The 72,089-nt window shown below is 44.3% G+C and overlaps 1 protein-coding gene across 5 annotated transcripts; it reads right to left on the bottom strand.

The window, feature by feature from the left end:
- Positions 1-39,260: 39,260 nt before the first annotated feature.
- Positions 39,261-70,896, bottom strand: XPNPEP1 (X-prolyl aminopeptidase 1). Of its 5 annotated transcripts, none has more exons than XM_051800459.1 (21): positions 70,799-70,896; positions 68,836-68,931; positions 66,027-66,157; positions 60,489-60,552; positions 58,680-58,784; positions 58,281-58,373; positions 57,255-57,398; positions 56,769-56,864; positions 54,492-54,573; positions 53,321-53,531; positions 50,403-50,492; positions 49,044-49,094; positions 47,846-47,904; positions 47,083-47,160; positions 46,512-46,583; positions 44,838-44,898; positions 43,943-44,012; positions 42,591-42,764; positions 41,658-41,734; positions 40,848-40,946; positions 39,261-39,827 (listed from the first exon to the last, which is right to left on the bottom strand). In XM_051800459.1, the coding sequence occupies exons 3-21, from the start codon at positions 66,141-66,143 to the stop codon at positions 39,699-39,701; spliced, it is 1,872 nt and encodes a 623-aa protein (XP_051656419.1). In that variant the 5' UTR covers positions 66,144-66,157; positions 68,836-68,931; positions 70,799-70,896; the 3' UTR covers positions 39,261-39,698. The 5 variants fall into 5 exon arrangements, with proteins under 5 accessions (XP_051656419.1, XP_051656416.1, XP_051656417.1 ...); XM_051800456.1 differs by lacking the exon at positions 70,799-70,896 and adding an exon at positions 70,492-70,591; XM_051800457.1 differs by lacking the exon at positions 70,799-70,896 and adding an exon at positions 70,132-70,321.
- Between the last annotated feature and the right edge of the window lie 1,193 nt (positions 70,897-72,089).

Here is a 72,089-nt window from a genome sequence, read left to right as displayed (position 1 = left end):
CTACTTTGACATATAAGATCCTGACAGTTATCTGCTTAATATATGGCTTCTGTTAGCACACTTTCAAGGCAGCCTGTGTTTCAGTGTTTTAAGAGAATGATAACACCGTGGCAAAATACCTAACATTTTGTGTTTGATATATGTGCATGTAACTGGAAAAGCAACACATTTTCTGATGGTCCCAATGGTAAATAATGCATTCAAGTGTTCGCTTTAACACTAAATAATAGATAGATAGATAGATAAATAGATAGATAGATAGATACATACATACATACATATATACAGAGATACAGAGACACATGGAAAAATTTTTCTCCCAAAGGAAAGTATAGCTTTTAATAATTTCTTTAACTATATTCCAAGTAATTACCTTTGGTCTGAATATACTTAGAGAAAGGTCTGAGATTCTGTTTGATACCCAGTTGTTGAATCAATGGCATCCTGCTACAACGTATTTTAACACGTCATTTATTCTGATTAAAAAACATCACCCAGTTGTGATTCTTATTAGAACTCTATTAGTGTCTCTGCTAATAGATGTCATCTCCATTATTATCATAATTATTGTTATTTACCACTTATGTTACTGCTGCAGTGCCTTGAGGGCTCATTCATAAGCCATGCCCTTATTGGATCATTTACAAATGCATATTCCAAATATGTTCCTTGCCCTCAGCACTTCCCTGGATAAGAAAATAAATAAAAGATGAAGGAATATAAAGAAACAAAGTGACCATCTGGGTCGGCACTGAGACATTGCTTTCAACACATCTGGAGCCTGAGTATTGCCATGCTTCCACCAAATGCAGCTGAGAAAGGTACCCAAAATTCAGTACTTGCATCTTGATTTTGACACTGTCTGTGTCTTCAAGTGCTGAGGGTGCCACTGCCAGTGACTCCTTTATAGTAGACACAAGCATGGGAATTTAAAAGACATGGATCATGTAACATTGCTGCCAACCACTAGTTGAGTGTGTGCGTCCAAGTAAACTGTAGCTTCTGCATGTCTGGGGCTTGCAGGATACATTCAAGCCATGCCTAAGATGATGAAACTCATTTACAGCAGTGCTAATATAAGCAATGTGTTTCTACTTTTGGTCTTATAAATAAGCAATCTGATTTACAAAGTGCCACATCCTGAAATCCCAACATCCTGAGTACCAAACTTTATATTTGATGTCCCAGCTGTGGACAGCCACACAGGGGGCCATGTCCCTGCATACCCTCTGGGAAGTCAACTGGAATAGCTGTCCAGAAAGTTCCACAAGTGGAAGGGATGAAGAACAGGTTAGGCTGAACTGAGGGAGCATATTTTCAAATAATAAATAGAGCAGGGAATGCAAGAAAAGTGAGATTGATGAAAAAGGAGAGCAGACTCTACTTTCTCCAGCTCCTCTGATCCTTTCAACAATCTAGAATTGATCATTTGTCTTTATGTGGCCTTGTAACATTAAGAACATGAGCATTGGTTTGAGGCTTGTGAGATGCTTTGTAATCCCAAGACAAAAGGTATGAAATAACTGCAGCATAATTTCTGTTAAAAATGTTTTCATTCTGAATTATAGCACCATTGCAAAAAGATCTTACATTCCTCCATCCCTGTAACCTGGGGCTGTCTTCTTTCCACAAATTCTTTTGCAATTTAGCTTGGAAGATTAATATTTTAAAAGCAGCTAATGCTGCTAATTGAACAGGGAAAGAGATATGTCAACCTTTGTTTTCCACAGGACTCACTTCAGAAGCATGAATGATAAATGCACCCCAAGAGACATTATCATAAGCATCACTCCAAATAAATTTTTCAGACAATGGAGTGCATGGCCAATAACTTCCAGTGAGATGTAGAAAACAAACTCAGTGCAAAGCTATTTCCTAAACATATGAATATGTATTTTTATCCTGTTGTAATGAACTGATACTGTTTAGACGAGAAGGACCAAGATCCTATAAAGGCAACATGGAGGAAGCTCAAAACCAGGAGAGAGACTGACTTAACAATCACTAACACAGTTTAGCCTGTGCACTCACTGTGGAGATCCACACTTGATATCTTGATAAGACCACACAGTCCATGGTTGCTGCAGCAGTTTTTGGCAGTGAAACAGAAGAGTGACCCCGTTATCAAAGAACAGCAGATATTTGTTGGTGTGAGATGGAGAGTTTTAATTTCCAATAAAAAATGATCCACTGGAGCTGAGAAGTGCTGCAAACCAATAGCTGGATTTTTATTATCATTAGACACCAATGATATAGGGTGACTTCTCAAATATATTCCTCCTCAGTTCCATAATAAACTTAGTATTTTGGGAGGTGTTTCTCTGAGTTGTGTTTTACCAGAGAGAAGCAGTATTCTAAGCCAAATGTCACTTCCCCATCATACATGTATGAGGATCTTTGATGTGTGGCTGGCAGGTTGTTAACTCTGCAGCAGAGATCCAAATCCTTCCTGAAACCCCAGAAATTCCAGGCTGTCTGGGGTTTTACTACAGAGTTGGGTCCCCTCTTGGTGCTAGAGCTTCTTGCTCCAGCCTACGATAATGAATTGTTTGGTTTTGCTTCCTGCTCCTCTGTCCTGGATGCTTTTTTCAATAAATAAATGAAATAATAATTTTTAAAGCTGTTTTCTTGAAAGGAAAAAGAAACAGAAAACATGTTTCTTTTTCCCGATTTTTGATATGGACATTTTCTTCATAAATGACTTGGTGACAACTTTTCCATCAATCCTACTCACAGGTTCTCTGCATTGGGAGGCACAGAGCTGCTTTCCCAATTATGCTGCATTTCTTTGTAGATTCAGCTGAAGGAAAATATGTTAAATAAATGATTTGTTTCCAATTACTCAGTCATCTCTAAAAACAAATATGCACACATGTCTTTACACAGAGACATAGCAGGCAGATGAAAATATTTACTATTTTATGAGCTCATTGGAAAATAAAAAAGACAAATGTCCCTTCTGATTGTGAACACTCCTCGTGCATAACATAGAGGGCAGAGGGTTTCTTCTGTACCTCAGTTAACTGAAATAAGACAAAATTGCAAGCCTACAAATATTACTCCATACATGTTTTATTTATTTTGAAGATAAAAATGAAGGCACGCAGCTGTTACAGTATATCTTTTCCTTCAGAACTGTAATCCATTGCAGTGAGGAGATTCTGATGGTGACTACCAACAGCTGTGTGATTCTCCCTCCTGATAAGATTATGTGTCATCATTTAAATAGCAGAGGTGAGGCTATGAGAGAAATGAGCACACAAGAGAACATCCTGGAATACATGCACACACATATTTGGTCTCTCATTTTGTTTTGAAGCTGTTTCACTGTATTTTGGAAAACTAGTTCTGTTGTCTCCTTTTCTTGCCTTAGGAACTTTTGCATACTTTTCATTTGTTGGTTTGGGTTGGGTTGGGTTTGATAGTCCCAGAAGCTAAGTGCAAATAACACTGTCAGGATTCTCATGTTAAGGAGCCAGCTGAACCTGGAGACATTCTCAGTGATCTGTAGTGGTCTTTTCCAGCTTTATCATTAATCCAGTGAATGCCTCATTAGCTGCATCTGCTGGCCTGAAAACAAGTTACTTCTTTTACAGCCCTATCCTGGGACTGGTCCACCCAAGCAAAGCCATGGTGTTTGACTCATCCCTAGGAACAGCAGCAGGCAGAGCATTTCACCTGTGAAGTGTCCTGGACTATGATGCACTGATCCACTCGATCACAGTCAGATAAGGATACACCTTCTCATGAAAAAGGGACAAAGAATGGGCTTATTGCACTGCATACACCCTTATGCTAACAGCTGACAGAGACACTGAATTTCCAGCCCTGCTGCTCTGTATCTGCTCATAACTGCAGATCTCACCCATCCCTGTCTGCTTTTCCTGTTTGTTGAGGAAAGGGATAGAAGAGGATTACAGGGATCTTCGATTTGCATTAGGTGAAATAATAATGCAACAATGAAGAGACTTCAGTCATCTCTGAACTATTCATATTTCCTCAATCTGCAAAATTGTACTGGAAATTGAAAACCACTGAGCTTGTCATTAGCTCTAAAATGTCCTCAAAAGACTTTTTGAATATCCTGACTGTGGATTTTTGTCTCTTTTTGTTCACATACTTTGCTTCAAAAGGTAAGGTTTTACTTCAGTGTTGAGCCTCTGAAGTGTGAGAAATACAAACGAAAAGGTCGTGACATTTCTAGCTCTTTTTCACGCGGAGAAGTAGTCTGATTGATACAACCTAGACTTAGCAACAAATGAACTTTAATAACATTGTTTTCTTGGTATCTTCACAGGTATCTTTGTTCCAGAGAGTACTTGTGCAACCCTAGAATTCACGTAATTTAACAAGTCCCTTAAGCTCATCATGCCTAAACTCATGCTTAAGCATTTTTGTTACATGTTAATGAGCACAGATTCAGCATTTTATCGAAGTACTCTCTTAACACTGGTTTTAGCTTTGCAGATTTCCCAGCAGGCTACCAGCCTCCTCCAACTAATTGACCTGGCTTCTGCTTCATAAAAAAGGAAGAGCAATAAACAGGGAAACATTAGTTTCCTATGGCAGAAAAGGCCACTCTCGTCTAGCAATCCTTTCTGACTTGACTGAACAAGAACTGATAACTGCCTTGGCAAGAAAGTCCTTGGAAGTCACCTTCAGAGAGCTCAGCCTTTTCTCTGCCAAGTCCTCTCAGCCTCCCAAACACACCTATGCCTGTTTCTTCCTGACCTTTCAGCTCAAAGGGAGGAGCTGAAAGCCCTAGACATCACTTTTTATGCACATGAATTCTTGCACTGCAGATTGTGGAAGTTTATTTCACCAATTGAGATCAAACCCTAAGGCCTTCCTAGAATGACCCTGCACAAGAAGACACAAGGCGTTTTAGTACATATAATATATAAGAAAAGAGAATCATCAAAATAAAGTTAGTGAAATGAGAAATAATTCCTCAGTACTAAACATGGAGAAGAGCATTATTCATAGCCATTAAGGGATCAAAATGAATTGGAGTAAAGCTTTTACTCTGTAAGTGACTGACAGTTTCTCTGGACATAGACTTCATGAAACCAGGGATGAAATATTTGACAGCTGGGGGCAAAACCTTATCTGCTAATAAGATATGGCTTGAAAAGCATCTTCCAGGGAAAGTTAACTTAAACAACAGCACTACCACCATTAGGAAATAGTGCCAGATTACAGTTTGAGCTCTGTAACAGAGTTACAGTACAGGTATAGCACAAGCTTGGCAAAAAATTACAAGCAATTCCAGGAAAATCTCTGGCTTTTCACTCCTGTTTTGAAAGTTCATGCTATAGAAATATATTGCTATGTAAATTCTTGTTAGCCTAGCCGCATGTATATGCTTAGGGCAAGGGACACACAAATAGTCTCCATCTTCCAGCTGATACATGGTAAATTGCTGAAGTGCAATAAATTAATCATATGCATGAACCCTTTTTGACAAATGACCTCTCATAATTATTCCTTTTCCTAAGGAAACTTCAAGACTAGATATTCAATCATAAGGAAAGAAAGTCCAGCAAACGATTACTTCTAGTCCCAGATGAAAAATTTGTATCTATGGTTATACTGTACGTAGAAAATGACATATTACATTAATTAGTGGAAGCTTTTTGGCTGATTTACTCTCTTGGCAATCCACATGTATGGTGCCACAGGTGTAAGACACGAGGTGTGTATTAAAGCATACTCTGCGAATAACTACTGCTGCCTTTCAGCAGTGCCATTTACCCACACGACGGGAATATGACTGGATCCGAGCCCCTGCCAGCAGAGGTCAGTGCTTTCAAAGGTAACCTCGGACAGCAAGGCACTCGCTCCTTCCCACGGCAGTAAGGAACTCACTCGCTTTTAAACCCCATCTGGAGCAATTTCCCTGCACCACTAGCAGAGCAATCATTTCAGCAGGAGCAGTGTACAGTTTGACCCCATTTAGTGTCTGCAGACCCAGACCCGTGTGCTGGTGTCCCTGCCGACGCCAGGGCAAGCAGCAGCCAAGAGCATTTCTTGCTGCAGCCGTTCTCGTCCCCCCACACTGTGGGGCTGCCCTAATGCCAGCAGGGAGCTGCCTGCCAAGCCTCTCTGCCAGCGAGAGCTGGGAGCCAGAGATAAAATAGCTCTCCAGCCCAAGCTGAAAGCAGGGGGAAGCTTTTTCTCACCCAAGGCATGAGAAAGCTGTAAAACAGCACGATATGTGTGGGAAGGAAATGGAGCCTGACGGGTTCATATCATGAAAGTACCAAGCGTAATCCATTAAAAGATTTTGCTATTGCTGAGTGCAGTTGCAGTGTGAAGATACCACAGGGTGGGAATCCTGGGTCTGACCATGGCACTGTAGCACAGGAGAGAGCCAGACCTGCTTCTCTGTGTGCCTGTGTGTCTGTCTGCATGTGACATAGGTCAGGGCTCTGTCAGAATACAAGCACTGTTTGTTCAGCATTCCTCTCTTCCCCTCCTCTCAGAAGGGGGTAAAAAAACGAGAAAGGGAAATTTATTGGTCCGTGAGGCCTTTTTAAACAGACGAGGTAATTACCTGAGTACATCTATTATATGCAGAGCCGCTCCAATCATCACAAAGCACGATTGCCAAACTATAATTAACTGCAAAAAAAACCAAACCTCAAACATCCAACCCTATTTAAGTCACCTTAATGCAGGGACACGGAACAAAAGTTTCTATTGCCAAACCCATTGTGCAATGTCAATGAGAGGGTGAGAGGCCAAGACCAGGGCTTCACTCTGAAATACATATCCCTGACTCTTCAGATCACTGTGTCAAAAATTCTTAACGCTATATTTTTTAGAACTAGTCTACTATGGAGAGTTACTAAACATACATCAGCAGCTCAACACAGCACTAACAGGAGTACGCAGCAATCAACTAAATGGACCGAGTGAGAGCCGGGAGGAAGATAGTGTGGGAGAATTTCGAGTGAATTGGTGTGTTCATAAAAAATGACAAATGGCCCAAAAGACTCAAGGTTCCTGTTCATTCAGGAAAGACAGCAAAGCAGTGCAACCTCCAGGAGGGGGGTTGTGTGTTGGGGCTGCAAAGCTTGTGGAGCTACTGGGGCACAAATCCCACTCCTGCTTCCCACTTCTGTGCAGGTGTTGGGTTAAGCACAAGCATTTCTTGAAACAAAGTGCTGTGGCATGTTCCTCTCCCTTCACATCTGCCTCCAGAAGAAGAAGATCCATTAGTGGGAGCTAGACATTTCCCTCAGGTCAGCAATACCAACATCACAGCAGTGGTGCTGCCATGGGAGCCCCAACCCTTTCCCTTCCCTTCATTTTGGAGTCCCTTCTGGTGATGGAAGGAGTTGCTGGAGTGCAGTCCTCTGCCCCCATTTCTTCCCCAAGCCCCAAATACTATAAAGACAAGCCCTGGAAACACAACACCTGCTGAAAGAACAGTTCAGCCTCAGTAGTCCCTCAGTAGAACACCACAGCATACAGGTCCATGTAGATCAGGAAGAGTGCAGCAGGTTTTTGTCTTGGTTTTATTCCCTTTCAGCTATTCCCATTTCATTTTTTACAGCTTCAGATCAGCTTTAGTTTTGTTCCTTGTGCCTCCGTCGCCTGTGCCTGGGTAAGGCAGGAATTCAGCAGGCTGCATCCCTACTGCCTATAGAGAGAGGGTTCAGCTGGAGCCCAGTCTGACCCAGTCCTTCCCCACTTCTTCTCCCTTGAGGAACCAATGCAAAGCCAAAGCCAACACCTAAGTGGGGTGGATAACAAGGGAGTCTGAGTCTCAGTGTACTCAAATTCCAACTTCATGTGACAGTGCAGACAGTGTCATTCACAAGTTTTGAGCTGAGGACCCCTGAGACTGAAGAGACTGTTTCTGGGGGGAGAGAGGTTGCCTGGAAAGAAAATCTTCCTGCTCAGCCCTGCTCTACCTTTCTCATACACCATCACACTTTCCCTGAACAGCACAGGCTGTTCCAGGGCAGAGGCACACCAGAGTAGTGTGCACCACTGCAGACCAGCAACATGAGCAGATGTCTGCTCCTCACCCAGCACCAGGAACTGCTCCACAGCCATCTCACAGAGAAACCTCTGGGGTTTGTGGAACTGTAGCTGCCTAGAGACAAAAGATGACCATGAAGCATTGAGTGGGGGTACCTAGTTAAATAAGCACTGTGAGAGACGTGCTCATACATCCACAGGCTCAGTACTGTCACCATTCAGAGGCATTGAACTGAACAGGTTTTTACTGATGCCATTACTCCAATGTCACTGTGCTTGGCACTTTTCAGACCCTCTGACTGCATTAAGACTAGGGCCACAATTTAGTTCTGTTTAGAAATACATGTACCTACAACAGGACAAATAATTTGCTATATGAAGCTCATACTGTACTCACAGAACCAGCCATGCTAGTTCTGTTTGCAGACAAGAGAGCAGTAGCAGCAAAGCCAGGACACTACAGCTGGTTCTCTAACCCACATCCAAGAATCCAGCAACTGGGAAGAATTACAGAAGACCACAGTAGAGAGGAAAACCCTCCACGCCCATGTAATTCCACAGAGCTCAAAATTGATTTGTCCTGACTGCCCCAAGCATGGAAGGAGAATCAGGAGTCACATATTTATTTGTTATAGCTCTAGAAGGGAAGAAATCATGCAGAGGGTAAAGCAATAGGTTTTGGGGGTTTTTTTCCAGCCTTAAGCTTATTGAGACGTGCATTAAGGAAGCCTCTAGAGACATCCCAGTCCTGCAGTTGACTTCACCCACTGAGCAGATTGCTCGGTTGCATTTACCCTACCTGACCCACTTTTCATCTCCCTGTTTGAAGAAACAGTAAAATCATATAGAAAATCAAGCACAGCCCAGATGCACTTAGAGTGGCTTTGAACAGTGAATCATATTGAAAGGAAACTTGAGGAAAAGAGAGATCTCATTTTACCTAGGGTGCAAAAGGGACCAGTATCACATTTACCTTCACCAGTATCACATTTACCTCCCCCCTGCCTTGCTCCTCATATCAGATTTCACTCTCACTCACTTGGATTAACCATATATGCCTGTTCTAAAGCTACTGTAACATCATGCTTGTTGTAGGCCAAGGCAAACTCTGTGTGAGCAAATTATCATATAGACTATACTCTTACCTAGTAGGGATGGATGCTTAACCTCAAGATGTTTATCTGCAAGAACACCCAAGTCATCTGCCAAAATGAGGAACTTCTCAAAAGTTAAGGTCACTGCCTTCAGTATTGGAAACCTGGATATTCCACCACTTCACACATTTAACAACCTTTCCTGTGGCTTAAGATCCCATCTGCAGGCCTTCAGCTCACAGCTAGGTGCCCACACATTCATTTTGAGAGGGTCACTGGCAGAGAGAACAACATTCCCATTGATTGGTGCAAGCCCTACCAACCTTCATTAACCTAAACTAAATTTATTCTCCAGTCCTGCCCCACATCTTGCTTCATGACTGGTCTGACAGCAGCCTGAGGGACTGTTTTCAAAGTTCTGCCTAATGAATGTCATAATATGGCTTCGCAATTATTTTTCGTCCAAATAAGAATGATTGGACTCGGGCTTCAAAGGAGAGATAACTTACAGCTCTCTCAGCAGGAAAAACTTCCCATATGTGGCTGTGCACACGTATGCACATGTACTTGCACGTGCAACAGACCAAATTTTGTCTATTTGCAATGAAACCAGACAAATTTCAGGCAGTCCACCACAGCAAAGGTTATCTCTCTACCTTGCATGTGTTAACATAACACACCATAGTGACCTATTTTCTCTTGCATTTTTAAAAGTGAGAGCTCTAAAGTAATTTAATGTCCCCATTTACCACACTTTTTATTGAATACAGAAATCAATAACAAACTGCTGGTCAATAAAGAGCTGCTTATGAAAGGGAAAATCTTCTTGCAGGTGCTAAAAGGGAAAAAAAATAGAGAAATAATTAATATGTGTTTGACAGTGGCTACCAGGCTGTAACTAATAAGAGGAATGTATCATCTGTTGGGAGAAAGTTTTCATTTCACAGCTGTCTTGAAGACCTGGGGACATTTCTCTGGCTATCTGTAAGAGCCAGGCATAGGTAGTTATTGTCTCAGATGGATGTTTAAACCAAACAAGGAAAACTTTTTTTCATCTCTTTCAAAGTAGTTATTGCTTGCGCAGAATAATTTCCTCCGGTTCCCAGCAAGCCAAAAACCACTTTTACATTCCTGTGAAGCAGGGCAGAGATCTTAATACCCTCATCATCATCATCATCATCATCATCATCATCTGGCTGTACCTGTTGTCTCATCAGGGTTTAGATCCTGCTCCCTGACTGACACAGATCTTCTAATTTTTACTGCATGACTTAAAAGAAGATGCTAACTGCAGCCTCCCATACCACCTTATCAGCCTATCATGGTTCAGTGATCTTGGTATCGTCCAGCAGAAAGGCTGACATAAGCTCAGCCCAATTCATTACAGAAATTATTATATTCTGACCCCGTTGAACTGGAGACGACTCTGGTCACCACCAACAGTTCATGGGAATAAAGCAACACGGACAGGAAGAAAAATGTTGCGGTAGGTACTCTGTAAAATAATAAATAATAAAAGTGCCCGTAAAAACCAAGCCCTCAAACTGATGGGGGACTAAGCATATCAACTGAAATTCTCAAATGAGCTATTAAATTTTTAGGAAATTCCCCTATTCTCTCTGGTTTACAAATCCTGCAGTGGAGTGCTCTGGGTAGTCAGGGTGCCAGATCACCTCTGCTCCACTTTGCTCCTGTGACCTTGGGATACAAATGGGGCTGAACTCATACAGACCAGGTGCTGTGGACAATCTTTGTTTAGACTGACTGTAACACAATTTCTTCTTTTCTAGATGAAGACAGAAAGATGAAAGAAGGGGATTGCAGCAGGAAATAGTGAGTCTACAGGCAGATTTCAAATCCTTTGCCCTGAGAACCAGGCTTGATTAGCAAGGTTTGTGGACATATTCCTGTTGTTATATCTGTACAAACAACTCAAATGCCCTTTCTACCTTCTTTTGCTCCTTAAGATTTTATTTTCTCCTTCAGTGCTATCACATTTTAGTTAGAAGTGATCACTCTACATTATCCCACTGCTCTGACCCCTCAGGTGCCTCGGCTATTAGATTATACCGCCCCATCTGTGGAGGCAAGGTTATCGATATTATCTGTACATCCATCCTGATGAACCACTAACCACTACAAGGTCACCTTGAGGGAGGAGGCATTTCAAATGCCCAAGAAACGAAACTTAGAGGGGAAAAAGACAAAGCCAAAAAAAAAAAAAGAGACATTTGCCTGCATGGGGTACAAGTCCACAGAATAACAGCCTTCAGCAAAGAATACCTCCTTCTGATGAGAAGTTGCTGCTGCTGTTGTTTTTATAAAAGTGAGTATGAACAAAGGACTGAGCTGTTCAGGTAGGAGAAATAATTGAGCCTGTAATCAGTTATATGTCTCCAGATGGAGCCTCATTAGCTTTTCAGGCAACATATATTAAAATTCTGACAAGTTCATACCAAAGTCCAAACACGTCAAAGATCTCCCAGGCATGTCTGTGACCTATAAGGATCTCTTTTAACCGTTGCTGCTCTACTATTTCAGTTAGAGGCAATGAGGAGAATGCTCCAGCTCTGAACTCAATCCATACACAGCAGCAATGTGAAAGCATCAGGATGTAAACAGACTGACATTTGGTATATTTAGGGTTTAATCTATATGTAAATTTCTTGAACATACTTCAATAAAATAATAATTCACAAAAATTTACATTTACAACTTTGAGTGTGATTCTTTATGTCTTTAACTAATGGCCTCAGATCTGTACTGTTGTATTTTATAACACAGAGCTGATAGATTGTTTGAACAGGAGCAGAACTGAACATTTCCCTTTGTAGGAAAAGAAGAGACCTGAGAGTTTTGTTAGATGAGTAACAGGGGTAAGACACACAAGACCTCTAGTGAGTTTAAAGCTGTTATAAGCTAGGCATCTGTGAATGGATGCAGGAAAAATGTAAGAATAGCATGGACACCCAGCTTAACTTTTAAATCATAGGGCCTGCTGAACCCTTCCAGTTTGCCTGCTTCATCTCCAGCTGTTTATTAATATGAGGTGGACAATCCATTGCTTCAGGTATGTTACATGTGAAGGGTGTGTCATTATTATAAGTAGCTGGACTGACTCCCACGAAGCTGTTGAGCTATGCATTCAAACCACTGGACAGTTCCCAGCTGCTGCAAAACATCATCAGGACTATACATATTAGAGCTGGAATCTTGATATCACTGACATAGGTGAAATGAGTTGTGACCTGTAGAAACTTTAAATCTTTGTCAATACAAGCAGTGGTAAAATGTGAGCAGTCAAAAATAAGTCTCAGCACAAGATATAAGATACACCATTGGATATAAGGATATAAGAAACACCATTGCAGTCCAGACCACAGTTTGGTCTCCCACATAATTGCTTGGGTTTTGTGGGACTAATTCATCCTTTAGCTTTACTCAAACGGGAGGTGCTTCATTTAAAAAAGGTTGAAGTGGGTGTCTCTCTAAGGCCATCCTGGCACATGAGATGTGTCAGCCTGGCTCACACACTCTTTTGCAGATGGTGGAGTAAGCAGATGACTGCCCAGTAAACACCAGCCTACAAGGGCTCCTCCAGCATCCTGCTCCAGTGGAAGGGGGTGGGAAGAAGGTCTTGTGTCCCCAGCATCTCTGAGTAAGCTTCCCCATCTATGAGTGGCAGGAGCTTACCGAAGGACTAAGTGGCTTCCCCATTCACATGCACCCATACGTGGGGAAGGGACATACCTGTGTAGCATGTGGCACGTGCAGCATCTCAACCCTGGGATCCACTCCACACAAACATGCAACTGCCCCCACTACCCTGACTCCCAAGGAGAAGAGGTGCCCCCACTGCATGGAGAAGACGATGCTGGTCTGTTTAAGACATGATGGTGACTAACCTGGAGCACTCAGGTTGCTGTCCCAGACTGTGACCCAACTCAGTGTCAGTGCACACCACTTACCTCTCCCTGCCCCTCACCTCACTTGTCTTTTGAACAGGCACACAGAGCAGCACGGATGCTCCAGCTGGATCTCTGGGTTCTACAATCAGTACTGAGGATTTTGGAGACCTCTGTGTAGATCAGCTGCCCCACAGTCCAAACACGGAATGCAGATACTTGAAGACTTCCATAAAGTGATAAACCAAATTATCATGGAGATCCACAGCCTTGTCCCAAGTGAACTCTAAATAAATCTGTGTCAGGTCAAGAGCATTCCAAAAGACGCATACAGCACTGTCAGCAGGAGCAGAGACCTCCAGAGGGTCTGGCTAGATTGAGTATAAAAAAAGAAATTTGCATCAGAGTCATCACATTAAGGCCAGAAAAGGGCCTTAAAGAAAGCCATAGGCCACTACTTCCTCTAGTTCCTCCTACAAAAAGAACAATGACTTTCCAAGACAGCCAGCCTTGATTGAAAGTCTTCAAGCAATGGAGATTCATCATTCCATTAATTCTCACAATTTCTCATCTCCATGGCAGCGACACAGTAGTTTTCATGCAAGCTGAGAAACAGGCATTTTGAAAGGAAATGCCTGTAGATATAGAGGGAATGAATCACAAATGCTCATACTTAATATCCGCTTAAATATCTCACAGTAACATGGAGGTTATAAACAAGAGACCCAACAATTTTCATATCTTTATCTAGATGCAAAAATCTTCTTTTTTATATTAAATCTTGTATAATGTAGGAAATGCTAAAACATATACTTTTGCATATCACCAAGCAATTCATATGGAGATAGTTTAATTGCCGAGTTCAGTAGGAGCCATTAGCTGGCTGCATATAATTTTCAGAATATTTTATTCATATCATGTTTGTAGAAAGACTGAAAAAAAGGATTATATGCACTTTGAAGGCTTTCTCTTTAAAAAGTAGGCATATTTACACGCCATATCTGATTTAAAATGTACTAGTTAGTAATATTGAATTGGGAAAATTTAAATATAGTTTCAAGGCAAAATACATGAAGAATACATAGAGGGGAGTTAAGAGCAAACCTGTTGCAAGCAAAATCAATAAAAATATTCATTAAAAACCGTGGCTGCTCAGAGTTAATGGTTCTCTTAGAAGGCTCTCAAACACCTTAAGGGGAAGACAATGCACAATGAAGACATTTAATTAACCTTAACTCTGACCCCCATAGCAATAGTATTCACATATCTTGCAATCATTATTTCTTCCCTACCTGATATGTACCTCTGAGAGCACACTTTCTCATCACCTTCTCATCACACAGATCTTTCTGTGCTTTTCTAAATTTCTCCAAGATAAGCATAAGGGACACTTAATGAAATCACAGAAGGAATCATAGGCAATGGAATGAGATTAAAGATAAGCATAGATGGAGATCATCTCTTCTGCTGGGAAGGGAAAATCTTCAAGATATGAGAAGATGATTTGTAGCAATGCAAGTGCAGCTGTTCCTCTCCCCTGGCTGTACCACAACAGGAGATCGATGAAGAGAGAGGAAAAGTTATTGGGAGAGACAGGGGGTTTTTTAACAAACAAGAGAAACTACATAATTCTGGGAATGAGGAAGGCTGACAAAGGCTGCTCTTACCTTGATTCCCTGTTAGTAAGAAATAATAATCAGGGCTTTCCCATGAACACCAAAGGAGCAAGCCCTATAGAGGTAAGATAAAGGATGGGAGGAAGAGAGTGATTCAGGCTCCTACTCAGAAAACTTCCCAGGTTTCTGCTAACAGTCCTTGACATCCCTCCTCCCTCGGCGCTGCAACCATGATTAGAACCTCAGACTGAGAATTGTTAGAGATTTATGCTCTAAAAGCTTTTCAATTCACCTTCCAAATGCACAGCTAATTCATACATGATTGTAAAGAACTCCTGAAAAAATACCATTTGGAAAAGGGAAAAGACTTAGGATTTCAAAGAGGTGCATAGGAAATGCCTGATTTGCACACAAAATTTCTCAGTGTTCACAGGGGTCTATGAGGACACACAAGTTTAATGGAAAGGGAAAGGAAACCCACAATTTAGAGAAATTCCTGCTATGGAAGGTGATATAAGAATAGTGTAATTTCTTTGCCCCACAAAGAATACTTACAAAGGAAGCCAGACAGGTCTTTAAAAGGCAGATTTGCTAAAGGTTGACATGCATTAAGCCTTCAGCTTCACTGGATGAAGAGCAAAAAACACAACTAAAAGGTGTATTTTGAAGTTATTTGGAGAAGAAAAGAACTATGTCTTCTGCACAATTACAAAACAGACTCCCTAAAACAGCACAGTTATGGGAAATGGTGTCATAAAAGGAATGCAAACCATTTAGGAGAGCAAAATTTAGTTTAACATGGGTTATTTTTCCTTGACTTTCAAGGGCAGTATACCTTTACTGTACCAAGTGGTAATTGTGAAACTAACCCAAAAATCCTCTTAAGGCAATGAAGAGACTGCCATTGACTTTATCAGACTATAAATCCAGTCTCAAAGAAGATAAGTGCAATGTGCATCATCGATAAATGATAGAACTGAGGAGAGTTATTTTCCAGCCATAACCGGTTCCTTTGAATTCAGAAAACTGCAACTCATGGCTGAAAGCAATGTCCTCTGAATCACAGCCTCTGCCAGGGCAGCACATGGACCTTTCAAACAGCACAGTACAGCAGCATAACCTGCTTTGGAGAAGAAAGCAGCTCAAGCAGTCACACATGGGCAAAGAGCACATACCATGTTCTAGGGGAGCTGGTTGATCCCCTAGTCCATGGTTGCCCAAAGATGTATGTGTTACTGGAAGTTACAGAACAAATGTGCTTGTGTAGCCTCTCTCAGGCGGCCCAGGACCTGGAATTATCTCTCTCTCTATCTACCTGAAAGGTAGACCCCCACTCAGGTGGGGGTCAGCCTCTTCTCTCAGGCAACAAGTAATAGGACAAGAGTAGATGGCCTCAAATTGCACCACGGTAGGTTTAGATTGGATATTAGGAAAAAATTCTTTACCAAAAGGGTTGTCAGGCATAAAAAAAACTGCCCATGGAAGTGATGGTGTCACCATGCCTGGGAGATATTTAAAAGATGTGCAGATGTATCACTTAGGGACATGGTTTAGTGGTGGCCTTGGCAGCACTGGGTTAATGGTTGGACATGATGATCTTCGAGGTCTTCTCCAACCTAAACAGTTCTATGATTCTATGATTCAATTCTATTTTATTTATGAGATTTGATGTGATGATAGGCCAACTAAGGGCAATGGCCTTTTGCACCCATATACAAAGCAAAATATCTGAACTCATTACTTGTTGAAGCAGACAGCCTCTGCTATATCATGTCATCATGCAGACTGTCAAAAGAAATGACTTTGAAAGATCTGGTAAAAGATACCAGAGGAGAGGCAAGCGGATGCTTCAGATGGAAAAAGACAAACTCTTCATCAAACCTCTGATTTGCAATCATAGTGTCTTGGTTGTTTCCTTAGACCTGACTTTTCAAAGATTTGCAGACCTGCCTGCATAGACAGAAAGATCTGCCTGCAGGTGAGCTTAGAAAGCATGAGGAGATAGTCCAGACCATGTCTGTGGGAGTTGCAATATCACTGCTGTTGTTTCAGAGGTAGAAACTAAGCTCTACATGTAGCTCCAACGCCCAGGCTTTGACTGTTCTTGCTAGGAGTGAGTCTAGTAGCACATCACAGTAGTAAGTTTGGTGCCTTTCTTTGAAGCAGACATAGAAGGGTCAGGCAACACCCCTGTCCTGAATTACCTCCTCTTGAACACTATCTGTGTATCCTGGGTGTTAGACCAAAATCCAGGGACTCCAAGAACTGTTTGATCAAACTGCAGAAGAATCTCTCTGACAGCAAATATGAATGACTTTCTGATAAATAATCCTTCCCTGCCCTTTGAAATCCATATACTGCTGATAGGCCAGCTATTGAGTCATATTGGAAAAGAGTGGAGACCTTTTGCTCTGCCAGATCTTGCTTTGAGCCTACCTGCTAGTTAAACACGGCTGTGAACTTTTGTCTTCTTGCATGCAATATTTTGCTATCCAAAGCAGGAAAAGCATGAGAAAAAAAAAAAAACTCATCCGAGAAGGAAATTAGCATCCAGCAGCCTAATAACCTATTCTCTGCATCACATGCAGGGTGGTGTAATTAAAGCCATAAAATATTCAGAATTGATCTCTGCATTTGCAAGATACACTTGCAACATAACTAATGATGGCTGCTGCTGTGTGCCTTGGAGAGGAAATCTCCCCCTTGGAAAAGGGTGTTCTCCCTAGGAAGCCTGCTTGTCCCATCCTACCTTTCCCAGGGGAGATGAAGGTCAGCTAACTCAGGCAGCAAATACATTCTGTTCCTGCCCAGCCCCAGCTCAAGTGGTCACAGCTCAATGCTTCAAAAATTGAGCTGGGCTACTCCCCTGCAAAATCTTTCTCGAGCACAATCTCCCCGAGTACAGCAGCACATCCAACAGCAGCGCTGTGCCGGGGCACAGCTGCCATCAGCCCCTGCTCGCCACTCGGCAGCAGCTGAACTCATCAGCAAAGCAAGGAGCACCCACACATCGGCAGATTAACGAGACCTGCCCTCAGGCTCGCGGTGCTTGTGGAATTGGTCTCAGTTCCCAAGAGGCTGATAATTTACCGGTGCACCTCAGGCACAGTGAAGTTTGCAAGTCTCCTCCCCTCTGCCAGGATCAGGACTGCTTTAAACTTCCCGCCTGCTATTTCCCATAGACAAAATGCTGCCCTGACCAAGGATTTTATTTTGATGGTCTTGGTTTCGTTCTATAAGTGTGAAAGTTTCCTCGAGTCTCTTATGTTCCCTTTAATATCAGAACAAATTCCCTAACTTAGAAAGTATTTAAAAGAAGCATGGGAAGATGAGAAATCTTTCAAGCAGAGTTCACTGGCAATAGTGTTTTAAGCTGTACAGTAAACAGAAAGTATCTGATCTGCTCCAAGAAGATATCTTTAAATATCTTTGTATTACATTTTTGCTTATCAGCTTTCTACCCCTATTTCAGCCACTGAAGTGACAGCTCTACCAGGTCTCATCACACTTCAGGGCAGGGTCATGAAGCCAGTGCTCTCCTTGCACAGCCAAGTGTCTTGAAACACTTTGGTAAATCCCCAGGCTGATGCCTCCTGCTTTATCACAAGAAAGAAGATGAGGAGCCCTACAGCCAGGACCATCTCTGCTGCACTAGACCCACTGTAGAGTAGCAGTTATCCACCCATTACATGGGATAAAACCCATTACTAAAGCCCAGGACATCAGAGCCAGTAACTGCAGGAGTTTATAATCCAGTCGTTTCTCCTACTGTATTTCATTCTGAGAACCAGAAACTATTCTGCCACGTGTAGCTAAGAGAGCAAATGCAGACTGAGATTCACCATGGAACCACCTCTGAGCTAGAAGGAAACTATTTCCACAATTCAGCTAAAATTTTCTTCCTGTATCTTTTCAGAGAAGAAAAAAAAGAGGTGCCTTTAGAGAACATTGGATAACTCCCCTTGATTTACAGCTAGAGTCTTTAGGAGATATAAGAAATAATAATGACCTGCTTCTTAAATGTCTTGCTTCTGAAAGCCAAAAACAATCTGAATAAAAAATTCATTGATCAATATTCTCCCACCATTTTTTGCCAATTAAGCCTGTAAGTTAGTGTACCTCAAAAAATGTGCCAGAGCAAAGGCTTCATGGGCTCAGCCTTGGCTGTTTACCTGTATAAAATAAAATCTGGTTAATTTTTATGTGATAACAATTATGTAACTTATTTTTGGAAGTAAATAATTCAGCACAGATGAGATGCACAACACAGAAGAACGGGCTGTTCCCGTGTTTTGCCTACTGATAAGGGACAGTTTTACTGTCCCTTTGAATGACTGCAGCACCAGCATTAAACTCTGCAAACATCTCGGGAGACAAATAAAAAAAGAACCCTCCCAGCAAAGCTAAATTCCACTGCCAGCTGACATTTGTTTCTTTTTATCTATACATTTGTCTAATTAAGACGATATAGTGCCGTTTTAATTTTCATATAAACCCTTAACTTCAATGGAGATGCATTCTGCAAACCAAACAAGGATTTATTAAGATAATAAAGCAAGCACTTCATAAAAATTTAAATGCCTGCTACAAGCCTCTTTTTTGTGGAACTAAGAGGCCAAACTGGGGGAAGGATCTGCAGTAGAAAAACATCTCAGCAAGCCGATGTCCAGGCGTATGTGTGAAGCCCATGTGTGCAAGGGTGGCTTCCTGTATCTGAGGCTACTTGTCCCCAAAACGCCTAGACCGCAGCAGGATTTTAGCCGTGTGCCAGCTTTGCACCTTTTCAAGCACAGGGGTGCTCTGGTTCAAATTAATGGATTCATTTACGAGGACCTCAGCTGGGGGGAAGGCATATTAGTTTCCCTTGCTTGTGCTGCATCGTCTGTTTACAACAACATAGTTAATCAAAGGAAGGGCAGATGAAGATCTTTTTTTGCCGGTGTGGCAGGAAAGACCATGAAGCTTTAATTGACCCCTCGAGAGACAAAGTGAAAAGCTTGTGAAATGAGTTGAATATTTAACACAAGGGCATGTTTTCCTTTCAGTTCTGCTCTAGAGACTAAAAGAAAGGGTCGTGCTCCCAGCTCCCGGCTGCCCTGGGTGCAGCTGCTGCACCACCTCCTTACCTGAACTGTTTCAGAAGCAATGCAACTATTAATACCTCAGGGTAATGACTCACAATAATCCCTTAAACCCCATAATTGAAAAAAATGGCCACTGCTGACTAATGATTTTGAGGCTGGGGCATAATGAACTGACTTCTGCATAAGGTGCCAGAGGATTTTAAAGTGATCGGTAGCTGTGTTTCACTTGTCTGGGCTATGCAAGCTGTTCCCAAAGGCAACATGCCCTGGATCTGCCAGGTAAAATGGTACCCAGGTCCTCTGAGATCAGGGCTGTGAGGAATCAAGGATGTCCCATGTTCTATGTCCTCCATCCCTCCCAATACATAGAGAAACCAAGGTGGATTTAGCAGTCACAGCACTGCAGCTGCAGCAGGCTGCCAGCAGGGTGGGTGAGGAGTAATGGTGGTCCTTGTGACTGGAGCAAAATTTTGCAAAATGAAAGAGGCTGAGAGAAGAGATAATACAGCACACCTCTTTATTTTTTGTTGGATTATTTTAAAGGGGACTAAAAATTCCAAACTCCGTATTTAGAAACATGGGGAACGGAGAACGGATTTTCAGAAATACTCAAAATGTGATAAGAAATTCCTGCAGAGAACAGGTGAAGTGTGCCTGCTGACCCATAGGCTTTACCTGACAAACTGTTCTAGTTACCTCTATCAAATCAGATTTTCCACCTTCCCTTTAGTTCTGAGTGGGGAGAGAGACCAAGAGGCTGTAAACACATACTACAGCACAGCCCAGAAAAGGACAAGCTTCCTCCTCTCTCCTCCTCCTCTGGCAATAACCTACAGAAAAAACTGAGGACAGGCAGGGATTAGCTGTTTGGTTAGATGTGCTATGGGGTAGTTTGTCAAAGCAAGACCTGAGCATGTTTGCTCTACATTAAGTGAGCTGTTATATCTGGAAAGATGGACAGCAGGTTCCAGTGGCAAAGGTTGCTGAGGATTGTGACAATTTGTTCCCAGTGCTGCATGTGAGTTCTGCATCTTCTTTCTTTCCACTCTCCTGGTAAATCTGAAGTGCAGAAGCAGTGTTTTCCTTAGTGTATCTTGCCACAAGTCTCAGCTGATAACTGATGTTTTAACTCATGTAAATTCCTGGAGGAGATAAGCCTATAGCTTTCAAAATCTATAGCGAAGAATTCCTCTGGCCAAAAAAGCAGATGGTTTGCTTGCAGTTTGCACAATCACTTCCCAGATGTGCACACCTATGTGAAAACAACAAAAGAAAGGTTTTTTAGATAGTGCTAATAGCTCTTTTTACAGCTAAAAGCTATTACTTCTCCTTATAAAAATCATTTTGCCCTTCTCTCTATGCCACAGTAGCTCCAACAATAATATCATAAATAATGAACATCATAAACTGTGTGGTAAGAAAATCTAAACACCATAGCTGCTACTCACTTGACTTAAAATATTCTAGTTGGATTTTTTCTCTCCTGTAACAAACATTATGTTTTTCTTCTTCTTCTCACACAACTGTGACACAACCACATTGCAAGAAAGTTCCCTGAAAGCCCCCAGCGTTATGCAGCCTCATTAGTAGCTTTGATTATTTATTCGGCACATCTCCAGCTTGCCTGAGTGGTCGTGAGACTGTCAGTGCTGTGCACTGATTCATATTGCTAGTGGTTAATACAGTCCAAGTGCCAAAGGCAAGCCAAAGGGCAAAGTCAAAATAGGTAGTAGCATCAGCTGGGAAAAGTAACCAATGTCAGTGACCTCGTGATGACCCCACTGGGCTGTTTTTTGATGGAAGGCGTTGCAAATGAAGATTTCATGCCTAGGGACATATTGATAACTTCATGCAAATGACCACACCCCTGCACTGTTCTTCTGTGAGTTGTCTTTTTAATGATTACTAGTCTTGTTTGAGACAGGAAAAAATTGCAGTTTACTTGAATGCTCTGAGTCTACAGGGAGGTTTCATTTCATTCTTCCCTTCCTTTCTCTGAAGCACCAGATGCTAGACAGGATTAGACAGCAGTTTGAACTAGAATGCAAAAAAATAGCCTAAAGAAACATTTGCATTGCCTTAAAAATCCTCCTGGAACCAGACATCCAGATTCTGGTCCTCATTTGAACCAGCTATTTTTTCCTTCACTACAGCAGTGTTGAGGAAGTTGACTGAAAGTCAGCAAAGTTGTCTTACATATAATGCCCCTGGGATAACTGCTCAATGACCCATTGACCATCTCCAATTTTTAGTGAGCAGGACAGAAACATACCTTCAGCCTTGTCTGGAAATGCCCAGTTTTGACCTCTTTGTCACACACTAGAGGAAAAAGCTAGCCCACTCCTTTCTTCATTTTGCGAGAATCAGTTTTTTTAGAAACATTTCCTCTGACTTTTCAAATCAAATTGTCACCTAGAAATTCTTCATCCTTATGCCAAAATGTAAGTAATGGATATTACTGCCAAAGGAAGCAACAGATGAATTAAAAATAACTTTATTTTTAACTTATTCCTTAAAAGGCATAATAACCCCAGAGCTGTCCCACAGGAGTTATACTTTACCACCACTGGGTAAATAGAGATTTTTCTGATTTGTGAAGCCCAAATCATCCATATTCATGTCAAACATATAGAGTTCCTGTCAAAAAGGCTTTAATCAGACACAAAGTAGAATGTAGGTTACTCTTGCACCAATAGCTCCTGATATAGTGATCTACAAAATGTCATAGCAACCAGTCCTGCAATGGGCTGAATTTTCCCTGAGTTATATCAACAACTCAAATCATGTTTTGGAATGCAGGCCAGGGCAAGAAACCAGTCCCAGGGACCGTCAGCACCCTCCTCTTCAAGCTACTGAGTTCTTAACTCATAAGAGAAGAAAAAAGACATGAAGTAAAAAAACAGGAGGAATTCAGACTGAAAATGTTCTTTCCATTTCCTTACATGAAGGTTGGAGCATTATGTTCAGGAGCCACATATTGAGAAAGTAAGTTCTCCACTGCATGGGGGTTGCTGGGATGGGATTTGGTTCCAGATATGACATTCTTCCTAGCTGTCAGTCTTGAGAGCACCCTTAATGACTAGCTGGCTGTGCTTTGACTTTCACAACATACCAGCTTGTAGCAGGATGGACACATCTAAGCCCAACTACACTCCTCCAGGCCACCAAAGCTCATGAAGAACCAGCACTAGAGAATTCTGCACCCAGAGGATCATGACCTGGACATTTCAGGAGTACTAGAAATGCTTATGCTACACGTAACTCATACAGCACAGTGTGGCCATGACACGGCCTCAGACACAGAAGCCCAGATATTCTCAAGCCACAGAGCATTCCACTCAAAGCACAATTATACGGCTTCCATCATTTCTTCGTAAAGCACTCTGGGACTCTACTACCCTACAGCAGGCAGCTCCAACAGCCAGGCAAAGCAGTTTTTCCCATATTGTGTTTCCTCCCAGGTCTGCCCTTCACACTGCAATCAGCCTTCAGACACCCCTCATCTCGTTGAAACTGAGATTCCCATCTCTTCACATGCACACCATGTACTCCTTGTACTCTGCTGGGGACAAGGAGAAAAGGGGAAGGGGTCATATCCCCCTTCACAAAATGCTGATTGGATTATTTCAACCTGCTCCCTTCAAAATGTACTGTTATGGACCAATAAATTGCACATCCAGAGGTGACATTCCCCAAATAAACGATTACTTAAGGATTAGTCACGCAGCTGTACCAAAGGCATATGGCTGGGCTTTGCAGGAAGGATTACTGCAGCACAGATGAATACAGATGACTCAGGCAGTCGGGGCAGGGACCCATTCTTCCACTTCAGCTGGGTATAAAGCTTCTGGCTTGCGGTCTATCTACCTGTGTTTGGCATCTCCTAGACACTCCTACAACACTGCAATTATGAAAGAAAGGAAATCCTTTGCAAAGAGAGAGGAGTGACGAACTGAAAAAAGTGTTTGATTTCCTGAACTGATCTTGTTCAATGCACTAAAAACTCTTCCTCCTTCAACTGGCAGTTTCTGAAGGACAGCAGAAAGGCAAGAACTTTGTGAAGCATTTTCAGCTGCAGAATTCATAGGGGTGCCCAGGGAGCTCTTGGCACAGCTGGAGCACACAGCCATCAGGCTGCACTGCGAGCGCGGACGCCCAGCAAACTCCTCTCCAAAGGGCCATTCTCAGAGCAGGCTGAAGCTGGGGAGTTCCTGTTCTTCAAAACCAGGAGCTGCACTCACTCTGAGGAAAACTGCTCTCTGCAAGGCCATAATGCAAATTTTAAACCTGATGGGGTGAAAAAAATATTACAGACTTCACCAAAGGTTTCAAGTCAACCCCATTATCTGTCACATTAATAATTGCACCTTTTAGCATAGTGATACCCAGCAGTTTTTTAGGATGCAGCAGATGCCCTCTGATTGCTCTGCTTTTTTTCCTATTGCTAATTTAGGATAATGGTTGGACTCAATGATCTTGAAGATCTTTTACAGTCTTAATGATGCTGTGATTCTATTTATTACTTCCAGGACATTGATGGGACATTTCTTTCTTTTTTTGGAGGGGGGGGATGGAGACGGGGATGACACTCACTGAGGCACCAGCATAGTAGAGGCATATAATGTTCTCCAAGCAAAGAGACCAGACTCCTGCATTCACCTAAACCCACATGTAATCAGTCCTTATTTGTGTCTTAGTGCTCACAAAATCATGAATAACACTATTGCAGAACAAGTTTGGTAGCAACAGGCGTTAGTTTTATCAAGACTCCTTTACCTCCATAATTTCAAACACTTTTCAGCAACAAAAGGTGTTAAACAGACTGCGACTGGAAAGACTTGATTATTCGCTTTTTCCTTTCTCCCTCATCTGTTTTCCCTTCGTCCACAGCTCTTTCCCACACTGGCTCACCCCGGCAGAGAGCGGGTGATGTGTGCGGAGTCTGGGACACATGGCGCCCACAGGTATTCCCAACGGGCACACACGGGCGCTGGGCTGGAGGAAGGGGGGTGAATCCAGCCTGTCTGGCATCTCCGTGCCGAGCCTGCTGTTTGCCATTCTCTCGGGTCAGCCGAAGCCGCGGGGGTTCCCGGCAGCGCAGTCAATCCCCGCGCCCACGCAGGGCTCTCCCCGCTCGCCACCCCGGCGAGCGCCATGGCCGGTCCGAGGGGTCCCTCTGCTGATGGCAAGCGGCGGCGGCGGCTGGAGCAGAGCTGGGGCTGCTCCTGCTCTTTCCTTTCTCCAAACCGAGAGCTGCCCGGTCTGGCTCCCGGAGAGCCCTGCCTGCTGCCCTGCACCCTGCCCGGGGTACCCCCGACCCTGCCCAGGGTGCCCTTACACCGCCAGCCCAGCACAGAAACATTGGATTCTGTTCTGGGTCCCTCACTACTAGGAGGACACTGAGGTACTGGAGCGTGTCCAGAAACAGGCGATGAAGGGTCTAGAAAACGTGTGTCGTGAGGAGCGGCTGAGGGAGCTGCGGGCGTTTAGCCAGGAGGAAAGGAGGCTCAGGGGACACCTCTCCATTTGAAAGAAGGCTGTAGCCAGGTAGGGTAACAAGTGATAGGGGGAGAGGAAAAGGATTCAAATTGCAGCGGGGTGGTTTAGATTGGTATTAGGAAAAATTTCCTCCCAAAAGGTTGGTGAGGCATTGGAATAGGCTGCCCAGGGAAGTGGTGGAGTCTCCACCCCTGAAGGTATTTAAAAGTGTAGATGCGGTGATTAGGGTAATAGTGGTCGCCTTGGCAGTGATGGGTTAACAGTTGGACTCAAGACCTTAGAGGTCTTCTCCAACCCAGACAATTCTATGATTCTATGTTTTAAGATGGGTTTTTCATTGGTGGCCACATGGGCTCTGATACCATGGTGGTGCACAGCCCACTGGGTCAGGCAGCAGAGCACCACGACAGTGCTGACAGCCCCCTCTTCAGGGCCATGGGATTTCTTGCCCCTACAGCAGTGCAGGTGGTAGTGTGGCCCCACGGCATCCTTCCCTCTCCTCCACCTTGGAGCAAGGAGGGGATCAGCAGGTTTCACATCCCAAACACAAAACAAGGCACTGCCTGCGCTCAGGTTTTCAGCCTACCAAGTAATCTGAACTTTCATGAACAGGAAATACTATTCCTTCCCAGCCTTAAGGAAATGAATCTATAGTACCTCCCCTCAACAGGGACCCAGCCACAAATTACAAATTCCCATGCCGACAGCATTTTGGGAAAAAAAGGCAAAACATGGAAAGGATGGATGAACTTAGTGCAGGGGGTAGAGGATGGACGAAAAGTCATTTTCATGAGCTCAGCAGCTCATACCCAACAAATTGACTTCAAATTTTTTCTCACATTTACAGTACGTTCCCACCAATGTAGTCCAAAATAATGAAATCACCTTTAGAATATTATTTACATTCCAAGTGCCCTAAAGCACTGGATTGAAGATATGGCAAATTCACTATCTCTAATGACCTGTCAAACCTGGGGGAAAAAGGTCAGAACCAAAGAAGTTTTTCTAGAACCTCCTGGGCTCAGGGGAGATGGTAGCAATTCTGCTAAGTGGAAAATAATGTGATGCTGGTCCCAGTCCTTCTTCCACACTCATTTAGCCAGGTGCAGTGCTGTCAATAGCGGTGGCAGTGCACTACTTTAACACAGGTGTAATTTAGCAGAGGGTCATGTCTGTTTTTTTCCCTAAAGAGCCTTTAGAAAAAGCAATCTGTCAGACCTTCCTATTCAGGTCATTCCCAAGTCGTGTTCTGCAATACAGTCATAGAGAATAATGTAGAGTGTTTTCACTTTAAAGTGTGATGATAAAAGAATAACTGGTAGCCAGCGGGAAATTCTGAGAGGTGAGAGCAGTCCTTCCAACTCCTCTGGGGGTCTGACATTACATACTCCTCAGGCAAGTAAGTTATTAACTTATTAACTTGCTTCATTCACACCTTTGGCAGGAAGCAGAACTAAGTGTAAATCCAAGACCGAAGTATTGCAGATTTCATGCCTAGTTTGGCATATTAGTTTTTTCCAGCTTTCATAAATAGATGTTTATCATCTGAGGAGCTCAGCTTTAATGGAAGAAGAAATGTCTGCTTCTTAGTCCAATGTTTGCAGAATACAGATGTTTGTAAATACACCTTCTCTAAGGGCAGTGTGCCAGCTTTCTGACAGTGCTATAAGGCAGCACAGAGTGTTCTATAAACACTGAGGATGGTGGCTCAGAAAACACTGAAGCATCTCTTCTATGGACCATACGAATGGATCTGCTGTGTTTCAGCAGTGACACACTCTAGAAAAGTTCCATCTTCATATCCTGGATGGTGGCAACGATCCCTTGTTCTCACTGACTGTTCTCAATGACGCCTGCATTCTCTGAGAGCTCAGTCTTGCCACTTCATTTGGGACTGGATACTTTTCTCCATGGTAACTATTTTCAGTATGTTCACAGCTAATGGGCAGATCTGGCCTCGTGACCAAGTGTCTCAGTCTGCTGCGGAGCACAGACGTCTCTGCACCCAGGCAGTTTTTTTGCAAAGGCACTTACATGCTCCATAAGCCATTTTTAGCCCAACAGTGAGGAGTAACAGGTGCCATCCAGCAAATGCTTTTCTCTTCTTTTTACTTATCAGTAGAAGGTATTACTGTAGTCTTAGAATTCAGTTGCCCATTTAGTACACTCATGCTTAGTGCTTCCTCTGCCTGGAAAAAGAGCACTAAGAGGAAACTTTATACTGCAATTTTTTCCTATTTTACTTTCTTCTCATCAAAACTACACCCAGTCTGGCTTATAATGACAGTCTTATTCCCCAGGAAGGCAATCCTCATGCCCTCAGAGATGCACTTCCCTCCATGATTCCCACAGTCAGTAATGAAACTCCACTTTCTTGGCACCCTTAACCCCCAGGCACTTTGAAGCAGAGTGACAGTGCCCCATTGAAGCAAACAGACAAACAAATTGCCTCTGATTCTGATGGGCTCAAATTAGGCTGCAGGTTCAGCCCCAAGTAACTCCATCTTCAACGGACTCAAGCTCTATGCCTAATTTTCAGAGGGCAAAAGCATTTGAAAAGCTCCTTGTAAGAAGATTTGAAGATCTAACCATCAAATCAGTATTACGGACTAATACCAGGTTTTACCCAATGATGTTTTAATTTCCTGTTGGCCCTTTTCATAATGCAGGCTGGGTAGGAAAAACAAGCTTGTTTCACAAACACTGCCATGCCAAAGTAGAAGCAGTGAGGACATGGCATCTCAGAAGTTTTCTGGCAGTTTTGTTGCTACCAAGAAACTTTGAGGGACTTCAACACATTCTCGAAGTTCAGCACATTGCAATGTATTGCACAAAGAAGCCATAAGCTCTTTTCTGCATCCAACATTTGATCCATATCCCCTTGAGATTCACCAAAACTCTCCCATTAGCTTGGCTGAGGTTTGATTTGTGCCCAGAGACAATTTCCTAAAGAGTCGTCTAGCTTTTTCCAAGGTCCAGCACATAAGGATATGAGGTGTTTGTTTCTTCTTTGAGGACTTAAGATGTCCTTGTTGTATAAATAACCAGAACATCCACCCCTATAATTTCTAATTGCCGAGAGTGGGAAGACATAGTTGGAAGGGACAAGAGCAGTGGGTGGATGCATCTCTCCACCCAAATGGCAGAGATTTCCCTATCCCCTGGCCCTGCCAGTCAGCTAGTGAAGCTCCATTTTGGCACCTATGTAAGGGTCAAACTTTCCAACATCACACCCTACTATGAGTCTTGAAGGATGATTTTCCCACACACATGAAGGAAGAGAATATGCCCAAAGCAAAATTAGGATATAAATGTATGGAATGTGAAGCTGAAGGCTTATGGTACCTTTATGATGTCTCAAACTCCATTAACAAGTTGATCTGTTTTCCAGAAGAGTTCAATCCTGTTTCATACTTAGGGAAAGGGTAGGGGAGGAATCGTTCACTTCAGGCTTCTTTAATAAACCTCTCTCTTTTTTTCCCCATGGGAAGCCAAGGAAGGCAAGGACTCACACCTCTCTAGCACAGGTGGATAAATTAGTGCCCAGGTGCCCAGAGATGGTATTTACACACAATTTGTGAGTGTTGGGACTTAGAAGTGTAAAATTTGACCCTGCCTAACTGGAGGGGGGGAGGCAGGTAGGGGATAGGTTATACTCATCCTGTCCAGAAAAAACAAACTGTGAGCACATCAGGACAACACAGAGTAAGCACACCCATGGCAGGTAAAATTAGGGGGTGGTGCGCAATATTAATTCAGCTCCTTAATTCAGCCAGGATGCTACCTTTAATTAAATTAGCATAAGCTATCCCTTTGAAGTGCTCATTTAATATTATAGACTCAAGGTTTTATCCCAGCAATTGCATAAAATATGAACACATCCCAAGGTCATTTTTTCACGTTTCTCTATGTGTTCACTGTTTTTATTGCCTTAATGATCCAGTTTGTCTTTGCCAGCCAAGGTTTGGTCCTCAGAAGGGGAAGGCAAATCAATACAGTGGCTTCTTTATTGCAGCTTGGTGGGGGTACCCAGTGGGATGAAGGAGACTTATGGTTGTCGTCTTCCCAAAAGTTGTCTTGAGCCTGGGGAGCAGGTGGTAATTGAGAGCAATTTGTGCTGGGCTTGAATCTGCTTCTGCCCCATTCACGAGGGCAGAGCTCACATAGTTCCCCTGACTGTTCTCCAGCAAATGAGGAGGGCTGTGGAAAGGCTCCTCTCTTTGGGCTGTTTCTTCTCTTTTAAAAGCACTTTCACACTGTCAAGTGCTGTGAAAATGTCACAGATAGCTAAGAGTCATTTTCAATATGCAATGTACACAGCAGGGGTAGGTCACACTGCCTGCCTCATACAAGGAGCTCCCCTTTGGGTAGGATTTGTTTCAGACCTCTTGTGTGAGAAGTCTCTGGACCACAGTGTCCCACCTGGCTAGGCTTATGTCCAACTCACTGCCCAGCACCACCTGTAAATCTCCCTCCTTGCTATGTTTCTGCCACCCAGGTAGCTGAGAGCCAAACTAAATCCCATCCCCCATTGGAATCAGCACTTTTGCTTCACACTGTGTTCTCCCTCCCTGTGTGCAGAGGGTTTGCTCTGAGGTGGTGAACCCAGGGGAACCAAGGAACTGAACTGTGGTTCTGCAACACATGGTCTGTTGCTTCCATACAGCCTTCACATTTGCATGTTCCTGAATTAATCACTTTAAATTAATGCCTGCTGGTTTTCTCATCTCAATAAATGCACTGAATGCAAAACAGTGTCATCCTATTTCTAGCTGTACAGCAGATTAAAACTAAATTTGCTGATGTTTCAAAGCTGGCAAAACCACGCATCTGCAGCACAATTTGTAATGCTGGTAGACTGTTATTAATGGTGGGATGGCTTGTATTAAAAATTCTATGTTTATGAAATGTACTTTCAAATGCTTGGGCGTAGCAGCATAAAGCTCACTTGCTTTGTTCTTTAAAGGTAATGAGAAGCTGATCTACTGCAGGGTCATTACCAGGTTAGTTGTGACTCTGGTGCTTATCTGGTGCCATTGCACGTCTCCCCTTGATTCACAGCTGGAACTTTTCTGGATTTTTACAGTTCTTCCACCCTATATTTGGAACACTTTTCTCCTGCTGTATCCCTGATACTTCAGCCTACAAAGACTGAGCTGTGATTGAGTGATATCCCTCTGTACACAGAAAACTGGATAAATGGAGCTAGAACATCTTCTAGACAGGCTGTACTATTATAAGTACTTCTCTTACAGAAAACCCTCCTACTTCTTCAAGAGCTTTTCCATTTATCTGGGTCTTGCACAACAGCTTGTGTTCACACATGTTGTAAGATTAACTTCATATCTTCAGGTTCAAGAAAAAGGTGGGTGTCCCAACCGTTCTTAAGATGTCTGGCATGGCTCAGGAGGAAGAATACAGGCAGAGAATGATGGGTGATCCCTGCCCTGGAGCCCATCTTCCATCCCAGAGTAGGAGTGGCAGGACATAGCAGGCTACCTTGATAGGACTGAGGGTGCTCCTGGATGAGGCTGTTCCCTGGGGACCACCCACATTTTGACAGAGCCAACCCCCCGTGCTAGAGTGTTGGATTCACATTATCTCCACCTTTTGTTTAATTAGCTGAATGGGCGGTGTGCCATCAACCCTGAGACAGCAGCAGGGAGCACAGGGTGCTCAGGTGATAATTAAAGCAAGATCCGTGCAGTTTTACAGCTATGCCTGCTAGGATTCAAGATTTATTTTTACTGAGAGCTGATAGGAAAAAGAAACATTAATTTATGGTTGTAAGCTTTTAGTGCCACTTAACATTCCCACTCTCCACCCCTGTCTCGGGCCCACGGTGCCCCTCTTTAATGTTTGCACCTCCCTGGTGCTCAGCTGGGGTTGCTTGCAGAATCCAGAGCTGACAAGAAATTATAGCCTGTGCTGCAGGAGCAAGAGGCAGCATGCAAAAAAAGCTGTCTCTATCCATATTTCACAATGAAAAATTGAGTCCCACTGAGCCTCCTTGTAGCCATGCTGAGCCTTTAATATAAAATAGGTTTGCAGCTTTTGGTGGAAGACCCTGTGAGGAAGGGTGAGGCAGCTGGGTATCTCCATTAGGCTGCTCACACTATCACAAGCTTTCATGGGAGCTTTTCGCAGGAGATGTTACATTGCAGCCTGGCTGGTAACCCCATAAGAGGCTGGTTACCCCAAAACAGCCACAGTTTTACTTGTTGCCTCTTGCCCTGGAAGAGGTTTGTGTTGTTGCCTGTTGTGGGGCAAACATATGATGTTCACCTTATGTTGTTATGGAAACACCCAACTTTGCTCCTGTGGTAATAACAACAAGCATCTTTAAACAGTGCACTTGTAAAGAGGAGATGTTTTTAAAGCCATGGCCCAGACACCTGCCTCCTGTCACCTCCACCCTGGAACAGAAGCAAGGCAAACTGCACAAGGCATCAACATCCCAACCCCTGCACTGCGAGGTGTGCAGCTACCAGTACCTACGGCCTTCAGCAAAGGAAATGCAGAACCATCAATGCCCAGGGTTATTTGCTTTGCCAAGCGAAAACATTTGGCTTTATTCCCCTTGTGGGAAACCCAAAGACAGTAACAGCACCTGATGCCTCTGCCTTGGGTGCTGAACTCTTTTAAACTGCCTTGCCAGAATCTGGACAAGAGGTTAGACAAAACGCCTGTTGCCGTAGCTCAGCTGTGGGCAGCTGGGGCAGGATGCAGTTTGCTCACTGTGCTGGCACATGGTGCTCTCTGCCCACAGGTGCCACAGCAGGTCTGAGCATCAGCAATGATGCCCAAACAGCTGCTGGCTACAGTCATGGTCCATCAAGCTGCTCACCTGGATCAGCATTTCTCACCCAGCTGTGTTCAAAACCGCATCGGTTCAGAGCTGCCCAGTGCCATTGGTCTGAAATTGAAACACTTTTTAAATCTGAATAATTTAGAACTTTGTAAATGGTGTGAGCCTTTCAGAAGTGGTACCTCAGCATTGTGCCCAGAGGGGGTCGGTGAAGGTCCACAGTGGGAAGCGTTGCCTGAAACCAAGGAGAGGTTTACGCTTCACTCCAGAGTCTTGTCACTTGAAGACAAGGTTTATTTATTCCACCTAGCTATAAACATGTCCTTAGGATGGCTGAGAAAGAAGCCTTGTCTGCTTGTCAAGCCAACAGAGAAGTCCAGAACCCCAAAAGGACACTTCAACTCACGAGTTTGCTACATCATTTCTGGGGTTACCTATGTCTCCACTGACTGCAGAAGGCAAACTCAAGGTGTTAGCCCTGTTTGATAGGATGAGCACACACTTGGATGCATTTCAGCTGCTACTCCTGTTTCTCAGAAATAGTGCAATCACTGCAGCAGTTTTTCAGCAAAATGTTTGACTTCAAGGGGTATTTTATGCTTTTGTGTTTCTTATCTGAAAAGATCAAGTTCTTCAAAATTCAGCCCGCACAGGAGATCAAGTCCAGGTTTCATCAGGTTTATGTCAAAAATATTTCAAAGTTTCAAAAAATGCCAGAGTGCCTGGTTCCAACAAGTTCTAAATAGAAAACTTCTAGCTCTTTTTTTTTTGTTTACTTTAAAAATTAATCCAGTCTTTTATGTTTAATTAGAATAGCCAATATTCACAAAACTTCTTCTATAAAACCAAAAATGAAAATGTTCGGTGGATGTGACTCTTTTAGCTCAATAATTTTTCCATGTTTTTGGTATGTGAAACTTTTCACAGTCTTATGATCTCACCCCAGAACAGAATAACCCCACAAAATATTTTGAAAAGACAGGGGGAAAAAAGAAAATTTTATGGTTTTCCCTTGTTTTGACCAACTCTGAAATTGCAGTGACTGCTGAGGTGTTGAGTTCCCAGTGGCATTCAGGTTCCTGAAGGAAGAAAGGGAATGCTAATTTCGTGGTTGGCTTTACTTAATTAAATAAAAAGAATATTTGGACAAATAAAGCAGAATTCTTCCCAGACCCTGCCCTGATCAAGCTGCACTCAAAAACATGTTATCTGATTATGCTCATATGAGCAAAATGACTGTCAGGCTTTGTGACCCAGCAGGAAGATGGGCTGTTAACAAGTCAGGTGTTTAGAATGCAGATGTCAACAATTTAGAGCATTTAAGTCACAGCATACTTCGATTTGTCCACAGCTCAGATGAACAAGCTGCCTGTGCCAAGGATGGTGGATGTGTATGGAACTGGTCTGAGTCTATCCAATATCATCAAATATCTCCTCATTCTTGTATAAAAAAAGCAATAATGGACCCAATCTCTAACCAAGCAATGCTGGATTAGCCCATCTCCAGCCAAGGCCAGATCCCGTATATCTGCTGAGGCTCAGCTCTGTGTGGTCTTAAAGAAGCCTTGGGGGGGGGATGGGGAAGATTTGCTCTTTCTGAATAATGGCATATATTTTGCTTGCAAAATGCCTCTTAGACATGAAATTTCACAAATATTACGAAAAGGTCTTTTCTGAGTGCCCAGAGACAGTGCACAAGCTAATTCTGTAGCACTGAGATGATAAAAGCACACCCTGAAGGAATGAATAATTGAAGCTCAGACCTAAATATTAATAGAATACAAGGAGAAGAGGACATTTTCCTCAACTTTGCACTTACCGAGCTGCCTGCTTGGATTTGAAGCAGAGATATTCTCACAACCACTACAAGCTCCTTAAATCCCTTCCTAGAAGACTGTGGTGCTCCAAACTAAGGCTACATTTGTCTGAAATCCCCCAGCTCATTTTGTATTAAAACCTCAACAGGAATGTGATGGTGTTTATTGAAAGATGTGCTCCAAATGCAGGTGGAAGGAAAAGTCACTCTCTGAGCCCCCAGTCATGGCAGAGGGGAGAGCAGCATTTGTGCAGGAGAGAGGACGCACAGGGGGACAGGGTGCAGCGAGAAGGAATTTGTTCCAGCTCTGGAGATACCCAGCCAGGGATACTTGACGTGATTGTGGGGTGATGAGGCGATATCAAAGGCACACAGCAGAACCCCCTGCAGCTGGTTAATGTTCCGTTTTGGGAGGTGTTTCCAATATGCTGGCCCCGGACTGGTTTTTAAGCAGGATCAGTCCTATGCAGCTTTGTGCAGGGAAGTCACAGGCTCTGATTGCTGCAAGAAAGGGCTCATAGCCAAGCACACACACAAGAGGCCATCCAAAAAATGCTGCCCCAACACCAGAAGCCAGAGCGAGCAATCGGCAGGTACATGAATAATGGATGGAATTGGATTTTTTTTTTAATTCAAATGCCATCTGAGCATGGAGATTGCTTTGCAGACAGTGCATCCTGGGAGCAGGGCAACACTGTGCTCCAGGAGCCCATGCTTCCAGGAGCATGGCAGTGGGCAGCCCCGACGAACCAACTTCCCTGCAACCTTCACCAGCCCTCAGGCCAGTAAAATATAAGCAATTTAAATGAAATAATTGAAAAAAAAGTGTTTCTCTCTGTTTGTTGATATGTCTTAGGCTGCTGTCTGCTGGCACTATAACAGCCTTAAGTACCTTCTGGCTGTAAAGCAGAAGGATCTTAGGCATCAGAGCAGCCATGTTCTCTGACCACCTTGCACAAAGCCCATTTGGAGGGGAAACTCCCATCGCCACAGCTTATGATGGAGCAGGGGGAAACTGCTGAAAGGAGGTGTGACACAGTGATGGGACAGCCAGAGAACAGGCAGGATAACTTGGCACATCCCTTCCAAAAAACCGCTGTGAGCTCACACCAGCTGTCCAGGCTGTATGTGCCAAACCAACGCACCCTACTGTCAGCATGGAGCTGCCCCAAGGCCTCCAGCCCCCTCCTCCTCCTGCAGCAACACAGAGGAACTGTAAGAAACAGGAGGGGTTTTATGGGGTCAGACAGCATTACAGCCCTGTTTCTTTCCCATGTTAATCTTCATCAGACAGACATCGCTCCACTGCCTCCCGGAAGCAAACACATCTGTGGGCATCTGCCACATCCCAAATTTAGAACAATTTTTAACAAGCTGGAAGCAGCAAAATAAACAACACTTGATCTGCAAGCTCCTCATTCTTGACAGCGTCCCCAGAGGTGGTGGAAAGCTGAGGAGATAGTTCCTTGCTTTAATTGGTACATTAAAATTCTTCCAGGCCACTACACAACTGTTAATAGGCAACTTAATTAAGCACTAACACAGTTCATATTTCTACCCTCCAGAGGCTCTTGTTTCATTTTTTTTTCTTATTACATCCAAAGCCATGGGGAGTTTTATCCTAATCATGTAAAACAAGCTAAGGGCAGTGACACCATGCAAGTTATTTAACTCCCGATCTCCAGATACCATTGCCAGATGTCCAGGCCTGCAGTTTCCTCTCCAAAAAGAAGCCACAGGATTCCAAGAACAAGGTGTGAATTGCTACAAGTTCAACAAAAATAAATGTCAGTAATCCTTAGCACCAGCAGCCAAATCACCCCCACTGAGTGCAAGGAGATGGCGCTGGGAAAAGACAGGTCCTCTCCAGGCATCCAGACCACAAGCAGATGTTTTTGACAGTTGCCTGAATGACCAAGGAACCTCGTTCAGCATACCATGAGCATCTTCCAAAATGCTCACACTACCCAGAGGAGACCCCTCAGGAAGGGAAGTGGCAAAGGAAAAAGGATGGTATCTCTCGATCCCCAGGAGAGCTTTAATATTTGACTGCTCCAACCATCTGGCTCTCACTGTCACTATCTGCTGAAGGAAACACAGCAATAAGCATCAGTGCCCCATGGCACACCCCAGCCCTTCATCACTGCTGGGACTCTAAAGCACTGTGTGCAGCCTGAACGTCAGGCTGGTTTGATGGGTTTGCTGAGGAGACCCTCAGTGATGGTGTTCTCAGAAGTTTTCTTTTTCTTTCTAAGGCTGGGCTGGGGCAAATCAAAACTTACTCTGAAAGCTTCACTGAAACAATGGTGGGGGTTTCATTATAGGTGAGTTATGAGCCATTTAAGTTAAAAAACAACTGAATTTTACTGCTACTAGGCACACCTAAGGTAATACCCACAGACTGAGGAAGGAGGGGTGACTGTGGAGAAGCCTAGCAGTCACCTGGCTTATGGAGGGAAGGAGCACTTGTTGCTGGTGATAAATGAATATGAATCCTTCTGCTCGAAGAGAAATGATCTATTTGCCTCAAAAGCCTTGTACACTAACAGGCACATTGCCAATGCATGCATCATGATTCATAATGGAATGGTAAAGCTGATGTGGCTTTTCCTTCTCTGCAAAATAGGGTCTCTCTCCTGCTGTAACATTTTTATTCAAAGAGAAACAAAGAATTCCAGAGCCTCTAAACACAGTTACAGTGTAGTTGGAGGTTTCTATCACAAACATTTATAAACAGCTGGGAAGGTGACAGAGAGGGAAGTGCTCTGGTGACATAAATCAGGGTGTCCACATGGACCTTGAGTATGGTTTGCATTTGCTGAAGCCCTGTCCCATGGGTAGAAACAGACTCAGATGGTGGTGGCAGTGGTGGCGAGGTACAATTACCCACCAAGTTCCTGGGCTGGTGAAGGGATAGGACTGGACAGGCTTACCCCACAAGCTCCCCTGTAGGAGGCTACCTAAGGAGCAGAAATTGTGCTTTGCAGCATGATGTAAAGCTAAGAGATGCCCACTAGATTAAAAGTACTGCAAAACAGAATGGCTAGAAAATAGACCATTAAGTATGCTGTTATTAAAAATGCCCTTCCCTCTTTCCTTCCTTTCCTTCCTTCCTTCCATCCTTCCTTCCCACAACAACAAAAGCCTCTATAGTGTTTTTTTTTTAATCAAATAAAATTACAATCTTCACTTGAACAGTATAATTTTGTGGTTATTTCTGGGGATGGTTCAAATAAAAATAAAATTCAAACTTGGCACGAACTTGGTTTCCATTCAATCTTTTCCTTGCTCCTCTTTTCCTTAACTTTTTCCTTCCACCAGGAGAGGGGAAGGGAGAGACCACCCAGGGAAAGCAGGCACTGATGGAATAGATCAAAACCTACAAGATGGAAAAAAAAAAAGAGAGATTTTACTTTCCACCAGAAACCTGAAACTCAAGACAGGAAAGGATATCAAATGTAGTTGTGTTTTCAAGGAGTGAATAGGGAGAGAGAAACACCTTAGATAGGAATGTGTGTCAGCCAGCCCTGCCCTGCAAAACACCCTCTCGTCTCCCTCTGCTGAGGTGCCAAATCTGAGCAAGGGGTAAAGATCTCCAATCTGTGACCAAATGGTGGGGTCACATTCCCTGCACCAGAAGCCCACAGGGTCGAGGTGGCACAGAGGGATGAGCTGGGGACTGAATGGGGGGGAGGTATCTACTCGAGCTCTTGGGGCAGGTGCCCAGAGGAGAAGACAAGTCTGGATTGCCCCATCTCTGGCCCTGTGCATTGGAGGAAATTTCGGGATGGCAATGAGCCATGAATTTCTGGGGTGTGTGAGGGAATGGTCCCAGGTTGGTGTCTGACTGTAAAGAGGGAATTGAGGTGGGGAAAAGATCTAATAGGGCCATTCAAACCCAGCAAATTGCTTTTGGTGTTGTGTCCCCCCTTCCCACTTAAGTGTCTAAGCCAGCCATGGTGGCTTTGGGCCATGAGGACAAAAGTTTCTCCCTTTGGTAGAAATCCTCCTCTTCCACCTTCCTGTGGGAAACACCTGCCCTTAAGTTTGAGGAGAGACCTACCCAGGCTGGCTCTTTGCCAGGACACCTGGGACAGCATTCTCAGGACCATCTGGGGTAGCATATGGTGCAGTTCCCCCCACAGGTCTGCACTGAGCAGCAGAGTCTTCTGCTTGAGCTCCCACCACCGCCCTGGAGAGCAGCTGCCTGCCTTCCAGCTCCGAGGGTTCCCACACAGCCAGGAGAGGCTGCGGAGTTCAGCTGACAGCTCTCTGACCATTCAGCCTCAAGGCACACACATCCATTTTGCTGGGAAAGACACACTTTGTCACAGTACAACCTGTTTAGAGATCCCTCAGTTTTCCTTTGATGCTGTGGCACAGCCAGAACCCACAGAGGCAACAGGCAGCTTTTGTAGAACCTTTTTCCCCAGTCTGTTTTAATTAGTAGCACATACTCACGAGACACTTTGGACTGGTTGATGAGTGAGCAGGGTTTCCATAGGCACAACTGAGCTGAAAGCTAATGCTTCCAGCTGGTGGGAAACCACTTGAATATTTAAATATCTGTACCCAGCTGCAGAGGCTGAGGTGTGAAAATGAACTTTTAAAGCACTTATTGCACTTTTATTTTATCACCTCCTTGGATAATACAGCTAGGAAGCCAGGAACTTTTGTTTTGTTTCTCAGTACTTTTCTGTTTGGCTACATGATCCTGCTTTCAGCATCCAGAACTCAAGGGAAATACTAATTTCATGCCGTTTAGCAGAGATTAGTATTTCCTCAGAAATTCCTGGGGGAAGAGGGGAAGAAAATTATGTACACAAACATTTCTATTTGCACAGAACATTTCTTTGAAATATCAGGAATTGAGTTGCTGATTGAGTTGTATTTTTTACATCTAATATTGAACTTGAGTTTTAAGGTGTAAATGTTAAGAATGACTTCAGAAAGCGTTCAGCTTGCATCACCTCGCTTAACCACCAGGTGTCCCTGCGCACTACGCGGCACCGGCCGGGCTGACTGAACCCAAGTCGCAGTTCTTCCTTTGTCCATTGTATGCATATTTATTTATTTTAACTAATAATTTCTTTGTGTCCAGGAAGAGCTGCAATTCCATGATACTGCCCACACATCCTGCCCTGCCACGGGCTATACAAGCACTCAGTAAGCCGTAACAATAGACAGAAGCACTGGCCCGGGTGCTCTGTGCACACAAACCTCTGCCGAGTGTCTCCACATCCTTCCAGGACCTGTCACGGAGCAGAACTGACTGCTCCTGCTAGGCCTCTCCATAACACCTGCCCAGAGCCTGGCACAAGGCAGTCCTATATATATATTTCTTCCCTGTCTGAGCTGGATGCACAGGTAAGGGTGGAACGATCGGGTTCTTGCCCTTCTTCAGGCTGTCAAACCCAACACGTGACTGACTGCAAGAGAAGGCAGATGGAGCAAATAGCGGGTTGGAATCTTTTATTCAGTAATCAGTCCTGCTGTGTGTGTAACATCTTAGCAACTGGAACCCAAGTATGCAAAAATACCGAGTTTTCACAGTGAAAAACCAGACAGTATAAAATATTCCAGTATTGCCTCTTAGAACCATTATTGAAATAAGACCCCTGTTTCAAAGGCAATGTGCTCATTTATTTTGTTTGCTTTCTATGCTCAAACTCTCCCCGCCAAAAAAATTTTTCAGACAGTAACCCTCCTTACCCCCACACTACCCACACATGTTGCAGGGTGAGAAACACTACATGAAATCCCTTCCTGATTTCCAAAGGTTAATTGAAGAACATCCTCCCAGCGGTGCCAAGGTCCAAGAAGACGTAGATTATTGGGACACCGAGCGGTCCTGGTGTTCTGCACACCGCAGACAACTGTGGTGCTACTGGACTCTGACGAGAGGCTCCGTCTCCCGGATGAGCCACCGAAGAGCTTCGTGCCGGCCTTGCCTCTCCAGTTCTGCTCCAACTACTTCCCTGCATTTCTGATGGTAGTCATTCACCCAGTTACACTAGAGAAAGGGAGGGGTACAACACTCAGCATAAACACAGAAGATTTCATGTCCTTACAAGTTATGCGCAGTCGAAGACATTTGTAGGCCCCTGTGCTCTTGGGGCCTGAGTTGTTAGGCTGGGATGGAATCCTGTCCCAAAGAGACAGACCTCTATTATATGGAAGTGACTTTGCAAATTTGACGAGGGTAGGAACTGAAGCAATTTGTCCTCGGTTTTCAGAGGAGCCAAGGTTCAGTTCAGCTAACAAGTAAAGTCTCTGCAAATCACTGCCTCCAGCAAGTCCAAATAGCTACCTCGGCACAGTTTAATAAGCTTTGCAAAATTGTAAATGGACAATGCACTCCTGAGGGACAAACTGCCCTATTGATCTGAACAGGTAATCCTAGGGCAGATCCTGGTACCCTTCACAGCCCCCTTCAGCAAATGGAAATGCAAACAGGGTTATAATTATGAAAAGGATGATGTGTCAAGGCAGAATAAAGAGTATGGTAGAAAACCAGGATGAAACAAGAAGGTAGTGACAGACCTAAACAGAAATTTTAGAGTATGACTTTTAGAGTATGAAGCTATTCAGGAAATAAATGCTGCTGAGCAGGTATCATAGAAGTTTGCTCAGGTACTGAACTGGGGTGTGGCTGAATGAGACTGGTAACAAGCAGATACAGACAACATGATGGGACAGTCATCACATAGTCCCTGGGGACACAGCATGATAGTCCGAGAGAAGCAAATTAAGGTAGGAGTAGGAAAAGAGATGATAGTGGTAAATATCATATCAAAGGAACTACCAAAACATCAGGATCCTTGCTGCCTTCATCATAGAATAATTTAGATTGGACAGACCTCTGAAAAGCTTGTTTAGTCCACCCTCCCACTCAAAGATAGATAAAGTTTAAAAATAAGTCAGAGTGTTCAGGACTGTTCTCCAGATCTGTGAAATGGAACAGAGGCCAGTGGCCCTTGTAGAACAAGGTGGTTCCAGTGAAAAGGTGGCAATGCAAACCAGTTTTACTCACCTCTTTTTGAGTCAGCAAATTAACATCAATCATTTTCGTCTGTATTGGAACCAGGGTTAAGGGTTCAAAAGTCAGGCTGCCTCTGTTTTTGAAATTGTACTGCAGCAGAAAGACAAAGGGATTGTACAGTTTTAGAAACAGCTCCAACCAGATCACACTTGCTCCTTGGTTTGTGTCATCACTACAGAACCACCCAGGAAACATTCAGATGAGAGAGTAGCAACTTACAGTAGCATTTTTCTTCCAGCTCAAACAAAGAATCTTGATATAAACCTTAGTTATTTCTTTCAGTGGTCCCTTTCTAAGGGCCATGTGCAAGGTCACAGCTGTACAGGACTTTAGTTTGATGATTATATGATCATTTTCAGTTTGGCATTTCTAAAAGCATAACCCAGCCAGGCGGGCAACTATAGTGTCAAAATCTGTCTGTACTTTTGTTTCGAATGCCACTGAAGACTCTCTACCAGAGAGGAAAATCCCACCTTAAGAACATCAACCAACCCTACAGCAATGACTCCAATGGGCTGAATAAGATGCTTCTGATCATTCATATCCAGATATAAAACATTTTAAACCAACTCACACACACACATTTCAACATATGGAAACTCTGCAGAATTATAACTGTCTTCTGTGTCCCCATTAGCAAGGGAGACTTAAAATCAGTGTTCACCAATGTGGAGTTTTGGAGACCAGGAATCTTGGGTAGGATTCAACTGTCTGCAGCATGGTCCCACTTCAAGTTCCAGTACTTTAAGTTTTACAACCAGCAAGTTGTGGAGAAAGGTGCATCTTGAGTAGGTCATTCACCTTGGTTTCAGCAGGGATCACAAGGACAACATTTTCTATTCTGATCCCAAAGGACCCATCTTCATAATACCCAGGCTCTGCAGAAACAGACAGTAATTAACTAAGCCACATGGCTGCACTGTACAAGTACTTATTCCCTATGGCCAAACTTCCCCTCTATGGCTTTAGTCCACTGAAGTCACTAAGCAATCTTGACATCAAGAAACCACAGAGGCAAACAAATTTCTGACTCTACTTAGCCTGCACGGAAGCCCCGAGCAAGGTGACAGCAGAAGTTCTCAAAGAGAGAAGAAACAAGACAGACAGCCCTCGAGCTTCAGAGAGTCTCCTTGCAAGTCAAGAGAGAGCACAGAATACATGTGTTCCAAATACCAGAAACTCTGAAAATGCTGATGTCTTTATGAGAGGCAGGTGGGTAAATAACCCCTTCTGCAAAACACTTCTTATAGAGAGTGTTCCCCTGACTCCCTGAGAGGCCTTTGTGCCCCTGAAGGAAGGCAGATCTCTGAGCAGGCTGTTAATTCACTACTGGAAGAATAAGGCATGTAAAGATTTAACAGCTGCCTCAAATAGCCCATAGCAAAGACAGGATTAGCTCCTGAAAGCTTGGTGTCCACCTTGTACCACAGCCAGTTCTTCCACAGCATGCCAGAGCCGGGCTGGTCAGGAGCACAGGTCTCCTGAGGTTTGCACTGTACAGAGCAGGAAGCAGAACTGCAGCACCTGACTGTAAAGGTGCTTCATGAAAGGTGAAAGAGCTAAAAGGAAGCTTTTTACCTAGAGAGCTTAAATGACAATTAAAATAACAAGAAGGCAGGACCAGAACTTTTGATCTGACCTTTCCCTTACACCGCTATCAAATTTATTCCCTCTGCATCTTAATGAACTTGGTCATTCCCCCCCAGTAACCAGAGAGTCACCAGTGCTAAATACCATCAGACACGATCATGCCAGCCTCCAAGGGCTCATCTGCAAAGGTTTTGTAGCTGATGCCACAAGGACCCTCATGTACATTTAGGAAAGAGCCAACTCCATGTCCTGTCCCATGCAGGTAATCCAAACCACAATCCCACAAGGCAGAGCGGGCAAAGGAATCTAGAAGGTGACCTGTAGACAGACAGAGAGAGAGAATTTAATCAAGTGAGGTTCCCTCAAAGAAGCTGATAATCACACTGAAGGCTCAAACCTGAAAACATGCAAAAAACCAACCAAACAAAAAAAAAACCAAACAAAAAAACCTACAATCACCTCCTCAAAGAGCCCCACAACCAACCAAAGAAATTTAAGTCATTGAATGGTTAAAAGTTATACGGTGGGTTTGGCACGTCTGACATTCAAGCCCTTTCTCAGCTAAAGAGCCTTGCTCTCCTGTTACAGAGGTTTTCAGAAGATAGTCTGTAACAGAAATATTGCTGCTTGCTCCACTGGTGTTTTCAGGAAAGAATCTAGTGGTTAAGTGTCTCACAGAGAACTCAGTACATTTCTTAAAGGGAGCTGCACTAATTAAACTCAAAGTAGGAGACCTGCCAATTGTATTTGGTGAACTAATCAGCCAAACTTCTTGCCTGATGGCCAACCATTTCAGACTGCTTTGGCCAGAGGGGACAGAATTTATGTTACCTGCATGTGAACACCAAGCCCATATACCAAGTTCAGCCACTCTTCAGTTTCAGTTTGGGTTTCTCGTACCCCTATGCAGCTGGTTTTATAACTTGCCTACCCAAGAATGCAAACTGAAGAAAACTCTAAAATGAAGTGGTTTTGTACAAGGTGTGACCAGGCAGAAAATAGTTCTGCAACAAATTCACCAGAGGTGAATGTATGTCACAGCTTTCCTGCACAAAATCAAAACAGCTCCTTTGTGTGTCATTTTGCCACAGATACAAGAGATTTCACAGTAACTGGAAGAGAATTAGACAGTCCTTTTGAAGCTGGAAAGTGACCTTGCTTTGACAGGGCCATTAGTAAAGAATAAAGACAACCTCCAAGCACAGAAAGGCCACAGATGGGCTAGAGTGCCACTGACTGATCAAAGTCACTATCACCCTAGAACCAGAGCACTTCAAACACCCTTCAGACTTTCCCCCTCAGACTTTCCAGCACTGATTGATGATGAGAGAGAAGGCATCAGTAATCTAGAATCCAAACTGTTGTGATGGAAATAGAGAGTTACATCAACATTTGCCTAAAACAGAGTGTTGTCAATCATAATGTTGTTCTCAGACAACTTAATGGTTCTTCAGAGGTCACTGCTGTGGTCAAAACACTCCAACTCACCAACCCACCTTTGGTTCCATTTGGGAAGATGGCTGCACTCACAGCTATATGTCCCTTCAGGACATAGGTGAAGCATTCCTGTCAAAGAAATGCGTGCCATAAGTAAACAGGGAAAGCCAAAACTTTGTATTCCCCAGGAATGGAAAGAAAGGCTGCATCTTGTAGCAAATTGTGGAGGATCTGGAAAAACTTGCTCATGCTCTCCTGTGGCTGGTAATGCCAAAGCAAACCACGAGCAGAAAGTTTAAATTACTCTGAAGATTCTTCTCCGGTAATTATGGAAGTGCGTCATAAACTCAGGCAGCAGGTTTAGCAGCAGGATTCATCTGACCTACATGCTTGATTTTCTTTATGACTGTACTTTTACTTCCTGAGCATACCCTACAGCATATTTTTGTCACTAAGTGAACTATAATGATGAAATTAGTTTTAATTAAAGAAGCAATTTAAAATAAACAAAATTACATTGCTGAATTTCCAACACAGACCTTCTCAGGGAAGTCTGAGACTGATTTTTTATATGGTACACACCAACTGGAGCTTTGCATAAGATACTGAGCTTTGCACTAAATTACATCCCCCTAACTCCCATGTTGGACAAGTCAGTAATGTTCATCCTCAGCCTGCTGATTTTATAATTTCTTAGAGGAGCCATGTCATTTTGCAGATGAGAATTGTGCATTTTAAGATAGAAAAGTATCAATTCTCTAAATCACTTTTATATTTTGAAAGTCCAAAGCCTGACAGTTTCCTTTTCAGTCTTTATCCAAATGCTGTCACATACTAGTAAATAAATGATACTTGATAAAGCACTTCAACAATATAGCAAGAGGGCACATTACTAATTTAAGTATCTCTAATAACGAGGGTCAGATCACAAAGCACACTGAGATGCCAACTTACCTTTTCGTAGGCTGATGGCGTGCCAAAATGCATTGTCCTGGTCACATCTGTTGTACCATCTCTTCAGAGGCAAACAAAGATGCAGAAAGCAAAGGGATGTGGGAAAAAGAAAGATCAAAGTGAGAACACACAGAAAATCCAGTCACACTGCAGCAAACCAACCAAGCTCATAAAGTCATCTGCTCTGTGCTACACAAGCCTGATGATGTAACCGTTCTTAATCTCAAAAATTCCTGAACACAATGCCCTAGATGCGGCAATAATGATTTACAGTTCAAACTGTTATCTTTCAACCATAAGCATCCCAAAGCTTCTCGCAAATTAGGATCTAAACTGCTCATAAAAATGATGCTAATTTGAGGTTCAGCAACTGGTACCTGTCCATTGAGAACAGGCCAAATTTAACCTATTTGTATGGAAGATGATTCATCAACTGCTTAAAAATATACACTTACACACAAATGACGGCTACCCTCTCAGGAAAGGGAAGTGTAAGAGGGTATAATATCCCTTTCATCCTTAGGATGTCTTGTGCTAAGATTTCTACAAACTATCCTGCATTTGGATAGGAGTTAGTCTGAGATGTCAGAAACTGGCTGAAAGTTCCTTCTACAAGCAGCATTTTGAGCCTCCTGTCAAAAACACAATGGCTCTTGAAATAACGAGTTCTCTTTGAGATGCTCACTCCTGTCCCTGGGCTCTTCCCCAGCACACACAGGCCATGGTCACAAAGAGCTCACGGTTTAACTTCTCAGCAGGGACAAGCAAAGCATCCCTGTCACAATGCTGTGGTAAGTGCCATTGATGTCCAGATTATATTGTATTCAAAGGGCTGCTTTTCATAGTGGCACTAAGGAAATCATTAATTAGGCCATCAGAGGGGAGGAAAAAAGATCTCCTTGTAAAAATCTTATCAAAGGATGTCTGTATGGTTCTTTTTCAAAGCTCTTCCTGACTGACATAACAAAAAGGCATAGCTCTAAAGACAAAGCTCATCTCAAAGGAGAAGTCAGGCTTGTCCTGTATCTTCCTGAACAAGCCACTTCTCATCTATTTACATTGGCTAAAAACATCACTTCTCTCATTTTCCGTGGAGCCAGTTTTCTATGGAGTTCCACAGTAAAGGAACTGAGGCCACTGAATGGCACTGTCAAAACAGCACTGAGTGAATCTTCAACCATGACGCCTTCCCACAAGCAAACGTAAGATCCAAGTGGCCACTGGGATGAGTCTCTCTGGAAAGGACAGTGCTGTCCTGCTCTTTTGCCTCACCTTGTTCTAACTTTAACATCAGTCAAATCTGCCCCCAGGGCAGATCCTGGCAGGGTAGGTGCCTCACCCAGCTGTGCAGGCTGCTGTGTAGGCAGTCCAAGGCTAAGCCAGGGCAGTCAGGCCTGCTCCCTGTTATAGCAATTCTAACACGAGTGTGCCGGGTGTGCAGAGCTGCAACACACAGAAAAACACACCAGCAGCTAAAGCACAGCTCCCATCCCAATGGGAATGGGACTCAGACGGGAACTGCACCTTGACATTTTGTCCTTTACCCCAGCAAGGCTTGTCAGCCCTCATCTGCTGTCCTGCTCAAAACTATACATTGCCTTGCTTGCCAAGGTCAATTGTGAGTTGACCCTGCAGGGGGTCACTGGGAGCAGAAAACCCATTCATCCCACTTACTTGTATTGTGCTCCTGAGTCCAGGAGGTAGATCTCGTTCACAGACAGCGTTCTGTTGGTCTCAGGAACTGGCCTGTTGAGTTAAACACAAAGTTTTTTTGTTCCACAGTTTTAAGGTGTCCAGCCCACATCTGCAGTTCAGAAACTATATTAAGTGCAAGCTTGGATGTGTCGGCTCTGATTTTTTGTGGCAGTGATGGAAATCCCACACATGCTGAGCCAGGGATCATACTGAGGGGAGTATTTGTATACTGCAAATAGCACTACAGTACAGAGAATAGCTTTGTTTCTTCCAGCAAAACTCTCAACATCTGTTCCTAGATGTATTTCAGAACAGTTTGCACTTTATACTTGTCCTTCCCAGACTTCTAGCTCCAAAATAGCCCTTTTCTATGGTCCTGAGCAGATCAGCATCACAATACATGCATGTTGCCAGCAGGGAAAGTGTGGAATAAAGAAAGACAGAAAGCAGCATCTCCCTGGAGTACTCTGTTGTGACTCCATGAAGAAGCAAGACACTCATTCCAGATCTGTTTGCTGAAAGATGAAAGGAGACTCTGTGTTTCTCTTACTTGTAGTGAATGATGGCTCCATTTGGACCTGTGCTTGATATGGTAGCAAAACTCAATTCAACAAAGTCTTTCTGTTGACTGAAAGAAAAGATTGTGATCACTACAGCATAAGTGAGAGGAGCACACCAGGCACTTGGGGCACCTGGAGTGCCCCATCCTCAATTTCACATCACCTCAGCCTTCCCCCTGGCCATGAAAGCCATCTGGGCCAGCACATTTAGGTAGAAGAACTGTACAATTTGAAGCCCTCTTCTCCCAACCACGTGGAAACCTGCTTTTCATCTCTACTCTTTCCTTAGAAATAGAAAATTCACCACCCAAACTACCCAGGGAAGAGATGTGCTGAACACTTTCTACTTTGCTACTTATTTACTCAAAGGCATTTAGAGGACCTGCTGATCTACACACGGGAGTAACTCTCAGTACAGATGGTGTTCCTTCTCCATCAGAAGAGGGGGAAATCTAACTTTTACATCAATTCCTCTGTGGTAAGAAAGCAACTCTCTTGTATTTAAGTGTCCTAACCTGCAGCACTCCTCATTGCTATCTCAAAAGAAAATCAGATAGGATCCAGTGGGCTGGGACTTGTATCTCCCAAGAGACCCAATTCTTCACAACTCTTTCAAGTTTTCAAAGAAATCCTATAGTAATGGTTTGTCCTCAGGTAAAATATACCTGCAAGTGAGATGGAATTCTAAAGAATAAAAAACAAAGGATAAAAACTCCACCCAGAAAACTTCCTCAGAGTGGATTTACTTTTTACCTGCGGAATTCCTCTGCTTTGTCTGCAGCTATTATTTCTGTTACTGTTCCCTTTGGAACCTAGTGGGCAAAGACACAGGTTGAATTAGTACACCAACAAGCAAAGAAAATGCCATATGCTTAAGCACTGGGCCTTGTCTGTGCATTATGAAATCCAGTCTGGAAGGGTCCTCTTTCCAAGTTTTCTGTCCTCATTCCTCAGTAATGACAAACACAAACCTAGCAATATTGTGCAGGGCATGTGAAAAGCAGGAAGCAGAGATGGTCACAACAGGATTGCTGAATCCTGACTAGGGAGCAGTTAGTGCAGTACTAACTTCACTGAGATATGTACAGAGCTAACATCTCACAAGGTAACATCTCCTCACAGACAGGTTACACTAAGCTTGAACAGTTCTCTCCAAATGGTATTAGAAATGTTATGCTTTTAAATCAGAAATGGAAGCAGTTGCAGGAAAAACAAAGTATGTTAAATTTTACTTTAGGCATTTGATAAATTAAAACCTGTGACACAACTTCCCCAGGATAACAGGCAAAGGGGGCAGGAGCTATGTTTCAAACCCCTGAGGCAGACTTCTTGAGGTACTCAGACATGTAAAAAGGCACCTTCTGGAAGTCTTCAAGCCATCTCCATAAATAAAGTCAATGGACTCAGACATGCAGTAGCACAGAAGGAGCACAGCTTAGTAAGCTGCTGTGTAACACTGAGCACCCTGCACCTTCACTGTGTACTTCTAAACCAGTGAATACACAAGTAATTTGTTTTTATCCCATTTCCACTACACCTCTCCATTCATAAATGCCAAATCTGTTCATACTGCCAGACAACCTTGATTATCATGACAATAATTCCAAAGTATTCTATCAAACTGGATATTATTTCATTACTTACACCACCAAACAAGCACAAGACAGTACCAACGCTACACTAAGCCTGTTTAGGTCATTCCTCACTTATTCTAGCTTTGGTCTGTGTAAAATGAATGGGAGCGTGTTTTCAAAAAAATTCTTTCAGCCTTAGATAAAAGAATTATTTAAATCCACACCAAAAAGAATCACCCCAAAAAAACTCCACCAGAAGAACTCTCAGCTGTTTCCCCACTTTTAGCAAGAGCACTATAAAGACTAGCAAAAATTTTATGCCGATGAATAATTTTACACACCAATAAAACCTTCAAGTTAAAAAAATAATACAATACCTCCTTTTCCAGCCAGTTAAAGAGCTCACATAGGGCAACAGCATCTTTAATCTATGTTAAAATAAGCACAAGAAAAGGGAATTGAGGGGGAAAAAAGATTTATCGAGCCCCAGTATAAACAGGTTTTGATGCAAAACAAACCTGCAAGTTTCCAAAACACAAACTAATAGATGATCTAAGAGGTATTTTCAGGTTTTTGCATCCTGTAATTATTATAAGCACCAGAAATGTATCTGGACAGCTAAATAAACATTAATAAAGGTTTACTGCTGGGACATATCTTACCATGAAGAATTACCAAGTAGTCAGCAAATACTGGCTTTACCTCACTCAAGACTTTCAAGACTCTTTTGCTTCAACACACACAATTTGGCATTTCAGATAGCAGAACGGAACCACACAACACATCTGGTGATGTGACAGGGGAACATGTCCTTTGGGCACATGGGCACCACACAGCCTCTGTCACACAGCTTCTGGTTCTCTTGCATGATGACCCCCATTTTTGTTCCTTTTTTACTACATGCTTGCAGCAAGAAGCAGGAGGCACATGTACAAGAGCAAGGCACAACTTTGTCCTCAGGTGGCAGGTGACAAAGTGTCTCTGCTCAGTACAACTATTTTTATTTCCTCTTAACTAACAGGGAGAAAAAAAGCATTGAAACAGAAAGTAACAGTTCCCAAGAACCTAAAAGAAAATATGGGACAAGCCCAGAATTGCCAACCCTGCTTTAACTGGCACATTTCTCCTATTGTGAAAACTGCTGCTTAAAAATTAACAGGAAAGAAAAGTTCAGCCCCACCATGAACCTATTTCACAGGCAGCTTCTTTGCTTGAAAATATGAAGTTTCCTGGGAAATCAACCTTGTTTCCAGAATGTCATGATGATGAGACAATAACAGAGAGCTTTGAGGACACTGGTTGCTTCTGAACATCTTGGCCTGTGTTTTGCACCATGTGTCGAAGAATGTCTCTGTGTTCTTTAAGCTCTGTTTATTCAAGTGATAACAATTTTAAGACTCCACTGACAAAGAAAACAGAACTAGCAAAGGGGAAAGAACATCCCTTTAAGGGCCCACACTCCAAACAACACTTCTCAAGTCTGCGTGGTCTTCCAACAGAGCAAGGCTGTTTCCTCACACTATTGCAAATGTTGTTCTTCAAGGGAATGCAAAACAAGCAAAAAACCTGCTTCAACAGCAGTGGATGTCTGACAGAAAGCCTTTTTTATCCTGTCATCCAAATTCTTGTTTGTTTCTTTATCCATAACATTAAAACTGAAAGGAAAATGTAATTTCTTTCCCTAAACATAAAGCAAACCTGTCGCCATGTGCAAGGAGACTCAAGGCTTCACTTACATGTGCTCTTCTCATGCCTTCTGTTTCCGACGCGTTCTTCACAGCTTTTGCAATGCAGATGGGGGTATATGGGGTGAGGTATCGGTAAGCCTGCAGCAGAAGGACAGGGATTACTTGTGGATTAGTCAGACTACATAATCCTACAGATTTAATAACTCAGCTTGGCCGCAATTTGTACTTTGGCAGCCTCTCTCACCCTTCAGTGCAGTGAGATACTGGTTGCTAGTATTCAGCTAAGTGCACTGGGGAGTAAAGAGGAGAAAACAGTCCCTGACTGAAGGAAGAATAGCCACAGGGAAATCCAAAGAACTAAAGAGTCCATACTGTTCATACTGCCAGACAACCCTGATTATCGTGACAATAATTCCAAAGTATTCTATCAAGCTGGATATTATTTCATTGCTTACACCACCAAACAAGCACAAGACAGTATCAACACTACACTAAGCCTGTTTAGGTCATTCCTCACTTTTTCTAGCTTTGGTCTGTGTAAAATGAATGGGAGCAGGGGGAAGATCTAGATATCCTCAATACCATATATATAAATAAATGTCTGAGCCATAAGTTTCCTGTTGCTGATGTACACTGAAGGCCCAGAGACAGCCAGTGAGAAATCCCAGAGACTACGGTAGAACTTGGGCAGTGGAAACAAACCTAAAAGACACCTTGTCTTGTTACCTGACTGTCAACCTCAAGTGGCAGGGAGCAAAGGGTGCCCAGCCCGGGTATCAAGCACTGGAGTTGAATCTGGCTGGCCCTGCAAGGCTCTGTCTCCTCCAGCACTAAGCATCACCACTGTTAATGATCAGCAGCTCTGACAAACATATCAAGGCCTCAAGAAAAATGGAAGGCCTTTGCAAAGTTGAGCTTTACATGCTGCCCATTCTGAAAGGAGCTTATATCAGTGGTTTGAGACAAAGCTTTCCTGTGCCTGGATGGGGTGACCCTGCATTAAGAGCTAGTAACTGATCCCTTACCACTGCACACTTCCCCAAACATCAGCTGTCCTCAGATTAGCAGGAATGCTTGGCTGGTTCTGAGCATGTCTTCAGAAATAGACCAGCTGAGGTGACTTGCCCAAGCCTCATCACACTTGGCATCAGAAGAAGGAAGAAGAACCAAGCCTATTGCCCCATATTTCTCTGCTCTACCCATCATATATCAGGAGGTGGGATGAGCACTACAGATGCACAGCCCAAGCAACACGCTTTTTTCCTATTTTCACTGCATCAGCATACAAATAGGTATCACTCAAATTCATGGAAAGGCACGGTAGACCCTCAACAAAGACCAATTTCACATAAATCCTACATGCTCGCAATTTCCAGTGTCTTAAAAACAGCAAGACAATGACATAATTGTCATAATGCAAAGTAAAAAAGAAATCACTTTCCTGACAAAAAAGTCAGGAAAGTCTTTTTATCAAAGACAGGATAAATGGTTAGAGTCTTGGATTGGCTTGCCTTTTACAGATACTGGTAGTTCCATTAATCTTCAGTGAAAAGTATATTTACATGCAGCTGTAAGCAAATCTATAAAGGGTTTGCAGATCTGTGTTTAATAATGGACTGGATTTTTGCCAGTGTCAATATTTGGCTCTGATGGAGACAGACAGTAGATGGACTTACAGCACTAATGTTCTTCAAAGCACTGCAGGCCAGTTCTCAGTTGGTGTGAAGTGGTGGAGAGCCAGAAAGGAACTACGAAAACTTTGGCTCTTTCAGTGACTCTCTAAGTGGTTTTTAATCAAGACATTTCAGTCCTCCTCTTCTACTTTCTATTGCACAGAGTTCCCTGAGGCAGGGACTCTCCCCATTGCATACAGAGGGCATGTAGCACTGTAATGACTCAGTATCAGCCAAAATTTGCAGAGCTCACGGGGTAAATAATGTCACTCCAACTCATTACATTCCTTAATCTAGGTCAGACGAGATGCTCTACATAAATCATCTACAGCAACTAACCCAAGCTGGGAATAGATCATGGACTACACCTACAGCAAGGGGCTTTCTACGGTGAAGTTAAAAGAACAAAAGTTTATCGTGAATCCTCCATAGACTCACAAAACAATATTTATTCACAGTATCTGTTAGTTACTGGATATCACTGTAAACTGGATGGCATTCCAGAGAATGTGATCTCTGGCAAACAAGAGATGTACACAAGATGCATGGAAACCAGCTTATTTGTCCATAGTTGCTGTTGTATTCTTCCCCAGGTATCTCCTTTCATGGCTACTGGAATATTAGGTGGACTGTGGGAGTCCCAGACAGACAAATTCAAGTACAAGGGTAGCAAGATATAGCATGTATGGCTGTACAGAAATTATTCTGTTGCTACAACTGTCCCTCAGCAGATGTACTCACTGCGTGGACAACCAATGCCTGCAGGTTATCTGTGTCCTCACAAGGTTCCCTGCTGCAATGACTGTCACCTTGTCCCTCCTGCCTTTGGTACAAGCCTGATATACTCAAGCTACTGAACTAAATAAGGGCAACCACCTTCGGACACTCAGATCAAGCCAAATACACCCTCCCAGAGGTCCTGCTCAACTTTCAATTTCTGCAAGTTTCCAGTTCTTACTGCTGGTCCATGTGAGGCAGATGCTCCACCCGTGGTCAGAATGACCCGAGTTCACCCTGCTCCCTCTCTCCCTCCCCTCTCTCGCTGTACTTGTTTTTTCTTAAGCTGACAATTCTTTGGCTAAATCGGCTTAGCGAGTTAGAAGGGCAGCCCCAGTGAGAGCAACTCCAGGATTAACAACCCCTCAATACCTCAGCAGGGCTGGATCCCTTCAGCACAAGCTCCAGCCTGCATTGTGCTTTGCAGAGGGGAAACTGTGGTCAGTTGCCCTCATTCACACCATTCCTAACCAGGATGAGCAGAGAAAAGTATTTTCCCTTGCAAGAGCCACTGACCTTGGGAATGGCCTCAGTAAGAGCATAGCTGGCTTTGTCGCTGAGCCACACTTTCTCCTTGGGTGAGAGGCCTGCACCAACAGCCTGCAGCTCTGACAGGATAGATCCATAGGGCATCACCTGGATTTTAAACTCAGGCTCCAGGGTGGAGTCAAGCTGTAAGTGCTCCCTCACAGCTGGGTCCATCATCCGGTCACCATCAATGAAAAGCCTGAGAAACAAATCAGATAGAACAAATAAGTGGGACCACATCTGACAGTGGCTGGAGCTAAGGAAGGAATGAGAAACCCTTCTGGCAACATTCCAGGGTGAAAGGAGTTCGTGAATTATGTGCTATACTGTGTCCTATGTTGTTTTAACCACTGGCTTTCACCCAGCTTAAATCCCGCTTCAAAATTAAGATGTGCCATCCTGCTGAGAGGAAAGGAGCTGATAGCATTTTTTTTGTATGATACATTCAAAATGGCTACATCCTACCACCGTGCTTGAAATAGGAGAGTAACAGAGGCACATAACAGCCAGTCTAATTTTTAAATGCAACATCTGGAAATAGAAAAGCTAGTGTTGTTCTAAGTATCACTTTGTTCTCACGTTCACTGAATTGAAAAGTTCAACTCAACCTTCACACAATAACCTGTACTCATCCAGCCAGGTTTCACCTTAGATGGATCTAGGTGGCAGCTTGTAGATACCTCTAAAAGACTTTTGCTTGCTAAGGCTTAATATATGGGGCAGTCACAGGAAAGAAGCCCTCTGTCATAAATGCCAGCCCTGAAACTTTCCTACACAGTCCCTGCAGTTTTGAAGTGACTCAGCAATTAGACAGTAGTGAAAAGTTTTCCAGTGTCCAGGCCAGCATTGGCTCTTACTCACATTTCACCCAAAGCTCCAAGGGCCCTCCACATTATCTCAGGGTGACAGACAGAGGGGTCACCCATCATGTCCAAGGTCACTCAGCACATCAGCCAAGGTGCTGAGGAGCACAGCAGAGCTCTTGACTGCCTCTCTAGCTCTGATCAGGACAGAAGAGTAATTAACATTGAGGACAAAACTGCTCAGAAAGGACACCAAGGTACTCCAGCACAGGCATTTCAAAAGATAAGTGCTTTGCCAGAACAGCTCTCCCACAGAAGAATGAATCTTGGGGAACTGAAGAAGGGAATACAAGCACCTGATTGTGTTCATTCCTATGACGGCGTATGCAAAAAATACAGGATTGTACTCAACATCAGAGCCTCGGAGGTTGAAAAGCCCTGAAAAATAAGAATGCCAAGAATCACAGTCCTGGTTTGTCTTTTGCAACATCAGAGAAAGCCAAAAATAATCTCAGCAAAACACAGTCAAGCAGTGAGACGTCACGGCTGCAGGTCGTGGGTCCAGCTCCCACCCAGTTGTCCCACGTCCTGCTGCTTTCCAGGCAATCCTAAATTTTTGCCAGGAGATGGCACCAGAACTGCAGTTTAAACACTCATAGGGAAAGAAAACTGGTGTTTAACTTCTAAAGGAGGGCTGGCTTGGAAGAAAGCAGATACAGTCAAAAAAAGACAGGGATACGTGTACAAAAAGTAGCAGCTGACCCTTTCTGGTCTGTGCAATGCAATAAAAGCTCACTTCTTAACAGCCAGAAAACTTCAAAGTTACAAGTTATCATTTTATTCCAGTCCTTCTTTTGATACTTGAGGGAAGAGCAAGACACAATAGGCAAGAATAAAATACCCCAAAAAGGCCTCTCATTTGGATGCCTACAATATCTCAGATTCAGACTGTATAGTCTTAGCTATTTTTCACAAAGATTTTATCCCTCACAACTCCAGACAAAGTCAAGAGGGGAAGTAGATGTTCAGCATCTCCAAACTCCTGATTTTAGGGTCAAATAAAAACTCCAGGGTATCCAATTAGCTGAAATGAGTTACTCAAGCCAAAAAGGCCAGCCAGCAGGACAGCTGGGAAAAGAACCAACATGTCCTAAATCACAACCCAGCACTGTATTCATTGAACTGTGCAAATTCTGCCATGAAAGTAAAAATAGAGTTTAATTCTCTCCAGGGAAGGAGTAGGTCACTTGAATGGAGGAAAGAGCCACAAAGAACTCTTTACAGCATGGGTACAAACTTCCTTGCTCAGCCGACTCCCAATGCAGTAAGGAGGCAACAGTCTCCTTTGTGGCTCTCTTTCTGTCCCCAGAACTTGTCTGGAGTGAATTGAATCAGATAAAATTAAAGACAACTTCTCCCCTTCCCTCTTTAGGATAAGAAATCAACCAGGCACCTGACAATGAGCTTCTCTCATGACCTTCTCTGGTCCATCTTAAAACTCTTGATTCATAACCAAGCTTGGCTTTCCTGGAGACATTTAATCTGAAACCACTTCAGGGCACCAATTTATCATTAATTTAATTGGAGGTGCGCCTGAAAAGATGAGACACACAATCTCTGCTCATGCAGGCCTCCCCAGGGAGGAGTCATATTCACCACTCTCCAAACTACTTCTTTCACAACACCTCTTTGCTCGGTGTCCCAGATCCAGGAGAGCTTCACCCAGCACCAGAGATGTGGCAGTGGCAGTGCTGAGCTGGGAACACACCACCTGCATTTCTACCTTTTCAGATCAGACATAGGGCACAGGCATTGAAAGCGCTGACACTCTGCCAGTGCTGTGTTCCTACTGCACCAGTCTGTGCACTGGTGATTTCTGCACAAAGGACACACAGCACTTAAAACAGCAGTTCTGGGGAAATCACTCTGTTTTGTGGCCATTCTCCCCTCCTACACACTGGGCTGAGAGCCAGGGTATGGAGACCTAGCCATCCTGGGGCCCCAAACACAGAGGGGATTCCAGTAAGACCCTAGGTTGAAATGATCAAGAAACACAAGTTGAGCCCAGACTTACTTGTTTTAACCAAAGCATTTGCTGAACACAGGAGAGGTAAAGACTGGCTTAAGAAGTTGTAACAATTAGGAAGATGACTGTGAATGCTGTGTACCCCACCCTTGCCTTATGTATACAAAGCCACATGTTGCACTGCTTTGTTTATAGCCCAGACTTCACAGCAGAAAACAGTCTCCATCTTTCCACTGGGTGAGGCAGCATCAGGATATTTTACAGCCAGAAAACCTCACAGTTCTTTTTTTTCTATCAAACTGCCTCAGGCTTTACACATAACCTTCTTCTCCCTTTGCCTGGGCTGCTTTTCAAAGGTGATTTGCTGCATTTCCTGGGCTAAAAAGGTTCTCAGGAGCTGCACTGGTGTAATAAGGCACTGTGCAGAAATACAGGCACACTATTTGTGACCTATTATCACCACTGCACTTGATACACAAGTTAATAGATGTCTCACAAACAAGCTGTCTGTCAAAAGTGCCTCTCACCCTGGCATGGTTCTTCCTTTCCAAGTCAGGAAGAACATTTCTTTGTAGGAAGAACTGAGAAAGGACATGCAAAGACTTACATGCTACTTCATCTAAGGCCGTTACCACAAACCACATGACTTTCCTCTCAGCCATTTTTGAACGGAGGGCTGTAATTTTGTCTCTCCAGCTGACCCCTGCAAAACATAGTATGAAAAGCTACAGTCACTAACTTTACTGAGGAAGATCACTTAAACACAGACCAACACACTGGATTGTAAAGGGACCCAAAACACACCGTGCTTCCGCTCCTCACTCCATTCTATTAAGTGATAGGAATGATCTCAAACAAGCTGCCCTCCAGACACCCATGGTTTGTTTTGAAATCACCCAACTTCCAGCAAATGGTTATTTAGAGTTTTGAGGACAAAGGGGTTGTTAGCTGAGGTTCAATCATCTTCTTGACCTATTCATAGTGGATCATATTGTGCTGCAGTGCTGTTTTTCTCACTACTTTATAAGAGAAAAGCAGAAGGGGGATAGGACAGTAGAAACAACCCAGGTCTGTTGGGAGTTAAGCTTCTCACCTGTGTAACTCAGGTCAAGCACGATGAGAGGCTTGCAGGGGCGTTGAGGACAATCTGTCCAGATTGTATCGATCAGGTTTTCTTTGACAGGCACAAGGTCATGGCCAGCACTTCTCAAGGCTTTGGACATCCTCTTCCACTGGTCTGACATAGGGAAAAAAGTCAAGAGTGATGGCTTTAAAGAACACACACGGGTTCAACAATAGCCCTGTTCACAGAGGGCAGACTCAGGAATCTGAGTCTCCTCCTTTCTTTCCAGACTCTTCTTTTTCCCATTCCCTTAAAAAAAAAAAAAAGCAAAATCTATTGCAATTACAGTTATACAAACACATCACTGCAGCCAGTGCTGGTGGGTAGTCACAGTCCTGGACAAAAGTCCCTGGAAGAAGCCCAGAAGCTGCCATAAGGGTGTTCCTCTACCCCAGTGCAGAACCATGCTAGATCTAAGCTAGATCTAAGCCTCCATAGAGCCAGGAGATGGATCCTTAGCCCACCTGAATCAAGCAAGTATCTCCCCTTGCCTCCAGTGACCTTTGCATTGGGCCCCATGTGTTGAAGCACAAATAGATATGTACTCTGATATAAATGGTACCTCTCACTGTGCTTCCTACAGGGGAAGCTGCAGAGATGCTGAGACCACCAAGCAGGAGTAGCAGCGTGGATTTTGCCAGGGTGTTCTTGCTCACATGCTGGCCAAGGCATTCAGCAGCTTTGTACTGAAGTGCCTATGACAAGCCAAAGCACAGACAAAAGGAGGTAGATCGGGATTCTGCTTTTCAGGTAAGGTCACTGCAAGCCTAGAAAGCAGTTCTCATCTCTTGTGTTTTGTACTCAATCCATTGCTGTGGAGCTCTCGTGATACATGCCTATACCAAAATCCAACCTGTTTTGTGTAACAGTTTAACCCACCATCCCATCTGGGCTGGAACATGTTAGCTGCACACCATCATACAACAGCTAGACAGAGAAGCAAGGAGCCAGAATATAGTTGCCCAACCCAGAATTATAAAATAAAGTAAAACCAACCAGCTGGAATAATGAAAGGGTCCACTCCCACCTTGGAACATTCTGGGAGGACATTCACTAGCCAATCCTCCTGAGTTGGTGTATCTTTCAGACCTTAGAGGATTTAAAAAAAAAAAAAAAAGAGGTTCAAAGAAGCAGTCACACTGAAACGTTCCCACACTGTGCAAAAAGTCCAAACTAATGCATTTAGTAGCGAATGTCTAAACCCATTGGCAACAGTCATCACAGGACACTAAAGCAGGAGTAGTGTATCCAAGGTGTCCCTAAGTCCCTGCACGATGGGATATCCCAAGAGCCCAAACTGTACATGTGTGAAGTGACCAAACAGTGAACAGCCTGTGAACAGCCTGTGACTGTTCTCTGTTTATCAGTGGAGCAGTATCCCAGCCTCCTGCATACCCATTTTCATGAGTGTCCAGTTGTTATCCATCTGATGTGCCGCCTGCAGGAAGTAGCGCCCGTCAGTCCACATGGCCGCGTGCTGCTCAGTGACTATGGCAGTACCTAGGCAGGAAGGTAGAAAGGTGTAGTGATTCAGAAGTGTGCAGACACTGTGCAGAGATACAGACAGCAGGGACAGTGTCTGAAATGCACTCTAATTCCCTAAAAGGCACCTCTGCTCACTGTTCAAAAGTTGGTCCTATTTCAGTACTCACTGTTTCCTCTGAACTATGACTTTCCAAATCCTATCTGAGACAGTATGTACAAGGATGCACCCTAATGAATTGCCCCAGGTGAATTTGACTTAAGCAAACCTCAGTCAGTCAGTGGAACTGAGTAAATGGGGCCTTCCAAACTTTCTGTAACAGACTGTGGTCTCCACTTGGCTGTTGTCACAGTAACACATACTGTGCATCCCTAAACTCCATCCCATCTTCTTCTGGGGAGGAAGCCTGGGCTCTGGCCATCCACAAGAAACAGCTGATACTAGGCCTGCAGACATGAGTATCACTCCCAGCTGTCAGCTGCACCTCTTTCCCAAATGTTACAGCTCTAGCAGAGATGGCCGAATAGGAAACATGAACATAAACTTCTGTTGGTTCCAGAGTCTGTCCCATTCCAGTGACTCCAGATGGAGGGATGCAAGCAGACAGCTGAGGGGCAGTGACATCTCAGCAAGGCACTCGAGCTGCCTTGCTCTTGGCAATACTAAAAAAACCATGGCACAAACAGAAACTGAATCCAAGCCCTTTGAGTCTGCATCTTGATCATACTCTCTGTCACCAGAAACTGAAGCCCAGATTACCAGAACAGAGTTTCCAAGTATGAATTCATTGTCTTCTACCAAACTCCCCCAACACAAACCACATTTTCAGCTGCTTCAGCCCAAAAAGATAAAGCAAGAAACACAAGGTGACCCTTGTGTGAAACCTCACTGATTTGCTGAGCATTAGGCTGGGAAAATGGACCTTCCAAGTATATAGCAAGGGCACAAATTATAGGGGAAGGTTATGAAGAGGTCATGCAGAAGACACGAAATTCATACAGGATTCATGTTAGCCATTAACAGCAGTCCACAGCCCTGGATTTATCACCTTCCACATGAGATCCCAGAGCTCATAGGAACTGATGAACAGACCCTCCAAACACATAGGTACTGGTATTTATTAAACTGATTTACAATTAGAGGAGAAAAAAGACTTCAGTAGACTAAAGTGACTTTCCAACAACCACAAAGCAGAGTAATTTGCAGAGCTTAGGGTACAGCCAGGGTAAAAACTAGGTCTCTTGAAACACAGACCTATCCTACAGCCAAGAAAACATCCTGTCTCGGCAAGATAAGCAAACTTTTCCACAGTGTTCGGTTTCCAAATGCAGTGTTTCTGGCCCTGGCTCTATTTAAACAGAAAGGCCAACTAAAGTCCATCTACTATTCACCCAGCCCAAATGGGCAACATAAAAATCTGTTCGTACTGGCTGCACATCAAAAGAAATGACCGCAGGTTATAAGCACCACATTAAAGAGTTAAAAGGATTTTACTTTAAGAGAGGTTCATTTAGGGGTCAAACATTTTCTGAAAACTTGTTATTCTGCTGATATTACATAATTCCAGAGGGTAGCCAAGACATAATTCTACAGATGCTGAAATGGGAATAAACAGTCCAAACAAGTTGAATAGGTTTCCTTTTCCATCCTGCCTCTATGCCATGAATGGAACTTTTTCTTTATAGGAGAATTATGCAAGAACCCAAGTTCTGGAAAGGTACCTGCAGAGCCATCAAATCCAGAGATGAACGCCCTTCTGCAATCACAGGGTGCAATGTACTCGCTCTAGAAAACAAAAGAGGCAGCAATTATTTATAGCAGCAGGGGAAAAAAACCCGATCAGCTGATGACAAATACTTTGATAAGCTTTTTCTCCTAAAGGACACCGCAGGGAGAACAAAATGAGTTAAAAAATCCTAGGCTCTACTCCACTGGAACATTTAATCATCTGTGATTATACTGTATTTATGTTCAACTGGTGGGTTTTTTTAAGCTGCAGTACTTTTCTCCCACAAACATCTGTAAACACTGAAGTGCTTCAGAGTTTGCAGACCTTTATTTCACACTCAGCCTCCCCTTTGGGCAACAAACAAATGATGCCTTTGAAGCTGCAATGCAAAAGGAAGAAAAACCAGAGGCACTCCTTGATCTTGGAGACCAGACTAATCAGTGCATAGAATCTGTAAAATCGACTATCTCCAGCGAAGTCCCCTCACTCGCATTTACAGGAATTCCTTTCCGTAACAATGACATTGAAAGAAAATAATCAAAGTGGTAAAACTGTAAAAAATTTAATCCTTAGGACCTTTCATAAATAGATGCTGATCCTCTCACTCCTCCCTTGCCTACTCAAAATCAGACTACAGCAAAAAACGCCAGCACATGGTTTGATGGATGAGAGGGAATCAAAGGCTACTAGTCCATCCTCATCCCAAACCTATCACAAGCTGTGACTGTGGGCACATCCCCTGGCAGTATTGTAGAAGACCTTGAGAATGCACAGACGTCTGATACCCTCAGGAGCTGCCAAAATTAAAAGAACAACTGTAACTTTATGTGGCCTACAAGCCTTTTTTATGGGACCCCATTCTGGCAAGTTTGGAGGTCAGAACTGCTGAGTAGGCCTGTTAATTAACTAGTGCAACTCAGCAAATTAGCTTAATCCAGGCTGACAGCACCAATGTTTGAGCTGCAAAACCCCTGGATTTGTACCTTACAAATGGTTAGAAACCAAATCTGTTTCTCAGTCCGTAAAGTTTCTCTGCACCCAGCTGTGCTGGGGCAAAAGAAACATCTTATGGACTGAGATAAGAAATTACAGCCCAATTCTCAGGCAGTTTTAGTTCCTACTGTGATAGAATCACCTGATTGTTAGAAAATGCTCCCTTCAAATCTGTTACTCTTCAAGGTTCTGAAGAAGGCAGAGGGTTCAAAGCACAGCAGTGAGGAAGCACAAATCACAGCACCTGAGACCAGCTCTTTATTTCTGCTCCAAATCATGCCATGATCAAACCCCCTCCAGAAAAGCCATGTCTCTCCCCTCTTGGGAGAAGCCCCAGGCAGCAGCTACCAACCATTCACCACTATCATTTTGAAATGGAGCCTTGCAACAGCAAATCTCATGGCCCAAAAGAGGATCTGGCTGAGCAGCTTTTGCTCTCAATTGCCAGAGAAGATTCCTGGGATATGCTCCAAAGAAATCCTCCATTTCATCCAAACACTAGTGAAAGCTGGCAGAAAGGAGGGGGGTATGGAGACCATGTATGCCCTCATCTCTGACCAGTTAGTTTCCCATGCCTTTTCTTGTCCAGCCCCACTGGGCTGTGACATATGCTCAGCAGCTGTGGAGAGGAGAGGGGTCAGGATACCCACCTTGGGAAGAGAGAACTGCCCTTGGCACAACTCTAGCTGATGGGGCAGCTCTGCCTCAGCCCCACACAGCACGCTCTCACCACTAACCCCCTTTAAAATAATAACAAAGGCATCAGCAGACAGAGAGGACAAAGTCATTCAGGGAACAGAATCAAGTGTTTGTTTCCCCGCTGCCCATTTCACAGCAGCAGGACAGAACATGAAGGCAGAGCGATGAGGATTCCCCATTTCAACATTTCCTAACAACTATTCAGCCTGACATATCACTAAGTACATTCCAAAACAGAGCAGTGATTTCTCTTCCATTTCTCTTGACCGACACAGCAGAGACTACAGACTAGTTTGCTTGTGCAGACATGAATCTCACATTCATAGGATAGGTTAGCAACACAAAACTGTGAAATGGATGAAAACAGTTCAAAAAAATATAAAAAGAAAAAAACAAGTGTATCTGTTTTAGATCTGGTAAAAGCTGACCTAAATTAGCAAAGACCTTGACTGTTTGAAATTACCTCATGCTGTCCCATCCACAGCCAAATCCAGGGCATGAGGCAAATGAGCTTTAGAAGGGAGTATAAGGGATCTGGAGGGAAAGATGGTTCATTCATCTGTCAGCCTGAATTCTTGCACACCCACCTGTTCTGTTTCAAGCAGCAACCCCCACGGTGCAAAGATGAACCCATGTTTTGCACGAGCTAAAATTACCAGGGGAACACCTGTGTATGCCAAACAAAACAGAGACCACAGCACAGTCAGAACAAGGTATTTCCCTGGGGCTTGTCTTGCAGCTCTGATGGCCTTCAACCTGGCCCTCCTCAGGCCTTTTACGTCTGCTTTTCACCACACCTGTCAGTCCAGCAGACAAAACTTGGGGCTACATCACAAAAATGCTCATCTAAGCCAGAAAGAACCCCAAATATCGGTGGTGCTTAACCCCAAAGCCTGCAAGGTTAAGCCATCAACATGTTAAAGCTTATTCTAGCCGAATGTCGACCAAGATCAGCAATGAAAAGTGCAGCTCACTACCCTTAGCTTTAACAACACTGGTGTCATTAAAGAACAAACACTGCCGTGTACCTGGAGGGAGGTCAGTATTCACTGCCAAAACCCAAACTGCACTGGTAAGAACTGGAACAGGTCAGTACAACCTGTGCACAAGCTCTCTCTTGCTTTATAGCCCTGCTGATTCCTCAGCTCAGCACAAGTGTGTGTGAGAGGAGCCAGCCCTGAGCAGAAGACAGCACCTCTGCCAACCCAAACACAGGGCCCTGAGCTGGGCAGGTGCTTCCTTGATGTGGAAGACCAGTCAGATATGACTAAATTTGTTTTGAGTCAAGGCCTGGAGGTAGAAGCCAGCCCCAGTTAAGCTGTAACTGCCTCCAAACCCAAGCTCTAATCCAAACATCATTCCCTCCCATTAAGAAGCTCCTCCAATCTCTGAATATTTCCATATGGGCAAACTCCAGATTCAATGTAAACTGCATGACTCAACATAAAAAATGGATCCTGCATTTAGCACTGCAACACTCCAAAAGCTCTGATAGACATTTTTAACCAAACCACAAAGGACTTACATGCCTCTTTCCCAAAAACATGGCTTTTCACCCCTTTGTCCTCTTCGGACACCTGCAGCCACAAGACCCATCTAGCATTCATGAAAGGAAGTGGGACTCTTTGCATGGACTTCATCCCACTTTTGACTGGGACTGCTCTCCTTTCTCATCTGCCTCTGGACCACCCAGGTCTCCAAGGAAACAGTCTGTTTCTTCAGACTTCTTATCACCAGCATCAAAATTTGCAAAAATTAAAGCAGCCAGACAACATCCAGGGCTGACTGCAAGAGCCACAAATCCAAGGTATTAGCGGCTTTGGTTAAGCCAGAGTCAGAGCCAGCTGCGTTTGAGAAGCTCTGCAAGTCTTTCAGCTCCTTACACAACTAAACATGGAAAGCAAAGGATACAAACGGTGGCAGGACTCCTGGCAGTATTATAATCTAAACCTCCTAGCCTTGCAGGAAAACCAGTATTAAAAGCATGACAGAACTCAAAGCTCAAACAATCCCAGTGTTACAAAGAGAAATTAGTCAGCAAGTTGCAGCATCAGGGTGTATCAGCATCAGTCCAATCCCAGGGTTCCTTTGCTACCCAGAAGGGAATAGAGCTTCCCCCAGTCTAACCCTGTGGCAACACCACAGGAGGGAAAGCCCTCTTTGTTGACAAGTTCTGTGATGTGGATCCCGGGACAGCCTCAGGAATAGCTGAGGCAAGGACGGCAATACACAGCTTGCTTAGGCTGTGGGGAGGAAATGGTTTAGGCCACCAAACACTTGGGTATCATTAAATACCCAAGAACAATGTTCTGAGTCATGGAAGGAGCTGCCCAAGACCAAAATCTGACTGTGGGGCTGTAAAGTTCTTGCTTGCACACGGCAAACAAACCCTTGCTTGGAACATGGGGAAGCTAGAAATCTCAGGTTATCTCAGTGTACCTGGAATCAGTAAGGCTGTTCTGGGATCAACAGGTTCCCGTCAATGCCAAAAATTGCACCAATTCCCAAACCTCACCAAAAAAAAATCCTGCACCAGCTAGTCAGGAGGCACCAGGATCAGCAGTGTTCAGTAATCGTTTCCATTCAGATAGATTTGCTCTGCAGAGAAACCTGACCAACTCGCCTGGCAGGAAATAGCAACATGGGGTTCTCTGCTTAACTGCACTCTGTCAAGGAAAAGAAAGCAACAGAAAAACCCAGAAGTCCTGAGGGTCACATTCTTCAACTCACATGACAGCATTTAATGTCTAGTGAAATGAAACCGGAGTTATATATGGACAGAGGCAGCTTGAGGCAGGAATGCAGCAGACAATAGCAGCTGCAGAAAACGCCTTCCCCCTACCTGCCCAAGTTTGGATCTCCCTAAGAGGAAATACGAAGCTGCACATATGGTCCCAGGGCACAGGCAAGTCTGGACCCGGCTCACCCCAGTGCCAAGTCAAGGGCAAAGGTTCCGAATCAGTTGCATTTTGCTCTTGTGCACCCTGGGGAAAAAGGGAGCTTTGGGTGTGAGCCAGGAAAGCTTCAGGTCTTTTGTTTCCTGAAAATGGCTGAGGTGGGAAAAACCCTCGGCAGTTCTTGGGTCTCTTAACAGAGTGAACAGAAAACGAGCACATGAGCCAGCAGGGGAGGTAAAAGGCAGATCAGCAATTTCAAATTTATGTCACAGACTACAAAAATCTTAACAGTGGAAGCAGCACACATCACAGTTACTGCCATGGGTTACCACCCTGGGCCCAGACTTCCCTCCTATCTTAAGAGCATAGAACATGATGCAGAGAAGCATGGAAAGGGAAGCATCATTGTGGCCTGTTCCTTCCCTGCCTCTCCAAAGGCTCCTCCATGTGAGATCTGAAGGGCTTTAGCATAAGGCAGCAAATTCCAGTAAGAACTTGATCTAGTAAAGGGAAAGCTCTGCAACTAATCCTTCATCACCTCACTTAACAGTATGTGTTGATCAGGAGATGCTAATGGCGAAACTAAAGCCTAGATAATGTTTGTTCCTCACCCAGTAAATACATTCTTCCCAACAGCCAAGACGGGCACAGTAAGTGCTCTGGCAAGCTCTCTTTTGTGCAGTGTGAGTTCCCTGGAGACAATCTGATGAGAAGTTGTTGGTAGACTGTCCACTCCGATTTCTTACAAGAACATAAAAACCTCAGTCTCCTGAACAGACCCCAGAAACATTTTTCAACACAGTATTTCTCAGCTTACAAAGATTTTTATGCTGTAACCATTAAAGCAAGTGAACGAAGGGTGATTTCAGTTATCTCTGGCTTTTACCTTTTGCAGGGAAGGAAAGCACGATCGTTCCCACAATCAATCCATCCATCCATACCTGGTGGGCATCTCCAGAGGGCACTATGTAGGCTTGGATAGGCTCCTGGACATACTTGGGATTCTTCATCACCTGCCGCAGTTGCTTCAGCAGCTCTGTTGTAATTTTCGGACTCATCTTCCTACCTACAACTAAAACAAAGCACAAAACCTCAGTTTATCCAACCATTCCAAGTCACACACATGCACAGGCAAGGAGCCATCACCACTGGAAACTCCCCTTGAGGACAACTGTGCCAATATCATCCCTCTCAGATCTGTCTTTTGTCTGTCTTGTCACTCATTTTCCTTAAGAATGAGGGATCAGGTTAAGGCCAGAGAATCACAGCTGGTCGGCCCTGTAAAGGGTTTTTCCCACCTGGTGAAGGATGGCATGCCCTGTGGTGATACACATGAGCTTAACACACTGGCCAACCCTTTTTGCATGTGGACTGGACCAGGAACCACAGCACCTCATACATTCCCTATGACAGCCAGGAAAGGGCTTGGCATGCGATGTGGATGGTTCCAAGTATCCACAGATCAGAAGTAGCTCCACCTGTGACATGCACTGAGAGAAACTTCCAATCTTTTCACTCTGGGGTCAGAGATGCTGTGGCTTATATGCTCAGGCTGCTGGGAGAGCAAGACACAACATCAGGAACTCAGGAAGGGACCAACTACAAATGCAATTTTTAGAAGTTTCACTATAGCCCAGAGTTTCATAGTGGAGTGGTGAGTGGATTAACTCAGACAAAAGATATCTGCTCCCAAGGACACAGAGGGATGCATTCACTGGCCACATTCACCTCTGGGCTGTGTGCTAGTTCATCTAGAAGAACACAACTATAACAGGAGGAACAGCCCGCTGAGCTCTCACAAGGGACTGCCAGAGGACAACTTATGGGAACCTCCTCTAAAGACCTTTGGCAAATGCTCTGCAGATCTCAGCTGGTGTCAGGCAGGGGTGGGGTACAGCCTGGATGGAAGATCACAGGGGAAAACAAGGGCACAGGCCAATCACACTCCTTGGCTGTGGTTTTGCAATGGATGCATCTTTGGCATTGCAGTGAACATCAGCCTCTCAATTTGCTACCCAAAAAGTGTCTCCAGCCAGGGCCCGCTGTGAGCACCATGCACAGTGATGCACCAGGCCGTGCTGCTGTGCTGGCACAAGAGAAAGCTGCAGGGGAAGGCACTCACTGACTGCAGGATGTCAGTGGGGGGGATGTGCAGCTGTGGGGGATGCCTGGTCAGAAAGTCTATGAAAATCAAGCAACCTGAACTTCCTCAGAGATTCTTTCCATCTTTTCTTCACTCACATCTCCAAAGGGTGCCCAAAGGGAGCCTCTTCCCAGTTTTCTACCCACTTCTTTCACATTTTTAAGAATGTGTTGGGATCTTAAAACTTTAATACTGTCACATTCCAGGGCAAGGTAGGCAGGCTGTGTGCTGCTCAAATGCCACACTACGCAGTATTTTATTCTGACCAGTTAATTTCACAGCTCATTTCACAGCCATGTCTACAAACAGATCATGATGGGAGAAGCAAACAGCATGCAAGTCTAAAACATTTTTTGCTTATCCAGGCACTTACTCTATTTACACATCCCTAACTACCAGGAGTCCCAAGTGACATTATGGTCTTATGCCAAAACACAGTAAGGCACATCCTTGCCCTGTGACGGTTGCCATCTAACTGGGAAAGTAGAAAAACTGCCTCCCCTTCACAAGCCATAAGAAGACATGATTTGACCAAGATCACACAGCAGAGCTGTGACCAAGTCAAGAACTGAACCAAGATCTGACCCATTCAGGTATAAAAATCTCAATCCAAGCCCACCATTCATGTCTCATCACAGGAAGTTTAGAGCACACAAGATTTGTGTGTGACTGACTTTGCCCACACAGGTACACTGTGTTTCAAAACCCAGACCACATGAAGCAAATTAAGGTCAAAAGGCACTGAATCCTCAAATTGGTATTATCTTGTCCCTTTGCTGGGATTAGATTACACCTCAGATTTATTTCCAGGACAATTTTCATATTTTTATACAGTGTTTGCAAGCTACACTGAACTTTATAATACTGTGGTTGTTTCTGTCTGTCCTCTGCAATGAGCTGCTGTAACATTCTATAACGTTACTGCTGATTTATGTTCTGATAGAGTAAAACACAAAGGAGAGAGAGCAACAATATAGCGACTAGCCAGCAGAAAAGAATCTCTTTCTACAAACTCATAAGGACACAGCTTCCATTCTTGGCCTGTGCTTTGTCTCTAGGAATCTAAAAGTCTCATATAAACAGGCAAGGCATGACAAGGCTTTGCCTTTTAATAAAGCTCCTTGCTGACAAGCCATGGTTTTCTTAGCAAGCAAGAGATTCTCTCAAGGACAAAAAAAATCATTTAAAAAGTACTCTCCCTGTTGAAAGATTTGCTTACAATATTAAAAACAAAACTAAGCTAGATTAGCAATGAAACTCATATTGAGAAGGACATTTATTTTAGATAATCCCCACAGTATAAGAAAATCCTCCACAAACTTTACAATAAAAATTGTCTTCAGTTTCCAGAGAAAGAGAAGCTATTTTTTCACAGATCTTTGGTAGCCCTTTATTCTGGTCCTCATATAACTTTTAACAGGTGACTTCTCCTTCCTTGGCCATAATTATAAGCCTCTATAAAGTTAAAACAGCTTCTCAATCATTATTTACTCATGCCAGTGATCAAAATCAAACACAGCTGGAATTAAGGTAGAGGATTTAACAGTTCAAGGACCAGTCCCCTTCCGTGTCCTAACTTTTTCAAAGGTATCAGGCTCCCTTGTTACCTGTCTCTGTAGTTCCCCACGTCTGGATGCCACTCAACTCTGCTCACACAAAATACCATCCAGCTCTTTGCTCGGCCTTCATAAGCTCCACTGTACCTGAGAAAGCAAAGGGCAAAACTGAAATGGCTAACATACTTTGCCCTCCAATAAAACATTCTCATCCCCCAGCAATGAGCTGAAAATGCATTAACACTACGTTCTACTGGCATGATTAGAGATGCACTGAGGGTGAACCATGAGGCAACAGGGAACGTCAAGGGCCAGGCATTTGCTTGTCAAGACTTATGATTAGATCTTGAAAGTGTGTGCTGGTTTATGCCAATTTGTTCCCCATTTCCCATGGGGAAACCAAGGCAGAGCAGGAGTAACATGCAAAGTACCACTGCATGACGACAGTCAGAGCTGGATCCCAAAATCTGTCAGTGTCTAGACGTATATTATCTACAACTCACTCAGACTGCAGGAGGCAGTTCTGCAAGAGCTCAGAGCAGATCCTGCCTGGGCAGCAACTCCATCAGACACACAAGGCAAAGAGCAATCATGAAAATGCTGCCAGAGGAACCAGACACCCCCTCCTGCCTCCCACATGCATGGACAGCGATGGGCTGCCAGCAAGGGCTGGGAATACCAGGCCCAATTTGTCAAGGTGTGTGTCAGTGCCATGGCAGGGACAGGAGGCAAGGCCAGGAGGTCTGGCTACAGCTGAGTCTGCTTATGCCTGTGTCAGATCACTCTGAGCGTTTATGCCCCGTTTTCTTCATATATGCTCATCCTGTGACAATTTCCTCTTCGCTTTCTCTTTTATGTATAGCCTTGTTCAAAATAAGCACGTAAGCTTGCATAGTGAGGATTCAGCAGCACCACCCCAAAGCCAGGCCTCTCTGGCCTGGGCTGGCTGCACGCAGGGCAGCCCAAGCACTCACAGCTACATATGGAGGCACAAGCCCCATTGCTCGTCCCTCCCTCGTATCTGCCTGCACACTCACCAAACAGAATTACAGAATTGTCAGGGTTGGAAGGGACCTCTAGAGATGATCTAGTCCAACCCCTGTGCCAAGGCAGGGTCACCTAGAGCACGTGACACAGGAACATGTCCAGAGTTCAGGAATGACTCCAAAGAAGAAGACTCCACACCCTCCCTGGGCAGCCTGTCCCAGTGCTCTGCCACCCTCAACATAAAGAAGTTCTTCCCCGTGTTGAGGTGGAATTTCTTGTGTTTTAGTTTATGGCCATTATTTCTTGTCTTGTCGCTGGGCACCACCAAAAAGAGTCTGGCAGCATCCTTTTGGTACCCACCTTTGAGATATTTATATGCATTAATGAGATCCCCTCTCAGTCTTCTCTAGACTGAACAGGCCCAGCTCCTGCAGTCTCTGCTCATAGGAGAGATGCTCCTGCCCCATGAGCCAAAAGCCTCCCCCAGCCCCACTCAGGAGTGACAGGGCCGCTGGGCCCGGACACCCCGCCTGGGCCTGGCTGTCAGTGCTGGATGCCGTGACAAGGCCTGGGCCTGGACACCCGGCCAGGGACCGGCCGGAGGGGCAAGCTGTGCCCGGGCCGTGCTGACCCCCGCGGCCGGGCCCCGGCCACACGAACCGCTCCGTGCCACCAGCCCGGGGCTCCCGCCCGGGGCCGCCCCCGCCCGCCGCTGCTCACCTGCCGCCGGCCCGCCCGCCTCCGCCGCGTCAGCGCCACGTGGGCCGGCCGGGCCTCCCCCTGTGGCATCACGGCTGGCGTCACGGGGCGGGACGGGGACGGCGACCGGGGTCGGAATCGGGATCAGGGTCAGAATCAGGATCGGGACCGGGATGGGCCCCGCGCACCGGTGCCGCCGCAGCCGCGCTGCCCGGCGTGGCCGCCCGACTGAGCCCGCGGGGGCCGGTTCAGCCCCAGTGCACTGCAGCCCCGCCGAACCCCTCCCCGGGGAGGGACCGGAGCGGAGGCCCTGTCCCACACCTCTCACCTCCGCGACCCTCCTCGCTCTTGAACTTCCAAAAATACGTCTTTGGGGGGTGCGAGTGTCTGTGGCCGCTCAGCGAGCGCACCCGGCTCCGCGCCCTCCCCGCCCCGCAGGCCTCGGGCCGCTGGGATTTGGGAGCTGCCCGAGGCGGGTGGAGAAGAAGGGGCTGGGGGCTCACAGACTTGCCACCCCAGCACCAAACCGATGGACATGTTGAGATTAGGTATTAGGAAGAAATTCAGTGCTGTGGGGGTGCTGAGGCACTGGAACGGGTTGCCCAGAGCAGCTGTGGATGCCACGTCCCTGGAAATGTTGAAAGCCAGGCTGGATGGGGCTTTGAGCAACCCGATCTTAGTGGAAAGTGTCCCTGCCCATGGTTGAGACTAGATGATCTTTAAGGTCCCTTCCAACCCAAACCATTCTATGATTCTATGAAAATGTGGCCGTTTGCCATGTGTGCTGCCTTATGAAAATACTTTCCACCACCCTGCTCTGCCCTAGCAGTTTTTTACAGGTGGGCTGAAGTAAACCCTACTGACAGAAACACAAGGCTGTTACAGAAATGGAGACACCAGAAGATCAGCACCAAGAAAGGCTACAACAAAATAAAAAAAGTGCTTTGTAACTGTGTCCAGGCAAGAGGGGTTTGCTTGCAGCAGTGTGTACCCTGGGGACCCTCTGGCCCCAGCATTGTGACAGTGCTGCAGCCACCCCTTTCCTGTGGGGTTCAGTTAACTGTGACTCTGCAAAGGGTGAATAGAGGAGGAAAATCTGCTCAGTGGGACCCATCTTAGTTCAGGGCCTCTCATAAATCCTGGGGCCTCAGTAGAGGAGAAGGTGCTCAATTGGCTGCATGGGCCCAGTACTGGGCCCTTGAAGATGCACAGGCTGGGGGCTACACCCAACATCCCACTGGTAGGGAAAGACTGTGTGGGTACATGGCCAGCTCATGAAAACAGTTCCTGGGCCTCAGTCTGTTTGCATTTTTCTAGGAGAAAAAGTGCAGCCAGCAGCTACTCTGCCCTTCGTCCTCCTCTCCGTCAGTCCACACCAATGCTGTAGCCTGCAGAGCTTTACCCACAGACTGCCAAACATTTGCTGCTGCATCTAGTGAGCAAACATGAGCCAGGCTGGGTCTCCCCAGCTATTCATGTATTTCCAGGAGGAGCATGAAGCAAAACCAGGATGAGATAAATGTAGAATAATTCAGGGGAAAGAGGCTTTTGGATGTCTCTAGTCCAACCCTCCTCCTAAAAGCAAGGACATCTTCAAAGCTAGAGTAGGTCCTGCTGGA

The sequence above is a fragment of the Manacus candei genome, unplaced genomic scaffold (genome assembly GCF_025592945.1).
Source record: "Manacus candei isolate 608988 ecotype Guabito, Panama unplaced genomic scaffold, ASM2559294v1 h1tg000050l, whole genome shotgun sequence".
NCBI lineage: Eukaryota > Metazoa > Chordata > Aves > Passeriformes > Pipridae > Manacus > Manacus candei.
The sequence above is the reverse complement of the archived record's forward strand: the minus strand, read 5'-3'. Positions and strand labels throughout refer to the sequence as shown.

Bases quoted from the DNA above. Each gene is read 5' to 3' on its own strand.
- XPNPEP1 (XM_051800459.1), bottom strand. From the start codon at position 66,143: ATGAGTCCGAAAATTACAACAGAGCTGCTGAAGCAACTGCGGCAGGTG. The intron at 58,785-60,488 runs GTACCTTTCCAG...CTTCCTGCCTAG, and splicing joins TGGATTTGATGGCTCTGCAG to GTACTGCCATAGTCACTGAG. The intron at 42,765-43,942 runs GTGGGTTGGTGA...GTCTGTCTACAG, and splicing joins CTTCCCAAATGGAACCAAAG to GTCACCTTCTAGATTCCTTT.